General features: G+C 42.4%; 3 protein-coding genes across 3 annotated transcripts in view; 2 read left to right on the top strand and 1 right to left on the bottom strand.

The window, feature by feature from the left end:
- LOC127342134 (receptor-like protein 2) overlaps positions 1 to 400 on the top strand; it is a 1,195-nt gene extending 795 nt beyond the window's left edge. The window contains exon 1 of the mRNA XM_051368068.1: positions 1 to 400. This exon is cut by the window's left edge and continues 795 nt beyond it. Coding sequence (XP_051224028.1) covers positions 1 to 100 — 100 coding nt within the window. The 3' untranslated portion in view covers positions 101 to 400.
- A 60,304-nt stretch (positions 401 to 60,704) lies between these two features.
- On the top strand, positions 60,705 to 65,495 carry LOC127342113 (uncharacterized). The gene is made up of 9 exons (XM_051368057.2): positions 60,705 to 61,583; positions 62,054 to 62,109; positions 62,184 to 62,266; positions 62,479 to 62,557; positions 63,471 to 63,581; positions 64,129 to 64,238; positions 64,353 to 64,436; positions 64,935 to 64,972; positions 65,137 to 65,495. The coding sequence occupies exons 1-9, from the start codon at positions 60,707 to 60,709 to the stop codon at positions 65,205 to 65,207; spliced, it is 1,509 nt and encodes a 502-aa protein (XP_051224017.1). The 5' UTR covers positions 60,705 to 60,706; the 3' UTR covers positions 65,208 to 65,495.
- A 124-nt stretch (positions 65,496 to 65,619) lies between these two features.
- LOC127342126 (protein DEHYDRATION-INDUCED 19 homolog 6) lies at positions 65,620 to 67,683 on the bottom strand. The gene is made up of 5 exons (XM_051368065.1): positions 67,430 to 67,683; positions 66,520 to 66,632; positions 66,335 to 66,412; positions 66,010 to 66,248; positions 65,620 to 65,902 (listed from the first exon to the last, which is right to left on the bottom strand). The coding sequence occupies exons 1-5, from the start codon at positions 67,512 to 67,514 to the stop codon at positions 65,794 to 65,796; spliced, it is 624 nt and encodes a 207-aa protein (XP_051224025.1). The 5' UTR covers positions 67,515 to 67,683; the 3' UTR covers positions 65,620 to 65,793.
- Between the last annotated feature and the right edge of the window lie 4,406 nt (positions 67,684 to 72,089).

Genomic DNA, 72,089 nt, shown 5'->3' with positions numbered 1-72,089 from the left:
CGTGTCCGGGAACCACAATACGGTATCCGGGAGCAACAATACCGTGTCTGGGAGCTACCATACCGTATCTGGGAGCAACAAGGTCGTGACAGGGGGTTAAGCGTATTGTACCCATCTTCCCTGATGGAGCTCTGCTCACCCCCTTGTCCTAGTTCGGTGCAGCTCACAGTCACTTGGTTGGGTCAATCTTCTGCGCGCGTGTCCTGTATGAGGTTAATGATCTACTGTAAGTGTATTGTCGTTTCCTTCTTCTTCTGTAACGGAGCTTAGCTCCTTGTCTAAGTTCAGTGTAGCCCACAGTCACTAGCTTGGTGGGGTCAATCGTGTTATGTAACTTCATGGATGTACCATAGCTAGCTTTAATCTCCTACCCTGAATAAAATTTCCATTTAATGTCCTACATACATATATGGTCCTGAATGTCTACCACGGTTCGCAGATGATGTAGACCAAGTGTGTTTGCTTTTGTACAAATTTGAATCGTGAATGCATGTCTACATGTGGTGATTAGTTCATGTCTTTCATTCTCTGTGATGTGTGATCATTGTTTTATTGTGCTGATTGGGCTTCTTAATGTCAGCTAGCTAAATGGTTGCAGAAAGTTTGGTTGATGTCACCGGTGTCGTTGAAGAGACCCTTTGTCCAATGGTGGCTCATGATAGCTAAAGTTGCTAGCTAGCTCTCACAATATTGGTAGGAGGGAATATATTCATGGATATATGCATGCATGGACTCAAGTCGTATGGAGGGCTGACAGCATGGTCGTTTTGTTTGTTTGTTACTAGGGAACTGATGATGCCCTTTCAGGGAGTGCACTGGGACGTTTCAAACGAGAAGCTACCACTAGCTCTTTCCTGCACAGCTCATAGATTATCTCACTTCTCTCACACCCAACTTCCCTTGTGTAGTGACTAATACACCTCGTGTACTTTATCTCCACAGCTCACAAGAAAAACTGCAGCTTCCATCCTTCTAACTTGTATTATATGTAAGAGTAAAGTCTGAAAAAAAAACTTGAAGTTGTAGACGGTGTTGGAATCAAACCTTGAACTACTAATCCTGGAAATCAGCACCCCATACTTAGAAATCCCAGTCATTTCATACCCTGAACTGTTTTCTTTACTAGATCGTCTAGGTGTAGATCTTAGCCGGGAGAGAGATGTACTGTGGGTTTACCTTTTCCATTGGACGACGAAACCGTCGGAGTCGACATGGTGGCGATGGTGACGATGACGGCGTGAGGTTGAGGGAGAGAGGTGGCGGCGGAGCTTCCCGTCGGCACTGCACTAACCCTAATCGGTGGGTCGTCTGGTGGGGCGAGTGGCAGCTCAGGGCAACCTCGTACCGAGTGCCACTGGCCCCCACCACTTTATATAGTGCAGGCGACAGGGGCCCACCAACCAGCGAACGGTTGGGCGCCCCCGATCAGGGCGCGGACGAGGTCAAGGGGTCGTGCCAGAGCCGTTGGGCTCTGGTGCGGTGGAGATCAATCCTAACATTCTCCCCCTTGATCTCAACTTTTCTTTTAACTTTATACTTTCACTTTATTCGTTTCATTTTGGATCAGTCCATAGGGCATGTTTCATCGTCACAGCTCTATTGCCGATAGAATCAGACAGCCACAATACACTTCTCTGTTTTGAAATAAATTCTTTTACTTTTGGGCCTCTTATGATCCAGGATAGGTAAGACTTTCCTTTAAACCCATGCCGGCTACGTGCTCCTTGAACACGCTGGGTGGTAAGCCTTTCGTTAGCGGATCCGCAAGCATATCTTTTGTCCTTATATGCTCGAGACTTATAGTTTGATCTTGGACCTTGTGTTTCACAACATAATACTTAACCTCAATCGGTTTCGTAGCTGTACTCGACTTGTTGTTGTGAACATAAAATACTGCAGGCTCATTGTCGCAGTACATCTTTAGTGGTTTGTCAATACAATCTACCACTTTCAAGTCGGGTATAAATTTCTTTAACCATAATGCCTGCCCCGTGGCTTCATAACATGTTATAAATTCTGCATACATCGTGGATGATGCAACTATCGTCTGTTTGGAGCTTCTCCACGAAATAGCTCCCCCTGCGAGGGTGAATACATATGCAGATGTGGATTTTCTATCATCTTTATCCCCCGCAAAATCTGCATCTGAATACCCTCTTATTTCTAGGGAATCGGATCTTCTGTATGTTAGCATGTAACTCTTTGTGCCTTTCACATAACGCAATGCCTTCTTTACCATTTTCTAGTGTTCAAAACCTGGATTTTCTTGATATCTACCGAGTACTCCGGTGATAAATGCTAAGTCAGGGCGAGTGCACACTTGTGCATACTGTAGGCTTCCAATGGCCGAAGCATATGGAACCGCTTTCATTTGATCGAGCTCGTATTGATTTTGGGGACTTTGATGTTTCCCAAAACTGTCGCCCTTGACTATAGGGGCAGGTGTGGCACTGCACTTATGCATATTATACTTACTTAGAATCTTTTCTAAATAAGCCTTTTGCGATAGTCCTAATACTCCATTGTTTCTATCTCGGTGAATTTCTATGCCCAAAACATATGACGCTTCACCAAGATCTTTCATATCAAAATTTGAGGAACTTCTTTGTCTCTTGCAGTAGACTAACATCACTGCTGGCAAGCAGAATATCATCCACATACAAGATTAGGAAAATATATTTCTCACTTTTAAACTTTGCATAAACGCAATTGTCCTCAATATTTTCTTTAAATCCAAATCTCTTAATTGTCTCATTGAACTTTAGATACCACTGTCTGGAGGCCTGCTTTAATCCATAAATGGATTTCTTTAGGCGGCATCCCATTTCTTCCTTGCCTTCCATGATAAAACCCTTGGGTTGTTTCATGTAGACATTTTCTTCTAAATCCCCGTTTAGAAATGTCGTCTTTACATCCATTTGATGCAACTTTAAATCAAAATGTGCAACTAGTGCCATGATGATTCTGAAGGAATCCTTACATGAGACCGGAGAAAATATCTCATTGTAATCTATCCCTTCTCTTTGTGTAAATCTTTTGTCTCTAGAGGTGGTTGTTGTTGCTCCCTTTCATGCTCAACAAATGGTTCATTCGGCTCCTGACGGACAGGTTCTGAATTTTCACTCATCGTTGTCATGGGTGGAGTTACAACAGGCGCTTGCACCACAATCGCAGGGATCGTCGGTACAGGTGCACATGGTAGCGCAAAAAATGGCTCCTGAGTCATCGGATTAGGTGCATGCACCCTCTTCTCCTCAAGATCAATTTTCCGAGCTACCATGCTCCCCCTCATCATTTCGTCCTCTAAGAAGACACCATGTCTCGTTTCCACAAACTTTGTGTATTTCTCTGGGCAGTAGAAACGATAACCTTTTGACTTAAAATGGCAGCTAACTGTTTTGGTATCTAACTTTGCGATGTTTGGATTAAATACTTTGGCCTCAGCAGGGCTCCCCCACACTTTCTGGTGGTTTAGAGAAGGCACTCTCCCTGTCCATAGCTCATACGGCGTTTTGGGCACCAATTTGCTTGGTACTCTGTTTAGAATGTGAATAGCGGTTTTTAATGCCTCAATCCACAATCCCAATGGTAGGGTGGAATAGCTCATCATACTGCGCACCATATCCATGAGGGTACGGTTGCACCTTTCAGCTACCCCATTCTGCTGAGGTTCGCCCGGCATCGAGTACTGGGCGACTATTCCAGTCTCCTGTAGGAACCTTGTAAAAGGTCCAGGAACATGGCCATATGGAGTATGTCGACCGTAGTACTCCCCTCCACGATCAGACCTGACTATCTTTATTCTTTTATCATGCTGATTTTCAACTTCAGCTTTGAATATTTTGAATTTATCCAACGCTTATGTTCTTTCTTTTATTGGATAAATATAACCATATCGGGAGTAATCATCCGTGAATGTTATGAACGAATCATAGCCATCCACGCTTTTCACAGGAAATGGTCCACATATATCGGTGTGAATTTTTTTCTAGTGTTGTTGTGCTTCGATTTGCACCCTTTCTGATTTGCTTTACAAATTTTCCTTTAATGCAATCGATGCGCTGTTCTATGGCTGAGAATTTTAATGGAGGAAGAATACCATTTTTAACAAGTCTTTCTATTCTCCCCCTCGAAATATGGCATAAGCGATAATGCCATAATTTTGATGATTCATAGGTTCTTTTCTTTTGTTCTTTGTCCAATGCGGACAACACTTTTCACTCACATTACACACAGACAACACCCACATAAGCATTATTACACCATATGGCACACTTGCCATGTCCTTCCTGTCCATGTGTACTTTTCTGTCACCAGTTGCTACAGCAGCTGGGTCGCACATATCTTTGAAGAACCAGTGAACTGGCTTTTTATTCTTTCAAGATACTCCCCTACGGAAGCACACTCTGCAATTGAGCCCACAATAGCGTTCTCAATTGTATTCTTTATAAATGGCACTTAGACACTTTTTATACTGCCATGCAGCATCATCTTTCTTGTCATTTCTGACTAGATCTTTTGGTCTGACCGGCTGTGGGAACCCAGTCCACCTCAGCACAAATCGACCTTCTTTTCTCCATTCAGTGTAGTTGTCACCTCTGAGGGTTGGAACATCCTTGATGCAGCTCATCAAGCAGTACCCTCCTTTAAACCACAATGAAATGAGATCATAACAACAATTGCATGCAATAATCCAACGTTGGTCAAAATTAGAACATACAACTGTTTGTGCAATTATATCTATATCACCGTTGGGCAGAAATAGAGATAGATGCACCTCTTATTGCAAAAAAATCATGATCATGTCATTAATAAAGTTGGTCAAAAAATAACACAACCATAATTGTCACAATAATCACTTTAATCATCTCTTTAAAATTTTGATTATCACTTTTGCATTAAAATGCATCTTTAACTATTTGCAGTAGAAACTTTGAAGTCATATTTTAAACTTTAAACTTTTCAGAAGCATCTCTGTTACTTTTTAATTTCCAAAAACAAATATCTCGTTGGTTCAATTTGCTCAGGAAAAAGAAACTAGACAAAAAATGCTTCTTTTACTATATGCAGCGGAAACTGTGAATTTAAACTTTAAACTTTGAACTTTTCAGAGGCATATGCTTTACTTTTTAATTTCTGAACAAATACTTCGTTGGTCCTATTTATTCAGAAAAAACTAGACAAAATTTGGCCAAACAAATGACCCAAAACTGCCTAAATGCCTCTGTAATTAATAAAACTGTGAAAAAACTGTAAAACTGCTGTTACTGTCGCGGCCCACGCGGCCTGCGGCCCGCTCGCGCCGAGCGGCACGCAGCAGACGCGGCGCCCACGCGGCCGAGCGGCACGCAGCGACGCGGCGCCCACGCGGCCTGCTCGACGCGGCCTGGCCCGCGGCCCACGCGGCCTGTCACGCGGCCAGCCGTAACGCGGCCTGAACGCGCCCGAACGCTGCCCGATCCCGCGTCGCCCACGCTCGCTAGTAGACGCGGCCCGCACGCTGTGCAGCCTGCTAACGCTGCCTGCTGCTGCGGCCTTCCAACGGCCCGCACGCGGGCTGGCCACGGAGCCCGTGCGGCCCGCACACGGCGCCGACGCGGCCCGGCCACGGTGTCCACGCGGCAAGCCTTTCGGCCGTCGGATCGAATCCGACGGCGGCCCTTCAATTTCGGCAGGTATAAAGGTGACGGCCGAAACCGCCGCCCCGCAGTAACCCTAACCCTAGCCGCATAAGCCCCCTGACCCCCTCTCTGTTGCGACGGCGTCGCCCGATTGCTGCTCGCGCTCGCGCGGCCCAGATCGCCGGCGACGAGCGGAGATCGGGGCTCTGCTTCTTTCTTTCACTTTCTCTCTGGCGGCGGCGCGGAGGGTGCTCCTCCCGCCGTCTCGCGTGGCCCGGCGGCTCGCCGGTGATGGCTCGCCCGCCCTTTCTTCCTCGCTGGGAGGCATGCGCTCGCGCGCCCGCGCCCAGCAGGTTGCCGGGCCGAGCCGAGCCCCCCCACTTTTCCGATTCCTCCACCACCAGTACCCGGCGCGACGGCCAGAAACGGAGATGAGGTGCGGCGGCTCCCCCCTGTGCCTCTTGCCCGTGGGTGCGTCCAACCTATTGGTGGGCGCACCGCCGTCAAGGGATGCAGAGGTGGTGCCCTTCTTTGCCGGCGCCACGATCTCGAGCAGCAACCCGAGTTGGGTCAGTGGCGGCACGGTTTTCTTTGCCGGCGAGCCGGAGGCTCTGCCCGGTGTGCCTTTCTTTACCCTTTCTCTTTGGTTACGGGTTAGGGTTTGTAGTTCATCTTTGCTACCCGAAAAACTGCTAAAGAAAAGATCCAACAATCCTAGCAGATCTTGGGTTTCGGGATGAACTAGAATTTCTATTTCTGTGACCTTTTTCTACCCGAAAAAACATAAGATCTATCACCAGTGTGGCTCTGATACCAATGTTTTCTTTACTAGATCGTCTAGGTGTAGATCTTAGCCGGGAGAGAGATGTACTGTGGGTTTACCTTTTCCATTGGACGACGAAACCGTCGGAGTTGACATGGTGGCGATGGTGACGATGACGGCGTGAGGTTGAGGGAGAGAGGTGGCGGCGGAGCTTCCCGTCGGCACTGCACTAACCCTAATCGGTGGGTCGTCTGGTGGGGCGAGTGGCAGCTCAGGGCAACCTCGTACCGAGTGCCACTGGCCCCCACCACTTTATATAGTGCAGGCGACAGGGGCCCACCAACCAGCGAACGGTTGGGCGCCCCCGATCAGGGTGCGGACGAGGTCAAGGGGTCGTGCCAGAGCCGTTGGGCACTGGTGCGGTGGAGATCAATCCTAACATGAACCAGTTAGGACCATAGGGGGCGTCAGCAGTTGGGCTCCTCGCTAATACATGGCGAGAGCAATTGACAACTCGGGGAGCACATCTCCGGTGAGGTGGGATGAGAGCGAAGTGCCGGTGTAGTCCTAGATTTGAGGTTGGGTATGGAATAGTAGAGATGGAAGATCGAAATGCTGAATCTGATGTGTTGACCAGGGACATTAGTGAGAGGACTGAGTGACTCCCACCGGGATCGCTTGCTTCCTGATGCACCAAACGGGTGCAAGGTTTAGATTGAGCAGGATCAGTATATTCAGGGGTGCTCATTTGCAGGATTTGGAGTTCGAGGTTTGATTCCAACACCGTCTACAACTTCGAGGTTTTTTTTCAGACTTTATGTAAATGCTAACTAGTAGTTATGTTAACAATAAATTTAAATATTTTCATGATGACAAAAACCCTGAAATTAGTTTTACATACTGTACTAGTACTAAAGTTATGCTACCAACAATTAAGCTTCTACCTATTCTATGTTGATAATATAATAACATTAAAAGTATGCCTAAAACGCTAAAACTATGTACACCATGTTTTAGCTCCCAAAAGCATATGCTCCCGGAGTCCCGCGATGAACTGTAAAATCATAAAACATGCTTAAACGAAGGAAAATATGATTTTTTTTCACAAAATACATGTTTGTGTCGAGCATGTGCACGTACTTCATGAATAGGCATGCCGCCTGCATGACATTGCCGCATAGTGTGTGGCCATCACGACACACTTACAAGCGCTTTGATTTGTGGCACAAATTGGTGTAATAGGGTACGTGTTTTTAGTGTCATTGTCCGTGACGATACTCCAGTCCTTCTCTAGCAGTCGAGCCTTCTCCATCTTCTCAAGCTTCTCACCAAGAGCGATCTGGACGGCCGACTGAAGAATAAAAATGATTTCATTGTCCTCTTGTTAAAGCGTAAGAAATAGTGTCAATTGAAAATGATTCAATAATATCCCACATATTATAGTAATCAAATGATTTTAGAGCTCATGCATATCTAACCGCTCCATATTGTTAATGATAAAGGGCTGAATTGCATTCTACAATTATCGTAATGATCGATAGGGTCCTAAAGATTCTACTCGCGGAACAGCTAACTTAAAAAAGTTAACATTTTTATTATTAAATTAGATATGTAAAAAATCGTGTATTTTCCCATGATTGCGGCCTATTGCCATCATGGGACATGCCTTAGTTTCGGGGTGAAGTCAAACACAAAGAATAGCATGAAAGTCGGGAGTTGAAGACTAGCAATGGACGTTTGAGTCCTAGGAGTGTAGCCGTGTAGGGATTCTGACTTGGTGATTTGTGACTTCGAGCAGCAGAATTGGTAAGTGGAAGCGACAGCATAGGAGGATTCAATATCAAAACCTGCAAGGTGAAAATCCAAGGTCTGGCCTTAATTGATTGTGCCTGGAAATGATCTTGTTGAAAGCATTGTTTTGTGAGTGCGTACTTTCTCCGGGGTGAAAACAATACACCTCTTTGATTAGGATGATGATGGTGCTTATGCATTGTTCCCTTGAGGGAGGCATCGTTTTTGGAGTTGATGGATTTATTGTGTTGTTTTGGTGGTGTTTGGTCCGCTCTTAGAAGAAATTGGTTATTGTAGCGAGAAATTTCTTTTATGTAATTTTTATTTCTTTTTTTGGATGTGTGTATCTGTATTATCATTAGGAAACTATATTGTTGCAGAGACTATGTATAATTGGTATCTTCATGATATTATTATTCCCTTTATAAAAAAAACTTCCCATGATTGCACCTACAAACCTCGGAAACTATAACATACAAATGGTTTGTAGCAATTTACGAAAGAAACATATCATGAATGGTGTAGAGAAATATGTCAGTTGCACACTTTCGGTGATCAAGGAAGTAATCTTGACCTGCTGGTAGAACTTTTTTTCAAGAATACACTATAGAAAGTGTATCAATCATATATAAGAAAGGCTAAGATGACAGATACAATTCCAAGAAGGCTACAACTCCATACGCGCCACGATACAAGGTCAAGAAGGCTACCACTCCGTACCAACACCACGATATATTGCTGAGCGGCAAACAACACACCTCTACAAACTCAATGGTAAATGAACCGCTTTGCCCAACATCCAGCCACAAGTGGTGAGGAGAAGAAGCACATTGTTTCCGGGCCGCATCACGAACCAAGCAGGACACCACCGAAGCCTGACCTCCACTCTCCAAGGCCATCAGGACCAACGTGCCTCCTCCCATGCGCTTGTGACATCCCGACCCAGGGCTCAATAGGATTGATAGGATACTCATATCAACAAGTTGCAACTTGTTTTCCGGAAGCTCACAGCAAAGAACTCTGAGGTTAACCGTGCTTGGCCTGGAGAAATTTCAGGATGTGTGACCGACCGAGAAGTAGTTACCGGGTGCGCACGAGTGAGGAAAAAGTGCGTAGCAAAGATATGTGTTGGTTTGTGGAGCTAGTCTAGAGATCCTAGTGAGCTGTCAGGGGTAACAGGCCCGACCGAGGGGTGGTCGGGTGATACGTCTCCAACGTATCGATAATTTCTTATGTTCCATGCTTGTTTTATGACAATACCTACATGTTTTATACATACTTTATGTCATATTTATGCATTTTCCGGCACTAACCTATTAACAAGATGCCGAAGAGCCAGTTGTTGTTATCTGCTATTTTTGGTTTCAGAAATCCTAGTAAGGAAATATTCTCGGAATTGGACGAAATCAACACCCAGGGTCTTATTTTTCCACGAAGCTTCAAGAAGACCGAAAGGGAAACAAAGTGGGGCGACGAGGCGCCGCCACACTAGGGTCGCGCGGCCCAAGGGGGGCCCGCGCCGCCCTAGCGTGTGGCCCCCTCGTCAGCCCTCCGACTCCGCCCTTCCGCCTACTTATAGCCTTCGTCGAGAATATCCCAGTACAGAGAGCCACGATACGGAAAACCTTCCAGAGACGCCGCCGCCAATCCCATCTCGGGGGATTCAGGAGATCGCCTCCGGCACCCTGCCGTAGAGGGGAATCATCTCCCGGAGGACTCTTCACCGCCATGATCGCCTCCGGAGTGATGTGTGAGTAGTTCACCCCTGGACTATGGGTCCATAGCAGTAGCTAGATGGTTGTCTTCTCCTCATTGTGCTATCATTGTTGGATCTTGTGAGCTGCCTAACATGATCAAGATCATCTATTTGTAATGCTAAATGTTGCGTTTGTTGAGATCCGATGAATATGGAATACTATGTTATGTTGATTATCAATCTATCATATATGTGTTGTTTATGATCTTGCATGCTCTCCGTTATTAGTAGAGGCTCTAGCCAAGTCGTTACTTGTAACTCCAAGAGGGAGTATTTATGCTCGATAGTGGGTTCATGCCTCCATTAAATGCAGGACGATGTGAGAAAGTTCTAAGGTTGTGGATGTGCTGTTGCCACTAGGGATAAAACATCAATGCTATGTCTAAGGATATTTGTGTTGATTACATTACGCACCATACTTAATGCAATTGTCTGTTGTTTGCAACTTAATACTGAAAGGGGTGCGGATGCTAACCCGAAGGTGGACTTTTTAGGCATAGATGCATGCTGGATAGCGGTCTATGTACTTTGTCGTAATGCCTAATTGAATTTCACACTACTCATCATAATATGTATGTGCATTGTCATGCCATCTTTATTTGTCAATTGCCCAACTGTAATTTGTTCACCCAACATGCTATTTCTTATCGGAGAGACACCACTAGTGAACTGTGGACCCCGGTCCATTCTTTACGTCGAATACAATCTACTGCAATACTTGTTCTTACTGTTTTCTGCAAACATCATCATCCACACTATACATCTAATCCTTTGTTACAGCAAGCCGGTGAGATTGACAACCTCACTGTCACGTTGGGGCAAAGTAATTTGGTTGTGTTGTGCAGGTTCCACGTTGGCGCCGGAATCCCTGGTGTTGCGCCGCACTACACTCCGCCGCCATCAACCTTCAACGTGCTTCTTGACTCCTACTGGTTCGATAAACCTTGGTTTCTTACTGAGGGAAAACTTGCTGATGTACGCATCACACCTTCCTCTTGGGGTTCCCAACGGACGCGTGCTGTACGCGTATGATGTCTACGGGAGCTTCTATTCTTGTAGACAGTGTTGGGCCTCCAAGAGCAGAGGTTTGTAGAACAGCAGCAAGTTTCCCTTAAGTGGATCACCCAAGGTTTATCGATCTCAGGGAGGAAGAGGTCAAAGATATCCCTCTCATGCAACCCTGCAACCACAAAGCAAGAAGTCTCTTGTGTCCCCAACACACCTAATAGGTGCACTAGTTCGACGAAGAGATAGTGAATACAGGTGGTATGAATAAGTATGAGCAGTAGCAACAGCGCCAGAAAAGTGCTTGCTGGCGTGTAGTTGATGGTGGTAATATTGCGGACAGTACAGATGCAGTAGAACAGTAAACAAGCAGCGATAGCAGTATTTAGGAACAAGGCCTAGGGATCATACTTTCACTAGTGGACACTCTCAACTTTGATCACATAACAGAATAAATAGATAGATGCTAGACTCTACACCCTCTTGTTGGATGATGAACACCACTAACTGTGTAGGATTACACGAACCCTCAATCCCGGAGTTAACAAGCTCCACAATATTCGATGTTCATGTTTAAGTAACCTTAGAGTGCATGACAGATCAACATAACCAAACCAAGTACTAACATAGCATGCACACTGTCACCTTCACGCTACGAAAGGAGGAATAAATCACATCAATACTATCATAGCAATAGTTAACTTCATAATCTACAAGAGATCACAATCATAGCCTACGCCAAGTACTAACACGATGCACACACTGTCACCTTTACACTGTGCAGGAGGAATCGACTACTTTAATAACATCACTAGAGTAGCACACAGATAAATTGTGATACAAAACACATTGCAATCATAAAGGGATATAAATAAGCACTTCACTATGCTATCCATAACAGTGAATAAGTATTCTGTGAAATATAGCCTAAGAGACCCACACGGTGCACACACTGTCACCTTTACACACGTGGGACAAGGAGTCTCCGGAGATCACATAACTAAAATCCACTTGACTAGCATAATGACATCTAGATTACAAGCATCATCATATGAATCTCAATCATGTAAGGCAGCTCATGAGATTATTGTATTGAAGTACATATGAGAGAGATGAACCACATAGCTACCGGTACAGCCCCGAGCCTCGATGGAGAACTACTCCCTCCTCATGGGAGAGAGCAGCGGTGATGGAGATGGCGGTGGAGATGGCAGCGGTGTAGATGGAGAAGCCTTCCGGGGGCACTTCCCCGTCCCGGCGGCGTGCCAGAACAGAGATTCCTGTCCCCCAGATCTTGGCTTCGCGATGGCGGCGGCTCTGGAAGGTTTCTCGTACCGTGGCTTTTCCGTATCGAGGTTTTAGGTCGAGGACCCTTAAATACGCGAAGAGGCGGCGTCAGAAGGTCAACGAGGCGACGACACCATAGGGGGGCGCGGGCCCCCCCTTGGCCGCGCCAGCCTATGGTCTGGTGGGCCTGTGGCCCCCCTCTGGCGACTCTCGGGTGTTCTGGATGCTTCCGGGAATTCTAAGATCTTCAGCGTTGATTTTGTCTGATTCCGAGAATATTTCCTTACTAGAATTTCTGAAACCAAAAACAGCAGAAAACAGCAACTGGCCCTTCGGCATCTCGTCAATAGGTTAGTTCCGGAAAACGCATAAATATGACATAAAGTATGCATAAAACATGTAGATATCATCAATAATGTGGCATGGAACATAAGAAATTATCGATACGTCGGAGACGTATCAGCATCCCCAAGCTTAGTTTCTGCTCGTCCCGAGCAGGTAAACGATAACAAAGATAATTTCTGGAGTGACATGCCATCATAACCTTGATCATACTATTGTAAGCATATGTAATGAATGCAGCGATCAAAACAATGGTAAATGACATGAGTAAACAACTGAATCATAAAGCAAAGACTTTTCATGAATAGTACTTCAAGACAAGCATCAATAAGTCTTGCATAAGAGTTAACTCATAAAGCAGTAATTCATAGTAGAGGTATTGAAGCAACACAAAGGAAGATGAAGTTTCAGCGGTTGCTTTCAACTTGTAACATGTATATCTCATGGATAATTGTCAATGCAAAGTAATATAAAAAGTGCAATATGCAAGTATGTAGGAATCAATGCACAGTTCACACAAGTGTTTGCTTCTTGAGGTGGAGAGAAATAGGTGAACTGACTCAACAATAAAAGTAAAAGAAAGGTCCTTCAAAGAGGAAAGCATCGATTGCTATATTTGTGCTAGAGCTTTGGTTTTGAAAACAAGAAACAATTTTGTCAACGGTAGTAATAAAGCATATGTGTTATGTAAATTATATCCTACAAGTTGCAAGCCTCATGCATAGTATACTAATAGTGCCCGCACCTTGTCCTAATTAGCTCGGATTACCTGGATTATCATCGCAATGCATATGTTTTAACCAAGTGTCACAAAGGGGTACCTCTATGCCGCCTGTACAAAGGTCTAAGGAGAAAGCTCGCATCGGATTTCTCGCTATTGATTATTCTCAACTTAGACATCCATACCGGGACAACATAGACAACAGATAATGGACTCCTCTTTTATGCATAAGCATGTAGCAACAATTAATTTTCTCATATGAGATTGAGGATATTTGTCCAAAACTAAAACTTCCACCATGGATCATTGCTTTAGTTAGCGGCCCAATGTTCTTCTCTAACATTATGCATGCTCTAACCATTAAATGAGTGGTAAATCTCCCTTACTTCAGACAAGACGAACATGCATAGCAACTCACATGATATTCAACAAAGAGTAGTTGATGGCGTCCCCAGGAACATGGTTATCGCACAACAAGCAACTTAATAAGAGATAAAGTGCATAAACATATTCAATACCACAATAGTTTTTAGGCTATTTGTTCCATGAGCTATATATTGCAAAGATAGAGAATAGAAATTTAAAGGTAGCACCCAAGCAATTTACTTTGGAATGGCGGAGAAATACCATGTAGTAGGTAGGTATGGTGGACACAAATGGCATAGTGTTTGGCTCAAGGATTTGGATGCATGAGAAGTATTCCCTCTCGATACAAGGCTTAGGCTAGCAAGGTTATTTGAAACAAACACAAGGATGAACCGGTGCAGCAAAACTCACATAAAAGACATATTGTAAACATTATAAGACTCTACAGCGTCTTCCTTGTTGTTCAAACTCAATACTAGAGATTATCTAGACCTTAGAGAGACCAATTATGCAAACCAAATTTTAGCAAGCTCTATGTATTTCTTCATTAATAGGTGCAAAGTATATGATGCAAGAGCTTAAACATGAGCACAACAATTGCCAAGTATCAAGTTATTCAAGACATCATACCCATTACTACATGTAGCATTTCCCGATTCCAACCATATAACAATTTAACGAAGAAGATTCAACCTTCGCCATGAAAATTAAAAGCTAAGAACACATGTGTTCATATGAACCAGCGGAGCGTGTCTCTCTCCCACACAAGTATTTATTCAAACAAAAACAAAAACGAAAGCAAACAGACGCTCCAAGTAAAGTACATAAGATGTGGCCGAATAAAAATATAGTTTCAAGAGAAGGAACCTGATAATTTGTCGATGAAGAAGGGATGCCTTGGGCATCCCCAAGCTTAGATGCTTGAGTCTTCTTGAAATATGCAGGGATGAACCACCGGGGCATCCCCAAGCTTAGAGCTTTCACTCTTCTTGATCACATTGTATCATCCTCCTCTCTTGACCCTTGAAAACTTCCTCCACACCAAACTCGAAACAAACTCATTAGAGGGTTAGTGCATAATCAAAAATTCACATGTTCAGAGGTGACACAATCATTCTTAACACTTCTGGACATTGCTTAAAGCTACTAGAAGTCAATGGAACAAAGAAATCCATCCCACATAGCAAAAAAAAAGCAATGCGAAATAAAAGGCAGAATCTGTCAAAATAGAACAGTCCGTAAAGACGAATTTTATTGAGGCACCAGACTTGCTCAAATGAAAATGCTCAAATTGAATGAAAGTTGCGTACATATCTGAGGATCACTCACGTAAATTGGCATAATTTTGTGAGTTACCTACAGAAAATTTTGCCCAGATTCGTGACAGCAAGAAATCTGTTTCTGCGCAGTAATCCAAATCTAGTATGAACCTTACTATCAACGACTTTACTTGGCACAACAATGCAATAAAACTAAGATAAGGAGAGATTGCTACAGTAGTAACAACTTCCAAGACACAAATATAAAGCAAAGTACTGTAGTAAAATAAACACATGGGTTATCTCCCAAGAAGTTCTTTCTTTATAGCCATTAAGATGGGCTCAGCAGTTTCAATGATGCACTCCCAAGAAATAGTATTTGAAGCAAAAGAGAGCATCAAGAGGCAAATTCAAAACAAATTTAAGCCTAACATGCTTCCTATGCATAGGAATCTTGTAAATAAACAAGTTCATGAAGAGCAAAGTAACAAGCATAGGAAGATAGAACAAGTGTAGCTTCAAAAATTTCAGCACATAGAGAGGCATTTTAGTAACATGAAAATTTCTACAACCATATTTTCCTCTCTCATAATAACTTTCAGTAGCAACATGAGCAAACTCAACAATATAACTATCACATAAAACATTCTTATCATGAGTCTCATGCATAAAATTATTACTACTCCCAACATAAGCATAGTCAATTTTATTAGTAATAGTGGGAGCAAATTCAACAAAGTAGCTATCATTATTATTCCCATCAAGTGTAGGAGGCATAGTGTATTCATAATCAAATTTATCCTCCATAACAGGCGGCAACAAAAGACTACTATCATTATAATCATCATAAATAGGAGGCAAAGTATCATCAAAGAAAATTTTCTCCTCAATGCTTGGTGGACTAAAAAGATCATGCTCATCAAAACCAGCTTCCCCAAGCTTAGAATTTTCCATATCATTAGCAACAATGGTGTTCAAAGTGTTCATACTAATATGTTTCATGGTTTTTTTAATTTTCGGATCAAACCATCCATGTCTTAAATCAGGAAAAAGAATAAGAAGCTCATTGTTGTCCATTATGCCTTACTAGTGTAAACAAGAAACAAAAAGATGCAATTGCAGGATCTAAAGGAAATAGCTTCGAGCACACACACAACGGCGCCAGAAAAGTACTTTACCTGGGACCGGAGTATGAGAGCCTTTTACCTTTCCTCCCCGGCAACGGCGCCAGAAAAGTGCTTGATGTCTACGGGAGCTTCTATTCTTGTAGACAGTGTTGGGCCTCCAAGAGCAGAGGTTTGTAGAACAGCAGCAAGTTTCCCTTAAGTGGATTACCCAAGGTTTATTGATCTCAGGGAGGAAGAGGTCAAAGATATCCCTCTCATGCAACCCTGCAACCACAAAGCAAGAAGTCTCTTGTGTCCCCAACACACCTAATAGGTGCACTAGTTCGGCGAAGAGATAGTGAAATACAGGTGGTATGAATAAGTATGAGCAGTAGCAACAGCGCCAGAAAAGTGCTTGCTGGCGTGTGGTTGATGGTGGTAATATTGCGGACAGTACAGATGCAGTAGAACAGTAAACAAGCAGCGATAGCAGTATTTAGGAACAAGGCCTAGGGATCATACTTTCACTAGTGGACACTCTCAACTTTGATCACATAACAGAATAAATAGATAGATGCTAGACTCTACACCCTCTTGTTGGATGATGAACACCACTAACTGTGTAGGATTACACGAACCCTCAATGTCGGAGTTAACAAGCTCCACAATATTCGATGTTCGTGTTTAAGTAACCTTAGAGTGCATGACAGATCAACATAACCAAACCAAGTACTAACATAGCATGCACACTGTCACCTTCACGCTACAAAAGGAGGAATAAATCACATCAATACTATCATAGCAATAGTTAACTTCATAATCTACAAGAGATCACGATCATAGCCTACGCCAAGTACTAACACGATGCACACACTATCACCTTTACACCGTGCAGGAGGAATAGACTACTTTAATAACATCACTAGCACACAGATAAATTGTGATACAAAACACATTGCAATCATAAATGGATACAAATAAGCACTTCACTATGCTATCCATAACATTGAATAAGTATTCTGTGAAATATAGCCTAAGAGACCCACACGGTGCACACACTGTCACCTTTACACACGTGGGACAAGGAGTCTCCGGAGATCACATAACTAAAATCCACTTGACTAGCATAATGACATCTAGATTACAAGCATCATCATATGAATCTCAATCATGTAAGGCAGCTCATGAGATTATTGTATTGAAGTACATATGAGAGAGATGAACCACATAGCTACCGGTACAGCCCCGAGCCTCGATGGAGAACTACTCCCTCCTCATGGGAGAGAGCAGCGGTGATGGAGATGGCGGTGGAGATGGCAGCGGTGTCGATGGAGAAGCCTTCCGGGGGCACTTCCCCGTCCCGGCGGCGTGCCGGAACAGAGAGTCCTGTCCCCCAGATCTTGGCTTCGCGATGGTGGCGGCTCTGGAAGGTTTCTCGTACCGTGGCTTTTACGTATCGAGGTTTTAGGTCGAGGACCCTTAAATAGGCGAAGAGGCGGCGTCAGAAGGTCAACGAGGCGACGACACCATAGGGGGGCGCGGGCCCCCCCTTGGCCGCGCCAGCCTATGGTCCATGGGCCTGTGGCCCCCCTCTGGCGACTCTCGGGTGTTCTGGATGCTTCCGGGGATTCTAAGATCTTCGGCGTTGATTTCGTCCGATTCCGAGAATATTTCCTTACTAGGATTTCTGAAACCAAAAACAGCAGAAAACAGCAACTGGCCCTTCGGCATCTCGTCAATAGGTTAGTTCCGAAAAACGCATAAATATGACATAAAGTATGCATAAAACATGTAGATATCATCAATAATGTGGCATGGAACATAAGAAATTATCGATACGTCGGAGACGTATCAGCGTATCAAGCTCTTTTTCTGGCGCCGTTGCCGGGGAGATCAAGACACGCTGCAAGGGGAGTCTCCACTTCCAATCTCTTTACTTTGTTTTTGTCTTGCTTTATTTTTATTTACCACTTTGTTTGCTGCATTATATCAAAATACAAAAAAATTAGTTATTTGCTTTACTTTATTTACTATCTTGTTTGCGTTCTCCATATTAAAAACACAAAAAAATTAGTTATTTGCATTTACCTTATTTTTGTTATCATGACTAGTCCCGTAGTTGTTACTCTATCAGCCGAGGAATCAATCTTTACTTTTAAACAAGGGGGTGAGGAGAGTTTTAAAGAAGCCTGGTCTAGAATTTTTGATTCTTATAGTAAAACTGAACCAAAAATGACGCTAAGTTTGCTTCTTAGTAATTTTTATTTTGGGCTTATTCTTCGTTATAGGTATGCCTTAGATGCTGTAGTGGGAGGAGATTTCCTTTACTGTGATGGGGATCAAGCTTTTAATGCCATAAAAAATTGGTTGCATCATCTAGCTCCGCTAATAATTTCGATCCATCCCTTGTTAGTATTTATAATAGATTGAACACTCTTGAGACAAGTGTATCTTGCTTAAAAGAAGGGTATGGTGGGATTCGCGAGCATTTTGATTATGTTCCAATAAACTCTGAACCTTCAATGTGGGACCCCACTATTAAAGTTACTATTGATGGTAAAAAATTTGATGCTCGTTGTGATATTATGACTGATTTTTGCCTTATGCCTGAAAGAATTTATGAATCTTTGACACTCTGGGGACTTACTGAAGGTGGAGACGGAATAACTCTTACTGATAACTCTGTTATAATTCCTAAGGGAATAGCTGAAGGAGTATTCACGACCCTTCTTGGAAGAACGGTATCCACTGATTATCTCGTTATTGAATGTGTAGGGACAGGACAAATCACACTTGGAAGATCCCTGCTGAAACTCTTGGGAGCAACTATAGATGTGGGGAAAGGCACTCTAAATTCCTCCATACCTGGATGTGGTCATATATTCCCTAAACCAAAGAGTAAGAATAAGAGTAAGAAGGGTAGCCGTAAAGCCCCTGGTAAGAATACTAATGCTTCATCTCTTGATAATACTTGATTCACACTTTCTGCGCCTACCTGAAAGGCGTTAAACAAAAACGCTTATGGGAGACAACCCATGATTTTACTTCTGCACTTTTGTTTTATATTTGAGTCTTGGAAGTTGTTACTACTGTAGCAACCTCTCCTTATCTTTATTTTATTGCATTGTTGTGCCAAGTAAAGTCTTTGATAGTAAGGTTCATACTAGATTTGGATTACTGCGCAGAAACAGATTTCTTGCTGTCACGAATTTGGGCAGGGTTCTCTGTAGGTAACTCAGAAAAATCTGCCAATTTACATGAGTAATCCTAAGATATGTATGCAACTTTCATTCAATTTGAGCATTTTCATTTGAGCAAGTCTGGTGCACCTAAAAAATTTGTCTTTACGGACTGTTCTGTTTTGACAGATTCTGCCTTTTATTTCGCATTGCCTGTTTTGCTATGTTTGATGGATTTCTTCATTCCATTAACTTTCTGTAGCTTTGTGCAATGTCCAGAAGTATTAAGAATGATTATGTCACCTCTGAACATGTGAATTTTGATTATGCACTAACCCTCTAATGAGTTGTTTTGAGTTTGGTGTGGAGGAAGTTTTAAAGGATCAGGAGGATGATACAATAGGATCAAGGAGAGTGAAAGCTCTAAGCTTGGGGATGCCCCCGTGGTTCATCCCTGCATATTTCAAGAAGATTCAAGCATCTAAACTTGGGGATGCCCAAGGCATCCCCTTCTTCATCGACGACATTATCAGGTTCCTCTAGTGAAACTATATTTTTATTCTATCACATCTTATGTGCTTTACTTGGAGCGTCTGTTTGCTTTTGTTTTTGTTTTGTTTGAATAAAATTGGATCCTAGTATTCATTGCATGGGAGAGAGACACGCTCCGCTATTACATATGAACACATATGTTCTTAGCTTTATTCTTAATGTTCATGGCGAAGGTTGAAACTGCTTCGTTAATTATTATATGGTTGGAACAGAAAATGCTACATGTGGTAATTGGTATAATGTCTTGAATAATTTGATACTTGACAATTGTTGTGCTCATATGGATCATGTTTAAGCTCTTGCATCATATACTTTCCACCTATTAGTGAAGAAATACATAGAGCTTGCTAAAATTTGGTTTTCATGATTGGTCTCTCTAAGGTCTAGATATTTTCTAGTAAGGGTTTGAACAACAAGGAGGACAGTGTAGAGTCTTATAATGCTTGATATATGTTTTTATGTAAGTTTTGTTGTACCGGTTCATACTTGTGTTTGTTTCAAACAACCTTGCTAGCCTAAGCCTTGTATTGAGAGGGATTACTTCTCGTGTATCCAAATCCTTGAGCCAAAAACTATGCCATTTGTGTCCACCATACCTACCTACTACATGGTATTTCTCTGCCATTACAAAGTAAATTGCTTGAGTGCTATCTTTAAACACTTTAAAAGTTATTACCTCTTATTTGTGTCAATGTTTTATAGCTCATGAGGAAGTATGTGGTGTTTATCTTTCAAACTTGTTGGGAAACTTTCACCAATGGACTAGTGGCTTCATCCGCTTATCCAATAATTTTGCAAAAAGAGCTGGCAATGGGGTTCCCAGCCCCAAATTAATTAACTTTCATGATTTTACAAATAGACACTCCTCCATGGCATGTGATTGTTGGACGGCACCCGAGGATTCGGTTAGCCATGGATCGAGAAAGAAAAGGTGGGGAGGAGTGTCATCTAAATAAAACTAAAATAAAAGGCACTCCTTCATGGTATGAGATTGTTGGCAGGCACCCGAGGATTCGGTTAGCCATGGTTTGTGAAAGTAAGGTTGGAAGGAGTGCCACCCAAAAATAAAAATCTTTCATGGGAGCCGCTCTTTTAAAGTTTGTCTGGCAAGGGGGTTAGAGTGCCCACTACCATTCGTTGACAACAGCAAACACCTCTCAAAACTTTACTTTTATGCTCTCTTTATGTTTTCAAAATAAAAGCTCTAGCACAAATATAGCAATCCATGCTTCCCTCTGCGAAGGGCTATTCTTTTACTTTTATGTTGAGTCAGTTTACCCATTCTTTCTATCTTAGAAGCAAACACTTGTGTTAACTGTGCATTGATTCTTACATACTTGTATATTTGCATTCATCATATTACTTTATGTTGAGAATTATCCATGAGATATACATGTTACAAGTTGAAAGCAACCGCTGAAACTTATATCTTCCTTTGTGTTGCTTCAATGCCTTTACTTTGAATCTATTGCTTTATGAGTCAACTCTTATGCAAGACTTATTGATGCTTGTCTTGAAAGTACTATTCATGAAAAGTCTTTGCTATATGATTCAGTTGTTTATCCATTTTTTTGAAACTTGTTGTTTATCCATTGTCTTTACCATTGCTTCGAATCGCTGCATTCATCTCATGTGCTTTACAATAGTATTGATCAAGATTATGATAGCATGTCACTTCAGAAATTATCTTTGTTATCGTTTACCTACTCGAGGACGAGTAGGAACTAAGCTTGGGGATGCTAATACGTCTCCAACGTATCGATAATTTCTTATGTTCCATGCTTGTTTTATGACAATACCTACATGTTTTATACATACTTTATGTCATATTTATGCATTTTCCGGCACTAACCTATTAACAAGATGCCGAAGAGCTAGTTGCTGTTTTCTGCTGTTTTTCATTTCAGAAATCCTAGTAAGGAAATATTCTCGGAATTGGACGAAATCAACGCCCAGGGTCTTATTTTTTCACGAAGCTTCCAGAAGACCGAAAGGGAAACAAAGTGGGACGACAAGGCGCCGCCACACTAGGGCCGCGCGGCCCAAGGGGGGCCCGCGCCGCCCTAGCGTGTGGCCCCCTCGTCAGCCCTCCGACTCCGCCCTTCCGCCTACTTATAGCCTTCGTCGAGAATATCCCAGTACCGAGAGCCACGATACGGAAAACCTTCCAGAGACGCCGCCGCCAATCCCATCTCGGGGGATTCAGGAGATCGCCTCCGGCACCCTGCCGGAGAGGGGAATCATCTCCCAGAGGACTCTTCACCGTCATGATCGCCTCCGGAGTGATGTGTGAGTAGTTCACCCCTGGACTATGGGTCCATAGCAGTAGCTAGATGGTTGTCTTCTCCTCATTGTGCTATCATTGTCAGATCTTGTGAGATGCCTAACATGATCCAGATCATCTATTTGTGATGCTACATGTTGCGTTTGTTGGGATCCGATGAATATGGAATACTATGTTATGTTGATTATCAATCTATCATATATGTAACTCCAAGAGGGAGTATTTATGCTCGATAGTGGGTTCATGCCTCCATTAAATCTGGTACAGTGACAGAAAGTTCTAAGGTTGTGGATGTGTTGTTGCCACTAGGGATAAAAAATCAATGCTATGTCTAAGGATATTTGTGTTGATTACATTACACACCATACTTAATGCAATTGTCTGTTGTTTGCAACTTAATACTGGAAGGGGTGCGGATGCTAACCCGAAGGTGGACTTTTTAGGCATAGATGCATGCTGGATAGCGGTCTATGTACTTTGTCGTAATTCCCAATTGAATTTCACACTACTCATCATAATATGTATGTGCATTGTCATGCCATCTTTATTTGTCAATTGCCCAACTGTAATTTGTTCACCCAACATGCTATTTCTTATCGGAGAGACACCACTAGTGAACTGTGGACCCCGATCCATTCTTTACATCGAATACAATCTACTGCAATACTTGTTCTTACTGTTTTCTGCAAACATCATCATCCACACTATACATCTAATCCTTTGTTACAGCAAGCCGGTGAGATTGACAACCTCACTGTCACGTTGGGGCAAAGTAATTTAGTTGTGTTGTGCAGGTTCCACGTTGGCGCCGGAATCCCTGGTGTTGCGCCGCACTACACTCCGCCGCCATCAACCTTCAACGTGCTTCTTGACTCCTACTGGTTCGATAAACCTTGGTTTCTTACTGAGGGAAAACTTGCTGCTGTACGCATCACACCTTCCTCTTGGGGTTCCCAACGGACGCGTGCTGTACGCGCATCATCGGGGTGTTACATTTGGTATCAGAGCAGACCTTCGCGGTTACACGGGCGTGTGCGGGTTAGGGGTTTGGGCATGTGGTGCATAGCTGGTGTGGCCCATAGTGGCACACGGCATGGCACATGTGCTGGCACTATACGCCCCAAGAGGGGATGTTCCTCGCCTGGGGCTGATCGACGAGGGCATCGATCTTCTAAGGGGGGATGAGTGTGACATCCTGGCCCCGGGCTCAATAGGATTGATAGGATACTCGTATCAACAAGTTGCAACTTCTTTTCCTGAAGCTCATCAGCAAAGAACTCCGAGGTTAAGCGTGCTTGGGCCGGAGTAATTTTAGGATGGGTGACCGACCGGAAAGTAGTTTCCGGGTCCGCACGAGTGAGGACAAAGTGCGCAGGAAAGACATGTGTTGGTTTGTGGGGCTAGTCTACAGGTCCTAGTGAGGTGTCAGGGGTAAGAAGACACAGAGAGAAGAAGGCAGGGTCTCGACGGACTCGAGAAAGATGCCGACCAAGATGTGTCCACCATGTCATACAAAGTGCCCCGGAAGCCCAAGCCTTAGGTAGTGGCCAGCGTCGGTAGCACAACACGTCGCCCCGAGACTCCAAATGTTGCATCGTCCTCCCTCAAGATGGCCAAGATGACATCTTCAAGAAGATAACGACATCATGGCGGCGCCGCCTAGTCTGGAGAACCAGACCTAGGGTCTCTCCCGACATCCGAGGGGAGCGAAGGGACGGTGAGGGCCATGAGCACGCCTCCAAGAAGGTAACGGCGCTCGCAGGCGTCACCGTGGTTAGCATCGGTCGCCACCGAGCAGGGTTTTCACCCCAGGCAAACAAAGTGATCCCAATTTGTCGGAGCTGGACTGGAGAAGGGGAACATGGCTGAAAGCCTTCGTGTTGAGCCACCACCGTCGAGAAGAGAGGAACATTGATGAAGGAGAGGGGTGTCGACCACCACCAGCTTCGCCACGGCCATGTGAGACCATCGATCCACCATCACCGAACGGACTGGAAGGTGGAGGTCTAGCCCCGTCGTCGCCGCTTGGCCGGTCGCCTGCACCACCACGGTGCCTGGCGCCGCCACGCCCCTGCCGCCGATGACTCGGCCGACCAGGCCCAACCAAACTCGGAGGGCTCATGAGCAACCGTAGAGCCGCCGTCCACCCTAGAAAGGGCACCACCCTAGACCAGGGGTCGAGCCCCTCATCTCCATCATTGTCTAGCCGCCATCCACCGGGATCCCACTGCTCCACGCCGTCTGGTCCAACCGAGGAGGCGCACCGCCACCGCCCGGGGGGGGGGGAGATGCCCCGTTACCGTCGTCCCCAACCAGGCTTTGACCGACATAGGTAAACCTAGGGTTTCAGCGAATCAGGGGATACAAGTTAGTCACACATTCTGAAAGCTCGCATAAGAAAATAGATATTGCTGGTAGAACTACATGTATGTAACCCGAGAAGGTGCCTGAACCACATGTCAAAGTCGCAGTCCTCTCCAACCTTCTGTCCCTTTGATGTCGTCCTCACCATCTCTCTATCCACCACCGGCCCCACCATTTCTCTCCCTACGGCCCGCTGGCAAGTGATACGCGTACAGCACGCGTCCGTTGGGAACCCCAAGAGGAAGGTGTGATGCGTACAGCGGCAAGTTTTCCCTCAGTAAGAAATCAAGGTTTATCGAACCAGTAGGAGCCAAGAAGCACGTTGAAGGTTGATGGCGGCGAGATGTAGTGCGGCGCAACACCAGGGATTCCGGCGCCAACGTGGAACCTGCACAACACAACCAAAGTACTTTGCCCCAATGAAACAGTGAGGTTGTCAATCTCACCGGCTTGTGATACGTGCAAAACGTATCTACTTTCCCGAACACTTTTGCTATTGTTTTGCCTCTAATTTGTGTATTTTGGATGCAACTAACACGGACTAACGCTGTTTTCAGCAGAACTGTTCTGGTGTCTCGTTTTTGTGCAGAAATCCAACTTTCGGGAAAATCCTCGGAATTTATGCAGAAGGCCCTATTTTCCCAGAATAATGACGGAGCCAGAAGGACAACTAAGGTGGAGGCCCGAGGGCCCCACACCATAGGGCGGCGCGGCCCAGGGGGGCCCGCGCGGCCATGTGGTGTGGCCCCCTCGGCCGGCCTCCGACGCCCTCCATCGGACTATTTATCGGCCTCAACCTAAAAACGCACAGAAAAAAAGTCGAAGTCGCCAGAAACCCTCCAGAATGCCGCCACATCGCGAAACTCCGTCGCGGGAGCCAGAAGTCTCCGTTCTGGCACTCCGCCGGGACGGGGAATTGGAGGAGATCATCGCCGCCATCACCGCCAACGCCTCTACATCAACCAGCCATGTTTCCCCCATCCATGTGTGAGTAATTCCCCCGCTGTAGGCCGAAGGGGATGGTAGGGATTGGATGAGATTGGTCATGTAATAGCATAAGATCGTTAGGGCATAGTGCCTAGTGTCCGTAATTGGTACTTTGATGATATTGTTGCAACTTGTTATGCTTAATGCTTGTCACTAGGGCCCGAGTGCCATGATCTCAGATCTGAACATGTTATTGTTTCATCAAGATAATCATTGTTTATGGTCTTACCTATGAGTTGTATACACACGTCGCTGTCCGGAACCGATGGCCCCGAAGTGACAGAAATCGGGACAACCGGAGGGAATGGTAGCGATGTGAGGATCACATGTGTTCACGGAGTGTTAATGCTTTGCTCCGGTACTCTATTAAAAGGAGTACCTTAATATCCAGTAGTTTCCCTTGAGGCCCGGCTGCCACCGTCTGGTAGGACAAAAGATGTTGTGCAAGTTTCTCATTGCGAGCACGCACGACTATATATGGAACACATGCCTATTGATTGCTTTGTACTTGGACGCCGTTTTATTATTATCTGCAATGCCCTGCTATGATTGTTACATGAGTTTATCTCATCCATGCAACGCCCGTCATCCGTCCCCGTGCCTACAGTATTTTAATCCTGCTGTTTACTAAAATCACTATTGCTGTCTCTGTTACTTTGCTGCTGTTATTTCACTACTGCTATTGCTATAAAACTGTTACTACTGATAAACTCTTGCGAGCAAGTCTGTTTCCAGGTGCAGCTGAATTTACAACTCCGCTGTTAAGGCTTCCAAGTGTTCTTTGTCTCCCCTTGTGTCGAATCAATAAATTGGGTTTTACTTCCCTCGAAGACTGTTGCGATCCCCTATACTTGTGGGTCATCAAGACTATTTTAAGCGCCGTTGCTGGGGAGCATAGCTTTATTTGGAAGTTCACTTGGATTAATATTGTTCGCTGCAAATTCTCCATCATGGGTAAACCTCGCGATACTAAGATCGCCATATTACCATCCACTACAAGAAAAGGTACAATTCTGAGTACCTCCGCTACACTTGATTCACCATCTGTGATTGATAAACTTGTTTCACCGCCACATGCTTCACATGCGGGTACTTCTGCTGAATCTGAAAACTCTCATAATATTGATAATGTTTCTGCTGTACTTGATGATAGTGGTTCTTTGGGATCCTTTCTAGATGCTACGATTCTAGGTCTAGATAAATTGAAAATACTGAAACTCCTAATGCTACTACACCTGTTAATTCACCTGAACTTGATTATTTTAGTGATGATCCTGATGAAGATTATGTGGAGCTTAATGATGATTTTATTGAAAAATGCAATGCTACTACTGATGCAAGAAAAATTAAAAAGTTGCTTGCAGAACATGCTGTTAGATATAAACTGTCTCCTGATCCTAAGTTTGCCACATCTCCCATAAACATTAAGGATAAAGATTATGATTTTTCTCTTGATCTATCTCATATAGCTATTGTTGAGAAAACACCCTTTTGTGGTACTGAAAAAGAAAGTGCTGTTGAACACATGACTGAGTTATCTACTCTGAGTAGCTTGTTTTCTGATGATGTCAAGATGCGTACTTACTTTGTTGCTAAAATCTTTCCATTCTCATTAAAGGATGACGCTAAAACTTGGTATAATAATTTGCCACCTAATTCTATTAAAAGTCCAAAAGAATTGCTTGATGTTTTCTTCCGCAAATACTTTCCTGCTAGTGCTCAACATATTGCTTTGCAGAGAATTTATAATTTTGACCAGGGAGATGAAGAGAAATTGCCTGAGGCTTGGGCGAGATTTTGCTCTCTTATTAGAGCTCAGCCTGATCATGATCTGGAAAAGCATGATTTACTTGATATATTTTATAGTGGACTAACCATTGAGTCTAGGGCATACCTGGATAGTTGTGCTGGTTGTGTTTTCAGAAAAAGAACTCCAGGGCAATATTTGAAGAATTATTGGCTAAAATAAGCCGGAATCATGATGATTGGACTACGCCTGAACCAACTCCAACGCCAATATTAAAGAAGAGGGGTTTAATTAAATTGAATGATGAAGATATGAGGGAAGCCAAGAAGTCTCTCAAGGAGAAAGGTATTAAATCTGAAGATGTGAAGAATCTTCCTCCCATAGAAGATATATGTGAGATAATTCCCCCTTCATCCATGATTGAGGTAAACTCCCTTCAACGCTTTACTAGGGAGGATATTCCGTATTCGAAACCTCCTGCACAATGCTTAGATGAGTTTGATAATTATATTGTTAAACAAGAAAATTTTAATATGAGAGTAGAGAATCATTTAATGGAAAATTCTCGAGCTATTAGTGAATTGCATGATATTGTAGAGAGAACCTCCAATGATGTTAAGATGCTTGTTAAACATTTTCATATGATTCAAACGCAAATTGATCAACTCACTAAAGTGCAAAATGACTTGTTAGGGAATAATTCTAAAGAGAAACATGCTTATGAAGTAACAACTAGAGGTGGTGTCTCTACCCAGGATCCTCTATATCCTGAAGGGCATCCCAAAAGAATTGAACAAGATTCTCAACACATTGAACCTAGTGCTCCTTCTAAGAAGAAAAAGAAGAAGAAACATAAAAATGTTGTAGAATCCTCTGAACCTGCTAATGATCCTAATAGTATTTCTATTTCTGATGCTGAAACTGAAAGTGGTAATGAACATGATAAAGATAATGATAAGAATGATACTCCTGATAAAGAAGAGGTAGAAGATGAACCTGAAAAGCATGCTAAAAATAAAAAGTACACTAAAGAAGATTTTATTGCTGAGAAACATGGTAATGAAAGAGAACCTTGGGTGCAAAAGCAAATGCCTTTTCCTGCTAAGAAACTAAAATCAAAGGAAGAAGAACACTATAATAAATTTTGCGATTGGATGAAACCTTTATTCTTGCAAATCCCTTTGACTGATGCTATTAAACTGCCTCCTTATTCAAAGTATATGAAAGATATTGTTACTAACAAAAGGAAAATCCCCAATGAGGAAATTTCCACTATGCTTGCTAATTACTCTTTCAATGGCAAAGTGCCAAAGAAGTTGGGCGACCCAGGTATACCTACTATTCCTTGTTCTATCAAGAATAATTATGTTAAAACTGCTCTATGTGACTTGGGAGCCGGTGTTAGTGTTATGCCTTTTTCTCTTTATAAGAGACTTTACATAGATAAGTTGATACCTACTGATATATCTTTGCAAATGGCTGATAAATCTACTGCTATTCCTGTTGGTATATGTGAGGATGTTCCTGTTCAAGTTACTACTAACTGCTTGATATTAACTGATTTTGTTGTGTTAGAAATGCCTGAAGATGATAATATGTCTATTATTCTTGGGAGACCTTTTCTTAACACCGCAGGGGCTGTTATTGATTGCAATAAAGGAAAGGTTACTTTCAATGTTGATGATAGGGAGCATACCGTCTATTTCCCCAAGAAGATTAATAAAGTATGTGGAGTCAATACTATTTCTAATGTGAGAACTATCAAAGTGGGAACTATTGATTGTCCTATATATGAGCCTAAAGAAGAATATCAAACTCTCGTGATTGAATCCATATCAATACAATTCAAGGTAACATGATTGATTTGAGGTTTATTTCTTCTTATGCTATGTAAAATTTATTTGGTGGCAAGACTTGATCAACCTTGTTAACAAATACTTTTTATATGCATAGAGGAGGTAAACAACATCTCTTTCTTCTTCACTTGCTCTAGTTGCTGTAGCATTTTTAATTTGCAAAGTTCCTTAGTTAATTAGAGATTTCAAAAAATTTCCTGTCCAGTAATAATAAATTAAATACCCAGAAATGTGCATTTTTCAAAGTTTTCAAAAATTCACAAAAATTATACCGTTGGTCCTATTTTTCGACGAGGCACCTGGGAGCACCAGAGGATGACCTGTGGGGCACCAGAGGGTGCCACACCACAGGCCGGCGCGGCCAAGGTGGTGGCCGCGCCACCATGTGGTGTGGGCCCCTCCTTGCCCCACTTTGCCATCTCTTTCTCCCAGCACCTTCTCTCTCCCGAAAAAACTCGTACCAGGTTCCTCTCACTCGCGTTTTTGCTCAAGAGCTCCAGATTGCTCGATCTCTTTGCTCAGCCCAGATTTCTTGCTGAAATTTGGCACATTTGCTCCTTGGTATGTGACTCCTCCACCCATCCAAGTAGAATTTTGTTTGGTTGAGTATATCTTGAATATTTTGCTGCTGTAGGTAACATGTTTAGTGAGCTTGCATGCTTGTTCTAAGTGGTAGAAACTAGTTTTGATGCATGATTAGTACTCTAGCAAGTTCCTATGGTAGTTTCCCTCAATTATATGTCACCAAATCAAAATTTTATATTGTTTGTTGAAATTTCAGAAAATGGAGTGGAATAGATATCACTTGAACCAGCAAGAATTGGAAGTCCAACAAGTTATGAGAGTCAATCGTGAAGAGGGAGTATACCCCTCTTACTACCCGTGCTCGGATTTCATGAGAAGCGCGGGAATACTTGAAGATGTTCAAAGTCTAATTTCTCGTGCAGGGCTGAGTGACTTTGTTGAAGGAGAGCCAAGACAATATGCAAAATTAACTATATCTTTTGTGCAGGACTTCAAGTTCAATTGGTCGCGATCTAACCCCACGGTCCAGTATAAAATTTACAATAAAGCTGTCAACTTGCCATTCAGTGATTTTTGTGCAGCAATTAGAGTACCGCAATGGGGGTCATGCGAGAAGATAAGGGGATCGCCGCAAGAACTCTTGGACCTCTTCAAGATGATTTGCGATGGAAGGAGTTTCTCAGGGGATAGTGGTAAAATTACTAGTATTCAGCTCCCGGCTATCCGCTACTTTGCCTATTTTATTACCAAATGCGTTCTTGCTAAAAAGATTGGTGGTAAACTTTCTATCCCGGATTTGGCTTTTCTAGCTGCGGCACTGCAAAGTAGTAGGACTTATAATTTGGGGGCATTGATAGCTTATAGACTTGCTACTAACCGTGAGAAAGGTGGAATTTGTGGAGGTCTCATCGCCTCTCGTTTACTAGCTTTTCATAATGTAGAACCTCATCATTTTGATATTCCATTCCCCATAGAAAAACTTGACATAGCCTTTATGATTAAACATGAATTTGTTTCAGATTCCTCCAACTTGGGTAACCTGTTTTACAAGATGACATTTTATAAGAAAGTCTGGAGAATAACTAAGAAAACTGAGAAACTAGTAAGATTGCCTGCGCCTGTTTTGTCTAACCTTGATTCCAGGGGAGATTGGTCGGTCACAGAAGGTGCACTAGATGCACACATAGAGAGAGGAGGTCAACATGCAAGAGACGACACGGAGGTCGAGGAGCACCTCGACTCATCATCCGATGCAGCAAGTTCCTCGCATCAACATGTTGGATATGTGGAGCCTCCACGCTTTTCTTCTGCACAGGAACTTTACTATGACTACTCCATGAATTACCCACCGGCGAGGAACAACGATCCTCGTTGGGGTTGAACTCCACTTAGGCCAAAAGCCTAAGCTTGGGGGGAGGTATACCGGCATCACTCATTCTTTGCATATTATGATTGCTGGATACTTGCACATATTTGTTTTGTTCGTTTGAGTGGTTTTCTAATGAGAGGAAGATGATATTTGGGGAAGTGCTGCCTGAAAACAGATTCTGGGCTGTAACTAGAAAAATTCGTGCGCACAGCCAGAGCGTTATTTTGAGCTGCCAATTTTTGTGCAAGTTCCCCAGGTTGTTATCTAACTTTCATTAGTTGAACACTTTTCGAGCTGAGCAACGTAAGATTTTTGTAAAAATCGATTTCTGTACTGCTGTCAGGTTTTGGCAGATTTCTGCCATCTCGCTTTTCTGTGTTTCTTTTAGTTTGCTATTTCTTGTTTTTGCTTTGTTTCTTTCCCAAAACACAAAAAGACCAAAAATATTTCTGTTGTTTCTCTTCACCATTTGTTTGCTTTGGTTTCTTGCATTTGTTTCGCTTTATTTGCTATTGCCAGTTTGCTATAAGAAAACCCAAAAAGATTTTGCTTTGTTTGTTTATTTCCTCTTGTTCTTGTTTCTAATTCGAAAACACCAAAAATATTTGCTGTTCTTCTTTGGTTTGTAAAGTTCTTTATGAGTTCAATGGTCTTCGGTGGCTGGAGCGTGGTTTTCATTTTATATTATCCAAGCTACACAAGTGAAAAGGCAATAATGACGATCTACGACAATCTGATTGTGGTGAGAGGCTGGTATGAACTCTATTTGTTTTCATTTTTGTACATATACTCATCCATGTGAGCATGCTTAGTTGGTTCACGTGAGGTATATGTTATTTGAGAAAGTCTAGTAGTTCATGATCTCTCATGTTTAGCTCCAATCTATTAATATGAGTAGCATGTCATGGATGTTTGCTTGCATTGTTTTATTCATAAGTAAGTATGGCATCGTGGTATCCTCCTCTGAATAATTCATTTATATCGACTTGGCACATGCTCACGCATGCATATGACTGAACAAAAAGTCAATTAAGCCTCGATGATCTATATTGCTTCAGAGTTCTTGTATCACTTTTATGCCTCCGTTAATTTATTTTGCCGCAAGCATGATTATGACAGTTACTGCTCTCTTGATTTGTCGCTCCCTAGTCTTTTGCTAGCCTCCACTTGTACTGAGCGGGAACGCTGCTCGTGCTTCCAAACACATGAAAACCAAGTTATTCCAGAGTGTCCACCATAAATACCTATGCATGGCATTTCAAACCATTCCAAGTAAATTCTCATGCGCTACCTTTAAAACCTTCAAAATGCTTCTCAATTTGTGTTTATGTTTCATAGCTCATGAGGAAGTATGTGGTGTTTAGCTTTCAACCTTGTCATTTACTTTTGACGGACTCTCATATGGACTAGTGGCACATCCGCTTATCCAATAACTTTGCAAAAAGAGCTGGCAATGGGATTCCCAGTCCCGAATTAATTAACTTAAATAGACACTCCTCCATGGTTTGTGATTGTTGGACGGCACCCGAAGGATTTGGTTAGCCATGGCTTGTGTAAGCAAAGGTTGGGGGGAGTGTCATCATCATAATAAAAATAAAATAAAAAGGCACTCCTTCATGGTATGAGATTGTTGGCAGGCACCCGAGGATTCGGTTAGCCATGGTTTGTGAAAGAAAGGTTGGAAGGAGTGCCAAATAAATATGCAATAATTCATGGGAGCCGCTCTTGAAAGTCCGGTTGGCGAGGTAGTTGGTGTACCCATTACCATTCGTTGACAACAACAAACACCTCTCAAAATAATTTTACTCCTGATTTCAAAGATGAAAAGCTCTAGCGCATGTTAATCCCTGCTTCCCTCTGCGAAGGGTCAATCTTTTACTTTTATGTTGTGTCTCCATTATTTCTTTGAGCACTATCTTGAGAGCACAACTGTCATTCTTAGTATGATATGCTTGTCTCAAAATATGATTGATTGTGGTATAACTTTGATGCTTTTATCTTTGACAATCACTACTTCTAGTCTTTCTATGAACTCCAAAGGTGCCCGGGCATTTATGTTTTGCCAATCAAATACAGGCAAGCGAGATACCACTTTATCATACTCTCTTATGAACATTGCAATCCTGCTTTTATACATGATTCGTGATGCTTATTATTAATTGTTGGTACCTCTCCATGATTGACATAGCTGTTAGATGATCTTATTTGCATGTATCTCATTATGAATTGCTTAAGTATTAGCCATAGCATGAGAATATATACATCATATGAGCAAATGTGTTCGTGAAAGTTCTTTTATCGCTCAGTTGTTAACTGAATTGCTTGAGGACAAGCAATAAGCTAAGCTTGGGGGGAGTTGATACGTCCAAAATGTATCTACTTTCCCGAACACTTTTGCTATTGTTTTGCCTCTAATTTGTGTATTTTGGATGCAACTAACACGGACTAACGCTGTTTTCAGCAGAACTGTTCTGGTGTCTCGTTTTTGTGCAGAAATCCAACTTTCGGGAAAATCCTCGGAATTTATGCAGAAGGCCCTATTTTCCCAGAATAATGACGGAGCCAGAAGGACAACTAAGGTGGAGGCCCGAGGGCCCCACACCACAGGGCGGCGCGGCCCAGGGGGGCCCGCGCGGCCATGTGGTGTGGCCCCCTCGGCCGGCCTCCGACGCCCTCCTTCGGACTATTTATCGGCCTCAACCTAAAAACGCACAGAAAAAAAGTCGAAGTCGCCGGAAACCCTCCAGAACGCCGCCACATCGCGAAACTCCGTCGCGGGAGCCAGAAGTCTCCGTTCTGGCACTCCGCCGGGATGGGGAATTGGAGGAGATCATCGCCGCCATCACCGCCAACGCCTCTACATCAACCAGCCATGTTTCCCCCATCCATGTGTGAGTAATTCCCCCGCTGTAGGCCGAAGGGGATGGTAGGGATTGGATGAGATTGGTCATGTAATAGCATAAGATCGTTAGGGCATAGTGCCTAGTGTCCGTAATTGGTACTTTGATGATATTGTTGCAACTTGTTATGCTTAATGCTTGTCATTAGGGCCCGAGTGCCATGATCTCAGATCTGAACATGTTATTGTTTCATCAAGATAATCATTGTTTATGGTCTTACCTATGAGTTGTATACACACGTCGCTGTCCGGAACCGATGGCCCCGAAGTGACAGAAATCGGGACAACCGGAGGGAATGGTAGCGATGTGAGGATCACATGTGTTCACGGAGTGTTAATGCTTTGCTCCGGTACTCTATTAAAAGGAGTACCTTAATATCCAGTAGTTTCCCTTGAGGCCCGGCTGCCACCGGCTGGTAGGACAAAAGATGTTGTGCAAGTTTCTCATTGCGAGCACGCACGACTATATATGGAACACATGCCTATTGATTGCTTTGTACTTGGACACCGTTTTATTATTATCTGCAATGCCCTGCTATGATTGTTACATGAGTTTCTCTCATCCATGCAACGCCCGTCATCCGTCCCCGTGCCTACAGTATTTTAATCCTGCTGTTTACTAAAATCACTATTGTTGTCTCTGTTACTTTGCTGCTGTTATTTCACTACTGCTATTGCTATAAAACTGTTACTACTGATAAACTCTTGCGAGCAAGTCTGTTTCCAGGTGCAGCTGAATTGACAACTCCGCTGTTAAGGCTTCCAAGTGTTCTTTGTGTCCCCTTGTGTCGAATCAATAAATTGGGTTTTACTTCCCTCGAAGACTGTTGCGATCCCCTATACTTGTGGGTCATCAGCTTGCTGTAACAAATGATTAGATGTATAGTGTGGATGATGATTGTTTGCAGAAAATAGTAGAACAAGTATTGCAGTAGATTGTATTCGATTAAAAGAATGGACCGGGGTCCACAGTTCACTAGTGGTGTCTCTCCCATAAGATAAATAGCATGTTGGGTGAATAAATTACAGTTGGGCAATTGACAAATAGAGAGGGCATGACCATGCACATACATGATATGATGAGTATAGTGAGATTTAATTGGGCATTACGACAAAGTACATAGACCGCTATCCAGCATGCATCTATGCCTAAAAAGTCCACCTTCAGGTTATCATCCGAACCCCTTCCAGTATTAAGTTGCAAACAACAGACAATTGCATAAAGTATGGTGCGTAATGTAATCAACAACTACATCCTCGGACATAGCATCGATGTTTTATCCCTAGTGGCAACAGCACATCCACAACCTTAGAACTTTCTGTCAATGTCCCAGATTTAATGGAGGCATGAACCCACTATCGAGCATAAATACTCCCTCTTGGAGTTAAGAGTAAAAACTTGGCCAGAGCCTCTACTAATAACGGAGAGCATGCAAGATCATAAACAACACATAGGTAATAGATTGATAATCAACATAACATAGTATTCTCTATCCATCGGATCCCAACAAACACAACATATAGCATTACAGATAGATGATCTTGATCATGTTAGGCAGCTCACAAGACCCGACAATGAAGCACAATTAGGAGAAGACGACCATCTAGCTACTGCTATGGACCCATAGTCCAGGGGTGAACTACTCACTCATCACTCCGGAGGCGACCATGGCGGTGAAGAGTCCTCCGGGAGATGATTCCCCTCTCCGGCAGGGTGCCGGAGGCGATCTCCTGAATCCCCCGAGATGGGATTGGCGGTGGCGGCGTCTCTGGAAGGTTTTACGTATCGTGGCTCTCGGTACTGGGGGTTTCGCGACGAAGACTATATGTAGGCGGAAGGGCAGGCCAGGAGGCGTCACGGGGGCCCCACACGCTAGGGCCGCGCGGGCCCCCTGTAGGCCGTGCCGCCCTAGTGTGGCGGCGCCCCGTGGCCCCACTTCGTCTCTCCTTCGGTCTTCTGGAAGCTTCGTGGCAAAATAGGCCCCTGGGCGTTGATTTCGTCCAATTCCGAGAATATTTCCTTACTAGGATTTCTGAAACCAAAAACAGCAACTGGCTCTTCGGCATCTCGTTAATAGGTTAGTGCCGGAAAATGCATAAATATGACAGAAAGTATGCATAAAACATGTAGATATCATCAATAATGTGGCATGGAACATAAGGAATTATCGATACGTCGGAGACGTATCAGCATCCCCAAGCTTAGTTTCTGCTCGTCCCGAGCAGGTAAACGATAACAAAGATAATTTCTGGAGTGACATGCCATCATAACCTTGATCATACTATTGTAAGCATATGTAATGAATGCAGCGATCAAAACAATGGTAAATGACATGAGTAAACAACTGAATCATAAAGCAAAGACTTTTCATGAATAGTACTTCAAGACAAGCATCAATAAGTCTTGCATAAGAGTTAACTCATAAAACAGTAATTCATAGTAGAGGTATTGAAGCAACACAAAGGAAGATGAAGTTTCAGCGGTTGCTTTCAACTTGTAACATGTATATCTCATGGATAATTGTCAATGCAAAGTAATATAAAAAGTGCAATATGCAAGTATGTAGGAATCAATGCACGGTTCACACAAGTGTTTGCTTCTTGAGGTGGAGAGAAATAGGTGAACTGACTCAACATAAAAAGTAAAAGAAAGGGCCCTTCACAGAGGGAAGCATTGATTGCTATATTTGTGCTAGAGCTTTGGTTTTGAAAACAAGAAACAATTTTGTCAACGGTAGTAATAAAGCATATGCGTTATGTAAATTATATCCTACAAGTTGCAAGCCTCATGCATAGTATACTAATAGTGCCCGCACCTTGTCCTAATTAGCTCGGATTACCTGGATTATCATCGCAATACATATGTTTTAACCAAGTGTCACAAAGGGGTACCTCTATGCCGCCTGTACAAAGGTCTAAGGAGAAAGCTCGCATCGGATTTCTCGCTATTGATTGTTCTCAACTTAGATATCCATACCGGGACAACATAGACAACAGATAATGGACTCCTCTTTTATGCATAAGCATTCAACAATTATTAATTTTCTCATATGAGATTGAGGATATTTGTCCAAAACTGAAACTTCCACCATGGATCATGGCTTTAGTTAGCGGCCCAATGTTCTTCTCTAACATTATGCATGCTCTAACCATTCTAGCGGTAAATCTCCCTTACTTCAGACAAGACGGACATGCATAGCAACTCACATGATATTCAACAAAGAGTAGTTGATGGCGTCCCCAGGAACATGGTTATCGCACAACAAGCAACTTAATAAGAGATAAAGTGCATAAGTACATATTCAATACCACAATAGTTTTTAGGCTATTTGTCCCATGAGCTATATATTGCAAAGGTAGAGGATAGAAATTTTAAAGGTAGCACTCAAGCAATTTACTTTGGAATGGCGGAGAAATACCATGTAGTAGGTAGGTATGGTGGACACAAATGGCATAGTGATTGGCTCAAGGATTTTGGATGCATGAGAAGTAGTCCCTCTCGATACAAGGTTTAGGCTAGCAAGGCTATTTGAAACAAACACAAGGATGAACCGGTGCAGCAAAACTCACATAAAAGACATATTGTAAACATTATAAGACTCTACACCGTCTTCCTTGTTGTTCAAACTCTTTACTAGAAATTATCTAGACCTTAGAGCGACCAATTATGCAAACCAAATTTTAGCAAGCTCTATGTATTTCTTCATTAATAGGTGCAAAGTATATGATGCAAGAGCTTAAACATGAGCACAACAATTGCCAAGTATCACATTATCCAAGACATTTCAGAATTACTACATGTAGCATTTCCCGATTCCAACCATATAACAAATTAACGAAGAAGATTCAACCTTCGCCATGAATACTATGAGTAAAGCCTAAGGACATATTTGTCCATATGCAACAGCGGAGCGTGTCTCTCTCCCACACAAAGAATGCTAGGATCCATTTTATTCAAACAAAACAAAAACAAAAACAAACCGACGCTCCAAGCAAAGTACATAAGATGTAACGGAATAAAAATATAGTTTCACTAGAGGAACCTGATAATGTTGTCGATGAAGAAGGGGATGCCTTGGGCATCCCCAAGCTTAGACGCTTGAGTCTTCTTGAAATATGCAGGGGTGAACCACCGGGGCATCCCCAAGCTTAGAGCTTTCACTCTCCTTGATCATATTGTATCATCTCCCTCTCTTGATCCTTGAAAACTTCCTCCACACCAAACTCAAAACAACTCATTAGAGGGTTAGTGCACAATCAAAATTTACATGTTCAGAGGTGACACAATCATTCTTAACACTTCTGGACATTGCACAAAGCTACTGAAAGTTAATGGAATCGAAAAATCCATCAAGCATAGCAAAACAGGCAATGCAAAATAAAAGGCAGAATCTGTCAAAACAGAACAGTTCGTAAAGACGAATTTTATTAAGGCACCAGACTTGCTCAAATGAAAATGCTCAAATTTAATTAAAATTGAGTACATATCTGAGGATCACTCACGTAAATTGGCATAATTTTCTGAGTTACCTACAGAGAATTAGGCCCAGATTCGTGACAGCAAAGAAATCTGTTTCTGCGCAGTAATCCAAATCTAGTATGAACCTTACTATCAAAGACTTTACTTGGCACAATGATACGTCTCTGACGTATCGATAATTTCTTATGTTCCATGCCACATTATTGATGTTATCTACATGTTTTATGCACACTTTATGTCATATTCGTGCATTTTCTGGAACTAACCTATTAACAAGATGCCGAAGTGCCAGTTGCTGTTTTCTGCTGTTTTTGGTTTCAGAAATCCTAGTAACGAAATATTCTCGGAATTGGACGAAATCAACGCCCAGGGTCCTATTTTGCCACGAAGCTTCCAGAAGTCCGAAGAGGAGACGAAGTGGGGCCACGAGGTGCCCAGACCCTAGGGCGGCGCGGCCCCCCCTTGGCCGCGCGGCCCTGTGGTGTGGGGCCCTCGTGCCGCCTCTTGACCTGTCATTCCGCCTACTTAAAGCCTCCGTTGCGAAAACCCCAGTACCGAGAGCCACGATACGGAAAACCTTCCAGAGACGCCGCCGCCGCCGATCCCATCTCGGGGGATCCAGGAGATCGCCTCCGGCACCCTGCCGGAGAGGGGAATCATCTCCCGGAGGACTCTACGCCGCCATGGTCGCCTCCGGAGTGATGTGTGAGTAGTCTACCCCTGGACTATGGGTCCATAGCAGTAGCTAGATGGTTGTCTTCTCCCCATTGTGCTATCATTGTCGGATCTTGTGAGCTGCCTAACATGATCAAGATCATCTATCTGTAATTCTATATGTTGCGTTTGTTGGGATCCGATGAATAGAGAATACTTGTTATGTTGATTATCAAAGTTATATCTATGTGTTGTTTATGATCTTGCATGCTCTCCGTTACTAGTAGATGCTCTGGCCAAGTAGATGCTTGTAACTCCAAGAGGGAGTATTTATGCTCGATAGTGGGTTCATGCCTGCATTGACACCTGGGACAGTGACAGAAAGTTCTAAGGTTGTGTTGTGCTGTTGCCACTAGGGATAAAACATTGATGCTATGTCTAAGGATGTAGTTGTTGATTACATTACGCACCATACTTAATGCAATTGTCTGTTGCTTTGCAACTTAATACTGGAGGGGGTTCGGATGATAACCTGAAGGTGGACTTTTTAGGCATAGATGAAGTTGGATGGCGGTCTATGTACTTTGTCGTAATGCCCAATTAAATCTCACTATACTCATCATGATATGTATGTGCATGGTCATGCCCTCTTTATTTGTCAATTGCCCAACTGTAATTTGTTCACCCAACATGCTATTTGTCTTATGGGAGAGACACCTCTAGTGAACTGTGGACCCCGGTCCAATTCTCTATACTGAAATACAATCTACTGCAATACTTGTTCTACTGTTTTCTGCAAACAATCATCTTCCACACAATACGGTTAACTCTTTGTTACAGCAAGCCGGTGAGATTGACAACCTCACTGTTTCGTTGGGGCAAAGTACTTTGGTTGTGTTGTGCAGGTTCCACGTTGGCGCCGGAATCTCTGGTGTTGCGCCGCACTACATCCCGCCGCCATCAACCTTCAACGTGATTCTTGACTCCTACTGGTCCGATTAAACCTTGGTTTCTTACTGAGGGAAACTTGCCGCTGTGCGCATCACACCTTCCTCTTGGGGTTCCCAACGGACGTGCCAACCACACGCATCAAGCAAATTTCTGGCGCCGTTGCCGGGGAGATCAAGACACGCTGCAAGGGGAGTCTCCACTTCTCAATCTCTTTACTTTGTTTTTGTCTTGCTTAGTTTTATTTACTACTTTGTTTGCTGCACTAAATCAAAATACAAAAAAATTAGTTGTTAGTTTTACTTTATTTGCTATCTTGTTTGCTATATCAAAAACACAAAAAAATTAGTTACTTGCATTTACTTTATCTAGTTTGCTTTATTTACTGTTGCTAAAATGGCCAACCCTGAAAATACTAAGTTGTGTGACTTCACAACCACAAATAATAATGATTTCTTATGCACACCTATTGCTCCACCTGCTACTACAGCAGAATTCTTTGAAATTAAACCTGCTTTATCGAATCTTGTTATGCGAGAGCAATTTTCTGCAGTGTTAGTTCGATGATGCTGCTGCCCATCTTAATAATTTTGTTGAACTATGTGAAATGCAAAAATATAAAGATGTAGATGGTGATATTATTAAACTAAAATTGTTCCCTTTCTCATTAAGAGGAAGAGCTAAAGATTGGTTGCTATCTCTGCCTAAGAATAGTATTGATTCATGGACTAAATGCAAGGATGCTTTTATTGGTAGATATTATCCCCCTGCTAAAATTATATCTTTCAGGAGTAGCATAATGAATTTTAAACAATTAGATACTGAACATGTTGCTCAAGCATGGGAAAGAATGAAATCTCTGGTTAAAAATTGCCCAACCCATGGACTGACTACTTGGATGATCATCCAAACCTTCTATGCAGGACTAAATTTTTCTTCGCGGAATTTATTGGATTCAGCTGCTGGAGGTACCTTTATGTCCATCACTCTTGGTGAAGCAACAAAGCTTCTTGATAATATGATGATCAACTACTCTGAATGGCACACGGAAAGAGCTCCACAAGGTAAGAAGGTAAATTCTGTCGAAGAAACCTCTTCCTTGAGTGATAAGATTGATGTTATTATGTCTATGCTTGTGAATGATAGGACTAATATTGATCTTAATAATGTTCCGTTAGCTTCATTGGTTGCACAAGAAGAACATGTTGATGTAAACTTCATTAAAAATAATAATTTCAACAACAATGCTTACCGGAACAATTCTAGTAACAACTATAGGCCATATCCTTATAATAATGGCAACGGCTATGGTAATTCTTATGGGAATTCTTACAACAATAATAGGAGTTCACCCCCTGGACTTGAAGCCATGCTTAAAGAATTTATTAGTACACAAACTGCTTTTAACAAATCTGTTGAAGAAAAGCTTGGGAAAATTGATATACTTGCTTCTAAAGTCGATAGTCTTGCTGCTGATGTTGATCTTTTGAAATCGAAAGTTATGCCTAGTGAGAATCATCATAATAAAATTGTTACTACAGCAAATGCCATCCAAGTTAGAATTAATGAGAATATAAGATTAATGGCTGAACTGCGTGCTAGGTGGGATAGAGAAGAAAATGAAAACTAGCTAAAGAGAAGAATGTAGCTAAAGTTTGGACTATTACCACCACTAGTAATGCTAATGCTACACATGTTGCTGCACCTCCTACTAATAATAATAAAAGAATTGGTGTTAGCAATGTTTCCACTTCTAATGCAAAGCGCGAGAAACTGCCTGAAACTGCTAAAAGCTGAAACCGCGTGATAAAACTGCTGAAATTTTTTCCAACATTGGGGATGATGATCCCATTGCTTTAGATTATAATGGTTTGAATTTTGATGATTGCCACATCTCTGAAGTTATAAAGTTCTTACAAAAACTTGCTAAAAGTCCTAATACTAGTGCTATAAATTTGGCTTTCACGCAACATATTACAAATGCTCTCATAAAAGCTAGAGAAGAGAAACTAGAGCGCGAAGCCTCTATTCCTAAAAAGCTAGAAGATGGTTGGGAGCCCATCATTAAGATGAAGGTTAAAGATTTTGATTGTAATGCTTTATGTGATCTTGGTGCAAGTATTTCCGTTATGCCTAAGAAAATTTATGATATACTTGACTTGCCACCGCTGAAAAATTGTTATTTGGATGTTAATCTTGCTGATCATTCTACAAAGAAACCTTTGGGGAAAGTTGATAATGTTCGCATTACCGTTAACAATAACCTTGTCCCCGTTGATTTTGTTGTCTTGGATATTGAATGCAATGCATCTTGTCCCATTATATTGGGAAGACCTTTTCTTCGAACTGTTGGTGCTATCATTGATATGAAGGAAGGTAATATAAAATATCAATTTCCTCTCAAGAAAGGTATGGAACACTTCCCTAGAAAGAGAATGAAGTTACCTTTTGATTCTATTATTAGAACAAATTATGATGTTGACACTTCGTCTCTTGATAATACTTGATACACACTTTCTGCGCCTAGCTGAAAGGCGTTAAAGAAAAGCGCTTATGGGAGACAACCCATGTTTTTACCTACAGTACTTTGTTTTTATTTTGTGTCTTGGAAGTTGTTTACTACTGTAGCAACCTCTCCTTATCTTAGTTTAGTGTTTTGTTGTGCCAAGTAAAGTCGTTGATAGAAAAGTTCATACTAGATTTGGATTACTGCGCAGAAACAGATTTCTTTGCTGTCACGAATCTGGACTGTTTTCTCTGTAGGTAACTCAGAAAATTATGCCAATTTACGTGAGTGATCCTCATATATGTACGCAACTTTCATTCAATTTGAGCATTTTCATTTGAGCAAGTCTGGTGCCTCGATAAAATTCGTCAATACGAACTGTTCTGTTTTGACAGATTCTGCCTTTTATTTCGCATTGCCTCTTTTGCTATGTTGGATGAATTTCTTTGATCCATTAATGTCCAGTAGCTTTATGCAATGTCCAGAAGTGTTAAGAATGATTGTGTCACCTCTGAATATGTCAATTTTTATTGTCGCTAACCCTCTAATGAGTTGTTCTAAGTTTGGTGTGGAGGAAGTTTTCAAGGATCAAGAGAGGAGTATGATGCAACATGATCAAGGAGAGTGAAAGCTCTAAGCTTGGGGATGCCCCGGTGGTTCACCCCTGCATATATCAAGAAGACTCAAGCGTCTAAGCTTGGGGATGCCCAAGGCATCCCCTTCTTCATCGACAACATTATCAGGTTCCTCCCCTGAAACTATATTTTTATTCCATCACATCTTATGTGCTTTGCTTGGAGCGTCGGTTTGTTTTTGTTTTTTGTTTTGTTTGAATAAAATGGATCCTAGAATTCACTTTATGGGAGAGAGACACGCTCCGCTGTAGCATATGGACAAGTATGTCCTTGGTTTCTACTCATAGTTTCACGGCGAAGTTTCTCCTTCGTTAAATTGTTATATGGTTGGAATTGGAAAATGATACATGTAGTAATTGCTATAATGTCTTGGGTAATGTGATACTTGGCAATTTTTGTGCTCATGTTTAAGCTCTTGCATCATATGCTTTGCACCCATTAATGAAGAAATACATAGAGCATGCTAAAATTTGGTTTGCATATTTGGTTTCTCTAAGGTCTAGATAATTTCTAGTATTGAGTTTGAACAACAAGGAAGACGGTGTAGAGTCTTATAATGTTTTCAATATGTCTTTTATGTGAGTGTTGCTGCACCGGTTCATCCTTGTGTTTGTTTCAAATAAGCCTTGCTAGCCTAAACCTTGTATCGAGAGGGAATACTTCTCATGCATCCAAAATACTTGAGCCAACCACTATGCCATTTGTGTCCACCATACCTACCTACTACATGGTATTTTCCGCCATTCCAAAGTAAATTGCTTGAGTGCTACCTTTAAAATTCCATCATTCGCCTTTGCAATATATAGCTCATGGGACAAATAGCTTAAAAACTATTGTGGTATTGAATATGTAATTATGCACTTTATCTCTTATTAAGTTGCTTGTTGTGCGATAACCATGTTCACTGGGGACGCCATCAACTATTCATCGTTGAATTTCATGTGAGTTGCTTGATGTCTACGTTCCCCCTCCTTTCCTGTAGACAGTGTTGGGCCTCCAAGAGCAGAGATTTGTAGAACAGCAGTAAGTTTTCCCTTAAGTGGATCACCCAAGGTTTATCGAACTCAGGGAGGAAGAGGTCAAAGATATCCCTCTCATGCAACCCTGCAACCACAAAGCAAGAAGTCTCTTGTGTCCCCAACACACCTAATAGGTGTACTAGTTCGGCGAAGAGATAGTGAAATACAGGTGGTATGAATAAGTATGAGCAGTAGCAACGGTGCCAGAAAATAGCTTGCTGGCATGTAGTTGATGGTGGTAGTATTGCAGCAGTAGTAACGCAGTGAAATAGCAAACAAGCAGTAGTAACGCAGCAGTAGTAAACAAGTAGCGATAGCAGTATTTAAGAACAAGGCCTAGGGATTACACTTTCACTAGTGGACACTCTCAACATTGATCACATAACAGAATAGATAAATGCATACTCTACACTTTTGTTGGATGATGAACACATTGCGTAGGATTACACGAACCCTCAATGCCGGAGTTAACAAGCTCCACAATAATGCTCATATTTTAGTAACCTTTAGTGTAAGATAGATCAAAAGACTAAACCAAGTACTAGCATAGCATGCACACTGTCACCTTCATGCATATGTAGGAGGAATAGATCACATCAATATTATCATAGCAATAGTTAACTTCGCAATCTACAAGAGATCATGATCATAGCATAAACCAAGTACTAACACGGTGCACACACTGTCACCTTTACACACGTGCAGGAGGAATAGAACTACTTTAATAACTTTGCTAGAGTAGCACATAGATAAATTGTGATACAAAACTCATATGAATCTCAATCATGTAAAGCAGCTCATGAGATTATTGTATTGAGGTACATGGGAGAGAGATGAACCACATAGCTACAGCGAAGCCCTCAGCCTCGGGGGTGGATTACTCCCTCCTCATCATGGAGGCAGCGATGGCGGTGAAGATGGCGGTGAAGACGGCGGTGGAGATGGCTCCGGGGGCAATTCCCCGTCCGGCAGGGTGCCGGAACAGAGAGTTCTGTCCCCCGAATTGGAGTTTCGCGACGGTGGCGGCGCCCCTGGAGTCTTTCTGGAGTTTCGTCAATTGGTACTGCGTTTTTAGGTCGAAAGGGCTTTTATAGGCGAAGAGGCGGCGCAGGGGGGCACCTGGAGGCGCCACACCCTAGGCCGGCGCGGCCTAGGCCTGGCCCGCGCCGCCATGTGGTGTGGTGGCCCCCTGGCCCCTCTCCGACTCTTCTTCGGTGTTCTGGACGCTTCCGGGAAAAATAGGAGGTTTGGCGTTGATTTCGTCCAATTCCGAGAATATTGCCCGAACAGCCTTTCTGGAACCAAAAACAGCAGAAAACAAGAACTGGCACTGTGGCATCTTGTTAATAGGTTAGTTCCGGAAAATGCATGAAAATGATATAAAGTGTGAACAAAAGATGTTGGTATTGTCATAAAACAAGCATGGAACATCGGAAATTATAGATACGTTGGAGACGTATCAGCATCCCCAAGCTTAGTTCCTACTCGTCCTCGAGTAGGTAAACGATAAAAGATAATTTCTGAGGTGACATGCTACCAACATAATCTTAATCATACCATTGTAAAGCATATGAGATGAATGCAGCGATTCGAAACAATGTAAATGCAATGAGTAAACAAGTGAATCATATAGCAAAGACTTTTCATGAATAGTACTTTCGAGACAAGCATCAATAAGTCTTGCATAAGAGTTACTCATAAAGCAATAAATTCATAGCAGAGACATTGAAGCAACACAATGGAAGATTAAGTTTCAGCGGTTGCTTTCAACTTGTAACATGTATATCTCATGGATAGTTGTCAATGCAAAGCAATATAACAAATGCAATAAGCAAGTATATAAGAATCAATGCACAGTTCACACAAATGTTTGCTTCTTGAGGTGGAGAAAGATAGGTGAACTGACTCAACAATAAAAGTAAAAGAATGGTCCTTCAAAGAGGAAAGCATCGATTGCTATATTTGTGCTAGAACTTTTATTTTGAAAACATGAAACAATTTTGTCAACGGTAGTAATAAAGCATATGTATCATGTAAATTATATCTTACAAGTTGCAAGCCTCATGCATAGTATACTAATAGTGCCCGCACCTTGTCCTAATTAGCTTGGACTACCGGATCATCACAATGCACATGTTTTAACCAAGTGTCACAAAGGGGTACCTCTATGGCGCCTGTACAAAGGTCTAAGGAGAAAGCTCGCATTGGATTTCTCGCTATTGATTATTCTCAACTTAGACATCCATACCGGGACAACATAGACAACAGATAATGGACTCCTCTTTTATGCATAAGCATGTAACAACAATTAATAATTTTCTCATATGAGATTGAGGATATATGTCCAAAACTGAAACTTCCACCATGGATCATGGCTTTAGTTAAGCGGCCCAATGTTCTTCTCTAACAATATGCATGCTTAACCATAGGGTGGTAGATCTCTCTTACTTCAGACAAGACGGACATGCATAGCAACTCACATGAAATTCAACAATGAATAGTTGATGGCGTTCCAGTGAACATGGTTATCGCACAACAAGCAACTTAATAAGAGATAAAGTGCATAATTACATATTCAATACCACAATAGTTTTTAAGCTATTTGTCCCATGAGCTATATATTGCAAAGGTGAATGATGGAATTTTAAAGGTAGCACTCAAGCAATTTACTTTGGAATGGCGGAAAATACCATGTAGTAGGTAGGTATGGTGGACACAAATGGCATAGTGTTGTTTGGCTCAGGATTTGGATGCATGAGAAGTATTCCCTCTCGATACAAGGTTTAGGCTAGCAAGGTTGTTTGAAGCAAACACAAGCACGAACTAGTACAGCAAAACTCACATAAAAGACATATTACAATCATTATAAAACTATACATCGTCTTCCTTGTTGTTCAAACATCTTACTAGAAAATATCTAGACTCTAGAGAAACCACTCATGCAAACCAAATTTTAACAAGCTCTATGTATTTCTTCACTAATAGGTGCAAGGTATATGATGCAAGAGCTTAAACAAGAGCACAACAATTGCCAAGTATCAAGTTATTCAAGACATCATACCAATTACTACATGTAGCATTTTCCAATTCCAACCATATAATAATTTAACGAAGCGCTTCAACCTTCGCCATGAATATTATGAGCTAAGAACACATGTGTTCATACGAACCAGCGGAGCGTGTCTCTCTCCCATACAAGCATTTATTCAAACACAAACAAAAACAAAAGCATACAGACGCTCCAAGTAAAGCACATAAGATGTGACCGAATAAAAATATAGTTTCAAGAGAAGGAACCTGATAATTTGTCGATGAAGAAGGGGATGCCTTGGGCATCCCCAAGCTTAGACGCTTGAGTCTTCTTGAAATATGCAGGGATGAACCACCGGGGTATCCCCAAGCTTAGAGCTTTCACTCTTCTTGATCATAGTATATCATCCTCCTTTCTTGACCCTTGAAAACTTCCTCCACACCAAACTCGAAACAACTCATTAGAGGGTTAGTGCACAATAAAAATTAACATATTCAGAGGTGACACAATCATTCTTAACACTTCTGGACATTGCATAATGCTACTGGACATTAGTGGATCAAAGAAATTCATCCAACATAGCAAAAGAGGCAATGCGAAATAAAAGGCAGAATCTGTCAAAACAGAACAGTTCGTATTGACGAATTTTAAAATGGCACCAGACTTGCTCAAATGAAAATGCTCAAATTGAATGAAAGTTGCGTACATATCTGAGGATCATGCACGTAAATTGGCTTAATTTTCTGAGTTACCTACAGGGAGGTGGACCCAGATTCGTGACAGCAAAGAAATCTGGAACTGCGCAGTAATCCAAATCTAGTGCTTACTTTTCTATCAACGGCTTTACTTGGCACAACAAAACACAAAACTAAGATAAGGAGAGGTTGCTACAGTAGTAAACAACTTCCAAGACACAAATTTAAAACAAAGTACTGTAGCAAAATAACACATGGGTTATCTCCCAAGAAGTTCTTTCCTTTATAGCCATTAAGATGGGCTCAGCAGTTTTAATAATCCATTCGCGGGAAATAGTATTTGAAGCAAAAGAGAGCTTCAAGAGGCAAATTCAAAAAAAATTTAAGTCTAACATGCTTCCTATGAAGAGGAATCTTGTACACAAATGAATTCATGAAGAACAAAGTGACAAGCATAAGAGGATAAAACACGAGTAACTTCAAGATTCTCAACATAAAGAGGGGAAACTTAATATTATTAAGATGCATATAACCATATTTCCCTCTCTCATAATAACTTTCAGTAGCATCATTGATGAAATCCACAATATACCCATCACTTAAAACATTCTTATCATGGTTCATATGCATAGAAGTATCATTAATTTTGGCATAAGAAGAGTTATTCTCATTATTAGTAATTGGAGCAAGATTATTATCAAGAATTTGAACATGGTAAACAAGTTGCATATTAAAAAAATTGTTTTTGGTAATCCAATCATGACTATGACAAGTTTCATAAGGATAATTATAACCTATATCATAGCATTCTTTATAATAATCATCAAAGATCGGAGGCACAGTGTCATCATAAGAAATAGAATAGTTATCTTTCACAGTCGGTTTATCTATAACCATACCATCATTGTTATTAGAAGGAGATGTATCAAACACATAATGATCAGTAGCAAAAGGATTTTCAAACACCTCTTCCCCAAGCTTACAGCTTTCTATATTATTATGGGAGGAAGCATGGATAGCACTGACACTATGGCAATTATTATCATCATTTTCAGAATTAGTTTCCCAGAGATTTGCAATATCAAAAGTAGTGTGTTCATTCAAATCATGATTGCTAATGTATGTAAAGGGCATAGGAAGATCATCGTATTCAGATTCATTATCACAATAATCATTAGGAGCAACATACTTACGGTTACCTAGCGTTATCTCATTCACGCGGGGATACGCCGTTACCTCTTTCTTTTTATTCTCCTTCTTCTTCTTCTTCTTCTTCTTCTTCGTTCCCTTCTTCTTCTTCTCTTCCTTCTCCTTGTTCCCTTCTTTAGGAGGAAGAGGCTTGAAGGGTGGCTCGTCCGCATAACCTGATTTACTTTCAGAAACAATAGAAGAAACTTGGGAGGATCCCTCCTTTTCATTAATTAGTTGAAAACACACAGCGGTCCTATCATATTTTGGCAAGGTGTCATCTTCTAAAATATTTTGTATGTAAGTATTTGTATGGCTATTATCAATGCAATAAGAAAAACACCCATGCAGGACATCATCAATATCAAGATCACTCATATGTAACAAAGAGATTTTTCTCGACAGTTCTTCAGACCCCAAAAATAAAGTAAGTTCATCATGCTGATTAGGAGTAATTTCATCATCACAATACAAATTTGCAGCACTCATTGGGTTCAAATTATCATTGGAGGAGCATTGAAAATTAAAATGACCCACTTCATGGCAAACTTCACAAATAAAAGGATAGAGGGCGCAAACTTTTTTACCAAGATCATCTAGAGCCCTAAACCACTTTCTAGTTTTTTCATTAGCATGATGGATACAATATTCATCTTTGATTTGATTAATTCCACAAGGTCTATGTATTCCACAAAAATTAACATGCTTATAGGAAATGGCATTCTTAGGAGTTTGAGCATGCTTATTGCAATAATTAACAACAATTTCATTCTTCATGCAAGCCTCTTTAAAAGGTTCATGATACTTATCAAAATTATTTTTAGGCAATTCAAAATGAGAAGCAAAGGCTTTATAAAGATTTGCAGCAACTTGAGAGTCAAGACCATAAGTAGCACTCATATTTCGAAATTTATCGGTATCCATAAAAGCTTCAATGCATTCATAATCATAATTTATACCTGACTCTTTACCTTTGTCGTTCTCCCATCCTTCAGCGTTGTCCTCAATCCGATCAAGAAGATCCCACCTAGCTTCAATCTCCTTGCTTGTGAAAGATCCCTCCGAACAGGCATCCAGATAGTCCTTGTGTTGTCCTGAAAGTCTCGCATAAAAATTGTTAACAATAACATTACGGGGGAGCTCATGAATGGGACATTTGAGCATTAGTGACTTCAGTCTCCCCCACGCTTGAGAAATACTCTCTCCATCACGAGGATAAAAGTTATAAATATAATTCCTATCAATATGCACTTCATGAGGAGGATAAAATTTAGAATAAAAGAGAGATGCAATTTCCTCCCAACCAAGAGAATGTCTATTCTCCAACAATTTATACCAATGCGCCGCTTTACCAGACAATAAACAGAGAATATCTTCTTCCTCACTTCATCCATAGAGATACCTGCACACTTGAATAACCCGCATAATTCGTGCAAAAACAGTAAATGATCTCTAGGATGGACAGTTCCATCCCCTTTATAGTGGTTGTCCATAACACATTCGATAATTTTCATAGGTATTTTATACGGAATACTTTCAGCAGGTGGATTTAAAATATCAGAAACATCATTAGAGTTATCGCATATGGGAGATAAAGCATTATCAGAGCAAAATATTTCTTCCAAAGCTGAGGAGCAAAAAAGATTATTCTTATATAAACTAGCTTCCCCAAGCTTAGACTTATCCATAGTATTAGCAGTAATTGCATTCATACTAATAACATCGCTACTAGCATGCAAATAAGGTTCCATAGGTTTTTTAATTTTCGCATCAAACAATTCTAAATCAGGAAAAAGATTAAAAAGCTCACCAATTTTTTTGTTGTTTTCCATTATGCCTAACTAGTGTAAACAAGAAACAAAAAGATGCAATTGCAGGATCTAAAGGAAATAGCTTCGAGCACAAACACAATGGCGCCAGAAAAGTACTTTACCTGGAACCGAAGTATGAGTGCCTTTTACCTTTCCTCCCCGGCAACGGCGCCAGAAAAGTGCTTGATGTCTACGTTCCCCCTCCTTTCCTGTAGACAGTGTTGGGCCTCCAAGAGCAGAGGTTTGTAGAACAGCAGCAAGTTTTCCCTTAAGTGGATCACCCAAGGTTTATCGAACTCAGGGAGGAAGAGGTCAAAGATATCCCTCTCATGCAACCCTGCAACCACAAAGCAAGAAGTCTCTTGTGTCCCCAACACACCTAATAGGTGTACTAGTTCGGCGAAGAGATAGTGAAATACAGGTGGTATGAATAAGTATGAGCAGTAGCAACGGTGCCAGAAAATAGCTTGCTGGCATGTAGTTGATGGTGGTAGTATTGCAGCAGTAGTAACGCAGTGAAATAGCAAACAAGTAGTAGTAACGCAGCAGTAGTAAACAAGTAGCGATAGCAGTATTTAAGAACAAGGCCTAGGGATTACACTTTCACTAGTGGACACTCTCAACATTGATCACATAACAGAATAGATAAATGCATACTCTACACTTTTGTTGGATGATGAACACATTGCGTAGGATTACACGAACCCTCAATGCCGGAGTTAACAAGCTCCACAATAATGCTCATATTTTAGTAACCTTTAGTGTAAGATAGATCAAAAGACTAAACCAAGTACTAGCATAGCATGCACACTGTCACCTTCATGCATATGTAGGAGGAATAGATCACATCAATATTATCATAGCAATAGTTAACTTCGCAATCTACAAGAGATCATGATCATAGCATAAACCAAGTACTAACACGGTGCACACACTGTCACCTTTACACACGTGCAGGAGGAATAGAACTACTTTAATAACTTTGCTAGAGTAGCACATAGATAAATTGTGATACAAAACTCATATGAATCTCAATCATGTAAAGCAGCTCATGAGATTATTGTATTGAGGTACATGGGAGAGAGATGAACCACATAGCTACAGCGAAGCCCTCAGCCTCGGGGGTGGATTACTCCCTCCTCATCATGGAGGCAGCGATGGCGGTGAAGATGGCGGTGAAGACGGCGGTGGAGATGGCTCCGGGGGCAATTCCCCGTCCGGCAGGGTGCCGGAACAGAGAGTTCTGTCCCCCGAATTGGAGTTTCGCGACGGTGGCGGCGTCCCTGGAGTCTTTCTGGAGTTTCGTCAATTGGTACTGCGTTTTTAGGTCGAAAGGGCTTTTATAGGCGAAGAGGCGGCGTAGGGGGGCACCTGGAGGCGCCACACCCTAGGCCGGCGCGGCCTAGGCCTGGCCCGCGCCGCCATGTGGTGTGGTGGCCCCCTGGCCCCTCTCCGACTCTTCTTCGGTGTTCTGGACGCTTCCGGGAAAAATAGGAGGTTTGGCGTTGATTTCGTCCAATTCCGAGAATATTGCCCGAACAGCCTTTCTGGAACCAAAAATAGCAGAAAACAAGAACTGGCACTGTGGCATCTTGTTAATAGGTTAGTTCCGGAAAATGCATGAAAATGATATAAAGTGTGAACAAAAGATGTTGGTATTGTCATAAAACAAGCATGGAACATCGGAAATTATAGATACGTTGGAGACGTATCATTGCTATGCATGTTCGTCTTGTCTGAAGTAAGAGCGATCTACCACCTTATGGTTAAGCATGCATATTGTTAGAGAAGAACATTGGGCCGCTAACTAAAGCCATGATCCATGGTGGAAGTTTCAGTTTTGGACATATATCCTCAATCTCAAATGAGAAAATTATTAATTGTTGTTACATGCTTATGCATAAAAGAGGAGTCCATTATCTGTTGTCTATGTTGTCCCGGTATGGATGTCTAAGTTGAGAATAATCAATAGCGAGAAATCCAATGCGAGCTTTCTCCTTAGACCTTTGTACAGGCGGCATAGAGGTACCCCTTTGTGACACTTGGTTAAAACATGTGCATTGTGATGATCCGGTAGTCCAAGCTAATTAGGACAAGGTGCGGGCACTATTAGTACACTATGCATGAGGCTTGCAACTTGTAAGATATAATTTACATGATACATATGCTTTATTACTACCGTTGACAAAATTGTTTCATGTTTTCAAAATCAAAGCTCTAGCACAAATATAGCAATCGATGCTTTTCCTCTATGGAGGACAATTCTTTTACTTTCAATGTTGAGTCAGTTCACCTATTTCTCTCCACCTCAAGAAGCAAACACTTGTGTGAACTGTGCATTGATTCCTACATACTTGCTTATTGCACTTATTATATTACTCTATGTTGACAATATCCATGAGATATACATGTTACAAGTTGAAAGCAACCGCTGAAACTTAATCTTCCTTTGTGTTGCTTCAATGCCTTTACTATGAATTATTGCTTTATGAGTTAACTCTTATGCAAGACTTATTGATGCTTGTCTTGAAGTGCTATTCATGAAAAGTCTTTGCTTTATGATTCACTTGTTTACTCATGTCATATACATTGTTTTGATCGCTGCATTCACTACATATGCTTTACAAATAGTATGATCAAGGTTATGATGGCATGTCACTCCAGAAATTATACGTATTTATCGTTTTACCTCTGGACGAGCAGAACTAAGCTTGGGGATGCTGATACGTCTCCGACGTATCGATAATTTCTTATGTTCCATGCCACATTATTGATGTTATCTACATGTTTTATGCACACTTTATGTCATATTCGTGCATTTTCTGGAACTAACCTATTAACAAGATGCCGAAGTGCCGATTCTTTGTTTTACGCTGTTTTTGGTTTCAGAAATCCTAGTAACGAAATATTCTCGGAATTGGACGAAATCAACGCCCGGGGTCCTATTTTGCCACGAAGCTTCCGTAAGTCCGAAGAGGAGACGAAGTGGGGCCACGAGGTGCCCGGACCCTAGGGCGGCGCGGCCCCCCTTGGCCGCGCGGCCTGTGGTGTGGGGCCCTCGTGCCGCCACTTGACCTGCCCTTCCGCCGACTTAAAGCCACCGTTGCGAAAACCCCGCATCGAGAGCCACGATACGGAAAACCTTCCAGAGACGCCGCCGCCGCCGATCCCATCTTGGGGGAGCCAGGAGATCGCCTCCGGCACCCTGCCGGAGAGGGGAATCATCTCCCGGAGGACTCTACGCCGCCATGGTCGCCTCCGGAGTGATGTGTGAGTAGTCTACCCCTGGACTATGGGTCCATAGCAGTAGCTAGATGGTTGTCTTCTCCCCATTGTGCTATCATTGTCGGATCTTGTGAGCTGCCTCACATGATCAAGATCATCTATCTGTAATTCTATATGTTGCGTTTGTTGGGATCCGATGAATAGAGAATACTTGTTATGTTGATTATCAAAGTTATATCTATGTGTTGTTTATGATCTTGCATGCTCTCCGTTACTAGTAGATGCTCTGGCCAAGTAGATGCTTGTAACTCCAAGAGGGAGTATTTATGCTCGATAGTGGGTTCATGCCTGCATTGACACCTGGGACAGTGACAGAAAGTTCTAAGGTTGTGTTGTGCTGTTGCCACTAGGGATAAAACATTGATGCTATGTCTAAGGATGTAGTTGTTGATTACATTACGCACCATACTTAATGCAATTGTCTGTTGCTTTGCAACTTAATACTGGAGGGGGTTCGGATGATAACCTGAAGGTGGACTTTTTAGGCATAGATGCAGTTGGATGGCGGTCTATGTACTTTGTCGTAATGCCCAATTAAATCTCACTATACTCATCATGATATGTATGTGCATGGTCATGCCCTCTTTATTTGTCAATTGCCCAACTGTAATTTGTTCACCCAACATGCTGTTTGTCTTATGGGAGAGACACCTCTAGTGAACTGTGGACCCCGGTCCAATTCTCTATACTGAAATACAATCTACTGCAATACTTGTTCTACTGTTTTCTGCAAACAATCATCTTCCACACAATACGGTTAACTCTTTGTTACAACAAGCCGGTGAGATTGACAACCTCACTGTTTCGTTGGGGCAAAGTACTTTGGTTGTGTTGTGCAGGTTCCACGTTGGCGCCGGAATCTCTGGTGTTGCGCCGCACTACATCCCGCCGCCATCAACCTTCAACGTGCTTCTTGACTCCTACTGGTCCGATTAAACCTTGGTTTCTTACTGAGGGAAACTTGCCGCTGTGCGCATCACACCTTCCTCTTGGGGTTCCCAACGGACGTGCCAACCACACGCATCACACAACAATGCACAAAACTAAGATAAGGAGAGGTTGCTACAGTAGTAACAACTTCCAAGACTCAAATATAAAACAAAAGTACTATAGTAAAAACATGGGTTGTCTCCCATAAGCGCTTTTCTTTAACGCCTTTCAGCTAGGCGCAGAAAGTGTATATCAAGTATTATCAAGAGACGAAGTATCAACATCATAATTCGTTATAATAATAGAATCAAAAGGTAACTTCATTCTCTTTCTAGGGAAGTGTTCCATACCTTTCTTGAGAGGAAATTGATATTTAATATTACCATCCTTCATATCAATGATAGCACCAACAGTTCGAAGAAAAGGTCTTCCCAATATAATGGGACAAGATGCATTGCATTCAATATCCAAGACAACAAAATCAACGGGGAAAAGGTTATTATTAACGGTAATGCGAACATTATCAACTCTCCCCAAAGGTTTCTTTGTAGAATTATCAGCAAGATTAACATCCAAATAACAATTTTTCAGTGGTGGCAAGTCAAGCATATTATAGATCTTTCTAGGCATAACGGAAATACTTGCACCAAGATCACATAAAGCATTACAATCAAAGTCATTGACCTTCATCTTAATGATAGGCTCCCAACCATCCTCTAGCTTCCTAGGAATAGAAGTTTCGCGTTCTAGTTTCTCTTCTCTAGCTTTTATGAGAGCATTTGTAATATGTTTTGTGAAAGCCAAATTTATAGCACTAGCATTAGGACTCTTAGCAAGTTTTTGTAAGAACTTTATAACTTAAGAGATGTGGCAAACATCAAAATCCAAACCATTATAATCTAAAGCAATGGGATCATCATCCCCAATGTTGAAAAAAATTTCAGCAGTTTTATCACAAGCAGTTTCCGCAGTTTTAGCAGTTTCAGGAAGTTTTTCGCGCTTTGCATTAGAAGTGAAAACATTGCCAACACCAATTATTTTACCATTAATAGTAGGAGGTGCAGCAACATGTGGAGCATTAGCATTGCTAGTGGTGGTAATAGTCCAAACTTTAGCTATATTATCTTCTTTAGCATTTTCTTCTTTTTCCCACCTAGCACGCAATTCGGCCATCAATCTTATATTCTCATTAATTCTAACTTGGATGGTATTTGCTGTAGTAACAATTTTATTATTATGATTTTCATTAGGCATAACTTTCGATTTCAAAAGATCAACATCAGCAGCAAGACTATCGACTTTAGAAGCAAGTATATCAATTTTCCCAAGCTTTTCTTCAACAGATTTGTTAAAAGCAGTTTGTGTACTAATAAATTCTTTAAGCATAGCTTCAAGTCCAGGGGTGGATTCCTATTATTGTTGTAAGAATTACCATAGCCGTTGCCATTATTATAAGGATATGGCCTATAGTTGTTACTAGAATTGTTCCGGTAAGCATTGTTGTTGAAATTATTATTTTTAATGAAGTTTACATCAACATGTTCTTCTTGAGCAACCAATGAAGCTAACGGAACATTATTAGGATCAACATTTGTCCTACCATTCACAAGCATAGACATAATAGCATCAATCTTATCACTCAAGGAGGAGGTTTCTTCGACAGAATTTACCTTCTTACCTTGTGGAGCTCTTTCCGTGTGCCATTCAGAGTAATTAATCATCATATTATCAAGAAGCTTTGTTGCTTCGCCAAGAGTGATGGATATAAAGGTACCTCCAGCAGCTGAATCCAACAGGTTCCGCGAAGAAAAATTCAGTCCTGCATAAAAGGTTTGGATGATCATCCAAGTAGTTAGTCCATGGGTTGGGCAATTTTTAACCAAAGATTTCATTCTTTCCCATGCTTGTGCAACATGCTCATTATCCAATTGTTTAAAATTCATTATGCTACTTCTCAAAGATATAATTTTAGCAGGGGGATAATATCTACCAATAAAAGCATCCTTGCATTTAGTTCATGAATCAATACTATTCTTAGGCAGAGATAGCAACCAATCTTTAGCTCTTCCTCTTAATGAGAAAGGAAACAATTTTAATTTTATAATGTCACCATCTACATCTTTATACTTTTGCATTTCACATTGTTCAACAAAATTATTGAGATGGGCAGCAGCATCATCAGAACTAACACCAGAAAATTGCTCTCGCATAACAAGATTCAGTAAAACAGGTTTTATTTCAAAGAATTCCGCTGTAGTAGCAGGTGGAGCAATAGGTGTGCATAAGAAATCATTATTATTTGTGGTTGTGAAGTCACACAACTTAGTATTTTCAGGAGTACCCATTTTAGCAACCGTAAATAAAGCAAACTAGATAAAGTAAATGCAAGTAACTAATTTTTTTGTGTTTTTGATATAGAGTGCAAACAAGATAGCAAATAAAGTAAAGCTAGCAACTAATTTTTTTGTGTTTTGATATAATGCAGCAAACAAAGTAGTAAATAAAATAAAGCAAGACAAAAACAAAGTAAAGAGATTGGATTGTGGAGACTCCCCTTGCAGCGTGTCTTGATCTCCCCGAAAACGGCGCCAGAAAAAGAGTTGTTGACGTGGGAGTTGAAAATCTTTGTGGTGTAACTTTTCTTCGTTCCCCGGCAACGGCGCCAGAAAAAGAGCTTGATACGCGTACAGCACACGTCCGTTGGGAACCCCAAGAGGAAGGTGTGATGCGTACAGCGGCAAGTTTTCCCTCAGTAAGAAACCAAGGTTTATCGAACCAGTAGGAGCCAAGAAGCACGTTGAAGGTTGATGGCGGGGAGATGTAGTGCGGCGCAACACCAGGGATTCCGGCGCCAACGTGGAACCTGCACAACACAACCAAAGTACTTTGCCCCAACGAAACAGTGAGGTTGTCAATCTCACCGGCTTGCTGTAACAAATGATTAGATGTATAGTGTGGATGATGATTGTTTGCGTAAAACAAGAGAACAAGTATTGCAAGAGATTGTATTCGATTAAAAGAATGGACCGGGGTCCACAGTTCACTAGTGGTGTCTCTCCCATAAGATAAATAGCATGTTGGGTGAACAAATTACAGTTGGGCAATTGACAAATAGAGAGGGCATGACCATGCACATACATGATATGATGAGTATAGTGAGATTTAATTGGGCATTACGACAAAGTACATAGACCGCTATCCAGCATGCATCTATGCCTAAAAAGTCCACCTTCAGGTTATCATCCGAACCCCTTCCAGTATTAAGTTGCAAACAACAGACAATTGCATTAAGTATGGTGCGTAATGTAATCAACAACTACATCCTCGGACATAGCATCGATGTTTTATCCCTAGTGGCAACAGCACATCCACAACCTTAGTACTTTCTGTCACTGTCCCAGATTTAATGGAGGCATGAACCCACTATCGAGCATAAATACTCCCTCTTGGAGTTAAGAGTAAAAACTTGGCCAGAGCCTCTACTAATAACGGAGAGCATGCAAGATCATAAACAACACATAGGTAATAGATTGATAATCAACATAACATAGTATTCTCTATCCATCGGATCCCAACAAACACAACATATAGCATTACAGATAGATGATCTTGATCATGTTAGGCAGCTCACAAGACCCGACAATGAAGCACAATTAGGAGAAGACGACCATCTAGCTACTTCTATGGACCCATAGTCCAGGGGTGAACTACTCACTCATCACTCCGGAGGCGACCATGGCGGTGAAGAGTCCTCCGGGAGATGATTCCCCTCTCCGGCAGGGTGCCGGAGGCGATCTCCTGAATCCCCCGAGATGGGATTGGCGGCGGCGGCGTCTCTGGAAGGTTTTCCGTATCGTGGCTCTCGGTACTGGGGGTTTCGTGACGAAGACTATATGTAGGCGGAAGGGCAGGTCAGGAGGCGTCACGGGGGCCCCACACGCTAGGGCCGCGCGGGCCCGCTGTAGGCCGCGCCGCCCTAGTGTGGCGGCGCCCCGTGGCCCCACTTCGTCTCTCCTTCGGTCTTCTGGAAGCTTCGTGGCAAAATAGGCCCCTGGGCGTTGATTTCGTCCAATTCCGAGAATATTTCCTTACTAGGATTTCTGAAACCAAAAACAGAAAACAAGAATCGGCTCTTCGGCATCTCGTTAATAGGTTAGTGCCGGAAAATGCATAAATATGACATAAAGTATGCAGAAAACATGTAGATATCATCAATAATGTGGCATGAAACATAAGAAATTATCGATACGTCGGAGACGTATCAGCAAGTCATGTAGTTAAGGGGGAAAGAGCTACTTGCGGGCCCATGTGTACACCTGGTAGCAGCGCTTTCTCCTCCCTCTCGCAAGGCCGATTGACTGGTAGTTCTATCTATAGAAGCGAGAGCATGACCCTAAACACTTTGACGTCATCATATGTATTTCTAAGACACCAAACCATTGACGACCGTGTCGGTTATCTCACATATCAATGTTGTGGCGCTGACTGGAGGGCAAGGCGACATTGTCATGTGGTCTGTGACTACCAACAATAACAATGGCACCGGTGGCGATGCTTCTTCACTTCTATGTCGTTGTCATTTTGAGTTGCATGGAGCAACCAAGGGATATCATAGGCGTGGTTAGTGATCGGGCCATGATCTAGACATAGGAGTGGGGGAGAGACGATGGTCGTAGGTGGAATCTCATATAACAAGATATAAGTCCATAATAAAATGGCGCATCAACATAACAGTATAAATAAGAGTTGGTATCCATGTCTCCCTGAAATTAGCACGCCGTCCAATGGCAAGCCCGAGAGGACGCAAATCCATCACTAAGGATCCCCATATCCCGGCCCCAGTCCCACGGCGTGTCGCATTGCGAGATTCCCACGTGTTTGCACGCTCACGCGTGCGTGTGTTGCCCTGTGTTGCGGGACGGTATAGCCTTGCGCGCTAGCGTCAGCAAAGTATACAAGATCGGACTGAGTAGCCATCTAAATCATTAGGTTTTTAGGTACTTATTATTCGTCTTCTTGCTTAACTTTCAACCCTGTTTTTCTTCTTTTTTCTTTGGCCTTTTTTTGCTTGTTGTTTCTCTTGTTGCTCTTTTTGCCTCGTTGTTTTCTTTCTCTCGTTGTTTGTTCCTCGATGTTTCTTTTCTTTTTTCTTTTCTCATGATTTGTTTTGGTTATCCGTTTTCGGCTAATTTTTTTTCTGGTTCTCACACTTTCTTTTGTTCCTCGGTTCATTAATTTGGGCCGAAAGATTGCTTACCTTTTCTTTTTTAGGGTTTCTTTTGATTCATAGGATTTAGATTCTATAGAAATTTTTCTACACTAGTTTTTGATTCATAGGAACATATCCTATAGGAACTAATCCTATATAAATCTTGTAGTGTAAATCCTATAGGAATAAAACATTAGGTCATACCTCATGGAAAATTTACTTTGACACAATCAAACACAACTCATCCTCTATAGAATTCAACTAACCATGACATCTTAATCCTATGTTTTTCCTATTCCTATGATATTGCTATCCTATACATCAAAGGAGCCCTTATTAAATTTCCTTTGGTTTGAATTTTTTTTTCTGTTGGTTGAGTATTCGATTTGAAGGCAGCACTCCAGCTGATTTTGTTGAAGAAAACAAATAGTTTTGCAGCTCGTGCCCTGGCGTCCATCTGGACCGTCCATCGCAGATCCAACGGTGCCCTCGGCGATAACGCCGTCGCGCAACCTTACGACAGGAACTACGGCGAGATGCTTCGAAGCGCCCGACCGGTCGCCACGGCGGCGGCGGCGCTGCTTCTCTCGCCGGCGCCGCCGCTCCGCCTCCCCCGCCGCTTCCTCTCCCTCACCGCGACCCCCTACCCACTCTACTACGACCTCCTCGTCCACCGCCCCGCCAAAACCCCCAAATCCACCCCCTCCGACGCCGATGCCGCCGCCCCCCGCCCACCGCCGCCGCCCTCCGCGGACTCCAACGAGGACCAGCCTCCCGCCCTCGACCGCGCGCAGCGGCGGTACCTCCGCAAGCGCCGCAGCCGGCAGCTCCCGGACCCGGACGCCACCACGGGCACCAAGCCCACCACCACGTCGGAGATGGTGGAGCTGCGGCCGGAGGTGGTGGACTTCCCGCGCCTGCACGCGCGCGAGGAGGCGCTCTACTTCCACGACGCCTTCGCCATGCCCTGGGAGAAGGACAAGCACTACCGCATGCTCTACCGCCTCGAGAAGAAGTACTTCCCGGACCAGTCCCTCGACAAGGCATTCGTCGCCGCCGACGCCGCGCCGCCGACCTCCGGTGCCGATGCCGAAGACAAGGGGCTCGTCTTCTTCGAGGAAGAGAAGGAAGCAGATGTGGAGGAGGTCGGTAAGAAGGACAAGGGGGAGGTGCTGGAGAGGAAGGTGGAGGAGTTCTTCAAGTCCTTGAAGAAAGGACCTGCGGCTGGAGAAGCTGACGCTTCGACGGCCAAGAAGAAGACGACGGGGTCAGGGGGCGAGCCAAGGCAGGTGAAGCGGAGTGCAGGAGGGGAAGATGACTGGCCGCGGCCGCACCTCGCGAGCAGGAGGACGGAGCTGCCGCCTCGATGGGACGGGCCAACCGGGACCGTCGTGCTCGTCGACAAGCCCAAAGGTGATGATGTGTTTCCTTACACTTTGATTAATGGTCGCATCTCATGGGAAGGCAATTCGGTAATACCTGCATCAGTACTAGATTGTAGTGTGTGGGATAGCAGTAGCAATTTTGTTAGGTGCTAAAGATGACGCTAATTATCAGCGCAATTATGCATACCACCATGCCAAAATTTTGGCATTGCGTGCTCTAACGCTTGCTCGGGAACTTTCTTCGAATTGGTGGCTATAGTGCAGAATGGGTGGATTTTGATGAATTTGGTGTATTTGAATTCAGACGTAGATGTGCCACTGCAGGTTCATGAACAGTTCCGAAATGTGGTTATGATCTATAGTTCATGCTTTCTGTAGTTTAGGCTTTAGATTTGCCATTTTGAGTTAGGAAATCTGAATACCTTACACATGGTTGGTATCATAACCGCACCTTTTCTGGTAATGATGTAAGCTGAATTTGTCTTTCTACTAACTCAGGTTGGACTTCATTTACTGTTTGTGGAAAACTGCGGCGATTAGTGAAAGTGCAAAAGGTGACCCTTAGTCTTCATGGTGCATTAATGTGGTTTTTGCTCCGCAGATGAGTTTACGGTACCTATGATTGCAGGTTGGGCATGCGGGTACTCTGGATCCTATGGCAACAGGATTGTTGATTGTTTGTGTGGGCAAAGCAACCAAAGTTGTTGACAGGTACTGCTTTATCTTCACATTTCGGGGAAATTGTGATGGTTACTGGAACATTCTTCCTTTCAGTTACCCTATTTCAGTTTCATGTCGTTCTAGATTATTATGACTTGTAATAATATCATCCACATTCTGAAAGACGTGCAGTCGTCTCTCCTGCACTAGCATTTGCCAACTTATAACCTATTTCCTGACCAAATATTTTCATGATTTTGAAGATACCAAGGAATGGTTAAAGGCTATAGTGGTGTTTTCCGACTTGGAGAAGCAACATCTACCTGGGATGCAGATTCACCAGTATATATCTTATCTTTTCAATGATATACAGAACATTCTTCTAATCAAGGATCTGTCAAATGGATCTACTTTTGAATTATTTTATATGTGGAAGCATAATAGGATACCTACCTGTTAGATGCATAATTAGTTATTCAACTGAAGGATCATTTAATGTTACCACCAATATGAAATGTGCATGAAATTTTCTGAAAAAATCTGATTACCTTATTGACTGATATGATCAATGTCTCATTCTCAATGGCTATCCTTTGAATTTATGTATCCTCTGAATTGTGATGATCTTGGTCCTATCCTTTGGTATATACAATGTCTGAGAAATCACACTGTGTTTATAAGACCAAGTTACCAACACAAATGAGGTTTTAAGGTGTAATCATGGAAGTCGGTCAGTTGAGGCACCAAATCAACATGAATAATTACATAAAAATATACATGTACTTCTCAACTTACTCTGCATGTAAATCTTTGAGTACAAATTCATACTATATTGGTAACAGAGCTATGAAAATTGTGACGGATGACCAATCGAAGAGAAAAAACATAATGTTACTATTGACAGTGAGCATATCTTTCTTTTGTTTCTTTTAACACATCGTGAGTTTGGTGTTGATATTTCAAAGGGTGTTATAGCACTTCATAGACGACATAATAAATTGTGTTCATTTTGATGTTATTTGGTGCTGAATGAATGCTGGTTATAATATTTCTCCCTAAAGGTTTGCACATGATATGTTGCCATTAAGACCTTAATAAATGTTGAATTATGTCATCTCTCTTTTTACTTGGGGATATCCATTTGTTTTTTGTCTCTCAATCCTAGCTACATATTGACTTAATTAAATCACACATGTTTTAGTTTGTACTATATGGCAATTATGCCTAACCTTAGAAATATGCAATTTATGACCAGGTTATTCAGAGGGAATCATGGGAACACATCAAAGATGAAGATATTAGAAAGGCAGCAGCATCATTCATGGGTGAAATATGGCAAGTTCCTCCGATGTTTTCTGCCATTAAGGTACATGGTATACTTGTATATGCTGAAACCATTGTCTATTCCTTGTAGTTTATGTGATGCTGTTGTTAGTTTTGGACTTCCTAACTTTCTATTATGATGGATGAATGTCTTGAAAACTTGGATGATCTGCACAACATGCCACACTTCTCTCTAGCTACAAATCTATAGACAGATACAATTCTATTTTTATAAAAAAGAAGGAAGGGTATTGAAATATAGGATGTGTCTTTTTTTTGCCCTAGCCAGCTTATCATTCCGTGGCTGCAGCAAATAATGACATGAAGTTGTACTTGGATATGGTTTCTGGCCCTTGGCTAGTCATTTGCACACTTGTGATGAACTGTCAATATATTCCATACTCTAGGCCTGGAAAGAGGATGCTGAATAATCATTTAACATTTTGTAAAATAATAGTAAGCTATGATTCCTAAACAAAATTACTTGAGTTTCTTCTGTCTTCAATGTGCTGGCACATGGGGTTTTCCTGCTAACCATAATATAATAGGTCATAAATTGTGTTTTTGTTGCAATTGATCATCGGTGTTAGGTTGGCGGTGAAAAAATGTATGACAAAGCAAGGAGAGGTGAAACGGTAGAGCTTTCACCTAGACGTATATCCATATATAAGTTTGATATTGAGCGCAGTTTAGAAGACAGGTATTCTTCCTTCCTTCCTCTACCAAGAGCTCCAAATGGATAATATAGATCATATCAGTGTCTCATATCATGTTGGACTTCCCTTAAAAATTAATTTTGTTTGCATATCTACAGGCAAAATTTGATATTTCGAGTTACTTGCTCGAAAGGAACGTACATTCGGTCCCTCTGTGCAGACTTGGGAAAAGCACTTCGAAGGTCTGAGCCATTATTCTTGCAGTAGCTTATTTTTGTGTGTGCACATCTTCCTTACTGTATAACATGATTTAACCGAATAAAAGGGCCTTTCGTACTTGCCTCTTGATTTCCTCAGAAAGAAGATTGTGTTATTAGACGTGTTTTCGTAAATACTCTTGAATGCTGGTAGCATCTTACTAGGTCAGCATATTTTATTTTCTCCCCTAATGAGGATAGAATTTCATGTTCTACGAGTATTTGCAGTTCTGCATGTCATTGGTCTGGTTGAAAAAGTTCTACGAGTATTTGCAGCTGTTTCCACTTTGACGTGATATCCTGAGGGTCTATTTCGTTGTGTTTTTCCCTGAATGCAGTCAATGATTCACATTATCTTTCATATGAGAATTGGAGTAATCGCGATGTTCTGTTTGGCATTAGATTTACAGTCCTTGAATATCTCCATTTCTTTTCTGCTGATACACTGCAATGACTAAATCCAATATATGCATTTTCCCACAGCTGTGCTCATTTAACTGCACTGCGGAGAGACTCAATTGGTAAGTGGGTGATGGCCAATTAGATCTACTCCAAAGCTTAGTTGCATTGATAAGTTATATATGAGGATTATGTCCATACATTCTGAAGCACATATGGCTCTTTGGCTCAGATCAATCGATGAAATGCATTTTTATATGTCACTGTTTTCATGCTTGCTCAACAGGTGACTATTCTGTCAACGACGCTTGGAACTTCGATGAACTAGAGGAACAAATTACCAAGGGATATTTATGAGAATCAGGCAGTTAGCCATGCCATTTTGAAGACTGCAATCAAGAGCTACCGTTTGCAGACATGTGGTTGGCTGAGCCCTAAGGCGCAGATACAATGGTACAGCCTGCAAAAACCTGTGTGATCTGGGATTTTGGACGTCTGATGTCTCCATGGAATCAAGAGATTCATTTGCTAACCCTGAACGCTCTAGGTTCTCGCGGTTCTGTGTGTTGCACAATTATAAGGACACATACCTGTATATCCCGTCTGGGGCAAATTTTGATATTGAATGTATGTTAACTTTTTTTTTGTCGAATTGAGTTTATTATTCCTGCATTTTATTGGGTTATGAACTTCTTGGATTTTTTTTTTCTGTTGGAGCCTGAGACAATATATTTTCTTCTATTACTTTTGGTGTAAAAACAGGCAGTGGTAATTGAGATAACCAAAGCTTAGCTTATATGATTAAGATTGGTCATTCAGTTATCCAAGATTGTAGGTGTTACATGTGTGAAGGTCAGGTTCAACGAAAATGACATAATAACTCTACATTCCAAGATCCCAAACAGTCCTAGTCAAGTGCTGAAATCAACCCCGGAGAACAGAATCATTCTTGAGCTATCGTCGTCATCAGCATCTGCTTCACGAACTCGACTCTTTGCAGCCTCTCCTCAAGATCATGCCTTGATGCATCATCCATCACAACCGGATCCACCCTTAAAGCAAGAAGAAAACAGCATTGGAAGCAGTTAAGTCATCATTGGTCATATTCAGGAGCATCTAGCTTGCCCTCAAGCTCCAGCAATATCTGCACGATTCTCACCTGTGATCATACAAGGAAGGTGGTGCATGATCCTTCTCCTTGGCATTGCCGGGCTCCGAATCGACAGGAGGTGGCGCGACAGTGCAGATGAACTGAGAGAGCAGAGGGTCAGGGGAATGGTCAGCGACCGGATTGCCAACGATGTACGAGGTTGTCTCGAAGTAGGAGTCATCGTCCTCTTCACATGTCTCTTTGTCAGCGGCAGCTGCTCCTCTTGCCTTGGAAGAAGGCTTCCTCCTCTGCGACCAAATGCCAATGCCAATGAGCTGCAATGTGGTTTGCAAATTGCAATGTATGTTCATGACACTGATGGAAATCATCTTACCTTGAGTAGCTGTGAGTGCTGGTCCCTGAAATGCTGGGCTGTGTCGGTCCCAAGGTTGTCGGCGCAGATCGGGCACACCTGAGGAACAGCAATTCTATCATCAAAGTGCTAGAAAATGAACCAGAATCAAACCGATCATAGCCAATTTTCAGAACTGATGATGTTGCTGAATGTTTTTTCCTTACAGCATTTTTCATGTCAAAGCAGTGCTCCTCGTGGAGGTGGTCACAGAGGAACGGAACCTCCACCTCAATGTAGCAGTAGGGGCAAGGGAAGTACTCCCACCACTCATCGTCTCCTGGATTTTGTTTGCAAAAGATATATGGATCAGTAACTCTGACAAGAAGAAATCAGTAAGTCCACAGCTACATCTTTTTCAAACTGCATTTTCAATGGTATCTGAACTTTCAGGGAATTTTCTTTTGCTTTGTGAAGAAAGAAGGCAGGTCGGTCACAAAAGCTGTGAGCCAACTGGACAGGCAATATGCAGATAAGCCAGATTTTTCACACCAAGAATCTCTCTCACTCATGTGCTTCACACTGCAAACCTCAGTTGTCCCCCGAAAATCAAAAGGCTAATAATCTTCAGAAAGCAATTTTGTTGAGTAATTTTTCCCTTCTGCGGAACTGATCTGGCGGAGTACATCACAAGATAGCATATGATGTATTCCTGAAAACACGAAAACACTGCCTTTGTTGCTCCTGCTTCTAATGGAAGCCAGAGAAAAGAATCCATCATAAACCTCCTAGACAGCTCTTGATCCTATTAGCAATAGATCGAAATGCAAGCCGGTCCTGAGAACCCAATAACAAGGGCAGACATTAAAAGAAGGAACCAAAACTTGAGAGCAGAGAACACCCCAAGAACCAAAACCGAGTTTTTCGAAGATCCAACCAAACAGAGCTAACATTGGCCGGCCAAGGATTAACACTTCTTTTGAAACATTCTCGAAAAAAAAAGAGCTTCTTTTGAAAACACATAGAAGATAGGAAAAGATTACTGGGCAAGAAAAGCAAAAGTAGCAAGAAACTATCAACAGGGAACCAAGAGGTGAAAAGAACAGCATGGCACGAGTTCTTGCAGCAGAGACCTACCTGTGGGAGGCTGGTGGCGAGGGTGGCCATGGAGCCGGTGCTGCCTCCCTGTCGGCAGGAAGCCATTGTGAGCCTGCACCTCCATCTCCTCTTTCTCTCTCTAAGCGACTTCTCGGTACTCCCTTTCTCTCTCTAAACCGCCCTCCTGTTCACCTCAAGTCTTCAACAGCAACGCAGCAGAAGAGAGAGAGGGGAGGTGGGCAGGTCAGTCTTCCACTCTTCCTTGATGGTCTCTCTGATGTATAAAGGTTGCCAGTAGCCTCCTCGCAACATTTATTTATGTGTAAAGGTTGCCAATGGCCTCCTTGCCTTTTTGGCCTGAGGAATATTCCTCGGGAGATGTCTTGCAGAAAAAAAGTTGATTAAAAAGGCACTTATGGGGCTGGTGAGAATGTTTAGTTTTCCTCAGGAAAAGATGAACAAGTTGTGTATATCTGCAATAATCCTAATGAATTTGTCTTTGATATGATCCAACCTGTCCTAAATCCGTCTTTACTACTATATTATATTTTATTTTATTCAAAGAAATGGCTCCATGTGCTTTGGAATTTTTATTGTATAATAGTGTCGATCTCATTCATATACCTTTGCTCTTATCCTGATGTGGCTGAAGTTTGGATTAGGCAAAACACTTTCACTAGCTTAATTTTCTGGCCTTTGTCAGCACCTGCAGCAGCATCACGTTGCCATGTACGGAACTCTGGCACAAAAAGATTATGGACAGAATATTTAATCGGGAAGTTGTTATGGATTAGCCATGCTTGATGTTCTCGTTGACCGATTATTGTACTCTTATTTAGTCGTTAAAATTCTCCTTTCTGTTTGCCTTTTTCTTTCTGCCTTTTGGACAATTATACCTTTTCTGGAAAACTTGGGAGCCAAGGACTTTCTTGGAAAACTTGGGAGCCAAGAACTTGCCAAGTCCAGCCGGAAAAGTGGCAAGAAAGAAAATCCAATGTGCATGCAGTGCTAGGACCAGAGAGCTTAGCCATTAAGGTTATTAAGTGGCAACAAGCCAATAAGTAAAAAACAATGTGAACACACTCATTTTGCAACAATAAACTAAGCGAAAAAAATCCTATTTGACACTAACTTAAAATAAGCTTCCCTACTTGGCCATAGGGAAAAAAAATCCTAGTTTGACATCCAAATTTGATTTCTTTCCTCCAGTGATGTTACCGTCCATGGCGTGATGTTTTACGTGAGTCATATTTTTTGTGTAGACCAAAATACCCCCAACTTGACCAGTCAAACCACCCCTAATCAAACTCTACATAATTCTTCTCTCTTGTCCCTTTCTCGAGCTCCGCTTACACTGAACCCTAGGGGTGGCACGGGCTTGGAGTGTCGATGGCAGGGTTAGGTAAGGGCGATGGACCGGGCGGATGCAGGTGGTAGCTCAGGCACGGTCGCCACGGGCGGCGCAGGCCCCGCGTTAGGTAATATAGGTTTACTCTTGTAGTATTTTTATTTTGTAACGAACTATACATGTTTGCTACTATTCCTATTGCTCATGTAGAGAACCACCAAAGAAAAAGATAAAGACCACAAAAGCAAATGAGTCAACCATTGTGCCTTGTATGGATGAAGCGCCAACAAGGATGTGTTTTCCACCAAGGTTAGCAATTATACATTTATACTCATGGCTACATGAAAACTGATTTTGAATTCTAAGTAGCTTTTTTCTCACCTTAGCCCAAGCTTAGAAACTACTACGGAAAAAGGAAAACATGTAAACTCTAGTGTTGGATCATTAAAAAGGTAATTACAACAACTTCTTATTTTTAGATTATATTGAATTGAAACTTGTTTTGTATTCTAATTGCTTTCTTGTTGAACAATATCCAAAGCTTGGAAAATTCGAATTGCAAAAAAGGGAAAAGGGAACAACTCTCAATGCGGAGGATCAAAGAGGTATTGTTTCCATTTTGTAGTTCACATGGTATGCATTGGTTTCTCTTGTTTCTATTTATAATTGATGATGTCATGCATGCATGAGTGCAGATCAAGAGCTCAAGTCAACCTAAGCCTATTTGCATCGAGCTTCATGTGCCTAGTTAAAAAAAACCTAATGTTCATGTGAGGGTAAGAACAAAGAAGAAGAAAAAAAAGAGGTTGCTGAAATGATTCCTATGGCTCCATCTCCCCTCCTCTCCCTCTCCCTCTCCCCTCTAGTTGAGAGTCATCTGTGAGAGACAGGGCTGCCCCCGAGCCCTCTACAGCGGCATCGCCGACCGCAGATGGCAAAGGGGAGGCGCCGGAGTAGTTGGTAGGATTAGTTTTAGGTTTTTCGGCGGTTTGCCGGTAGATTGGAGTAGGGCACGAGATCGATTGGACCAGATCTGGTGCATCCTGAGAAGGTGGCTCTTCCCCGTCGAGCTCCGGCGACCGGAGCAGTGAGCTCCCGCACCTCAGGGATCTCCGCTAATAATAAGGTCCAGCTGAAAGGACGAGATGTTGCATAGAGGGGGGTGAATAGGCGTTTAAAAACTTCTTACGGATTTGTCTTGTAAGAATGCGGAATTAAACTAATGTTTAGTTTACAAGCACAAACCCTAAATATACTAAGCTCAACTAAGTGTACCAATAACAACTAGAGCTAAGCAAGATAGGCACAAGATATATGTAGCACAAGTGATAGCAAGATATATGTACTTCAAGCACGATGGCTATCACAAGGAAAGAGAGCTCGGGTATAGAAATAACTGAGGCACGCGGAGACGAGGATGTATTCCCGTGTTGCCTTCCTTTGCAAGAAGGTACGTCACGTTTGGAGGAGTGGAGGTCCCACGAAGGATTCCCCAATGCCACGAAGGCTCACCCTATTCTCCGAGCCAGACCCACGAAGGATAATGGCCCTTTCCTTATGGTTAGCTTTTCCTCCACTCCAGAGATGGCAAGCTCCACAACCACTTCACAAACTCCACGAAGGAGAAGCCCGGGCCTCTTCACAATCTTCCTTGAAGGTCTTCCTCCAAGAGTAACAAGCTCACGGTCTCTCACTCGAACTAATCGTGGTGGAGAGCTCAATACTATGCAATGATGCAAAGCAAGAACACTAGAGGTGTTCAAGTCCTTCACACTCAAATCCCACCCAAGCAATGAATGCTAGGATGAGATTGGAGAGGAAGAACAATGGGGAAAGTCAACAAAAGACTCCAAGATCTAGATCCAATGGGTTCCCCTCACTTGGAGGAGAAATTGATTGGTGGGGATTGTAGATCTAGATCTCCTCTCTCAAATCCTCAAGAATGGGCAAGAATCATGGGAGGAATCAAGAGGGGAAGCAAGTTCTTCAAATAGCAACAATGCAGGTGAAGAAGGGGAAGAACTACTTCAACTCAAGGTGGAAGAAAGCTATTTATAGCTAGGGAGAAGAAATAACCGTTGGGGGGAAAAGGACACTTAAAATCGCAGGAAAAACGGCCCAGCCGGTGCACAGGCCGGCTGACCGGATGCTGGGCTGAGGAGGCCGGCCAGCAGTCCGGCCCAGCCGGGGCACCGATCGGATGGCCCACAGGAGGTGGCCCGGCTGGCATCAGCTCCAGACCCGGCGCGGACCGGGTGGGCCGGTGGCTGGGCCGGCAGGCCGGTAGGCCGGCTGGCCTCTTCCTCCCTCTTTTTTCTTTTTAGTCTTTTCTCCTTTTTCTTTAATAACAAATGCTCCCGAACTCCGAATTGAATGAAACCAATTTTGTTTGAAAGATAACAACAAATGCTATTCTATAGTAAGTGAAAACACAAGAATCTGTAGGAGGGGATTTTATCATGAGTATAAAAAGGTATAACCTTATATCATGGATAACCGGTAAAATCACTCAACCTTGAAAATGCCATAGAGGTGTCATACGAACTCAGTTTTCGGTGAACTTGGGCTTGTTGTAAATCTAGCAACAAGATCAAGAACCTCACACAGAGAAACACCAAAAAGCAATAGGGATATGCAAAGTATGCAAAGGATTGAGCTCCCTAAGACGATGTGATCAAGTTACCCAACCGAAAGCCCCTCTTAATAGTGCGGCTATCTATCCTATAATCCGGTCTCCCATCAACCACCTTGAGACCGGTAAAAGGAAAACCTATCATGGCCATACCTTTGCCTTGCGCATCCCGCTTGATGATACGTCTCCGACGTATCGATAATTTCTTATGTTCCATGCCACATTATTGATGATATCTACATGTTTTATGCATACTTTATGTCATATTTATGCGTTTTCCGGAACTAACCTATTGACGAGATGCCGAAGGGCCAGTTGATGTTTTCTGCTGTTTTTGGTTTCAGAAATCCTAGTAAGGAAATATTCTCGAAATCGGACGAAATCAATGCCCAGCATCCTATTTTTCCACGAAGCTTTCAGAACACCCGAGAGCCACCAGAGGGGAGCCCTGGTGGGCCCAGATGATAGGGCGGCGTGGCCAGGGCCTGGGCCGCGCCCCCTACTGTGACACCGCCTCGTCGACCCTCCGACTCCGCCTCTTCGCCTATTTAAAGGTCCCTAACCTAAAACCTCGATACGGAAAAGCCACGGTACGAGAAACCTTCCAGAGCCGCCGCCATCGCGAAGCCAAGATCTGGGGGACAGGAGTCTCTGTTCCGGCACGCCGCCGGGACGGGGAAGTGCCCCCGGAAGGCTTCTCCATCAACATCACCGCCATC

The sequence above is a fragment of the Lolium perenne genome, chromosome 1 (genome assembly GCF_019359855.2).
Source record: "Lolium perenne isolate Kyuss_39 chromosome 1, Kyuss_2.0, whole genome shotgun sequence".
NCBI classification, from domain to species: domain Eukaryota; kingdom Viridiplantae; phylum Streptophyta; class Magnoliopsida; order Poales; family Poaceae; genus Lolium; species Lolium perenne.
The sequence above is the reverse complement of the archived record's forward strand: the minus strand, read 5'-3'. Positions and strand labels throughout refer to the sequence as shown.

Excerpts from the sequence above, each read along its gene's own strand:
- LOC127342113 (XM_051368057.2), top strand. The coding sequence starts at position 60,707 with ATGCTTCGAAGCGCCCGACCGGTCGCCACGGCGGCGGCGGCGCTGCTT. Across the intron at positions 61,584-62,053 it reads GCTCGTCGACAAGCCCAAAG|GTTGGACTTCATTTACTGTT; the intron begins GTGATGATGTGT and ends CTACTAACTCAG. Across the intron at positions 62,110-62,183 it reads GATTAGTGAAAGTGCAAAAG|GTTGGGCATGCGGGTACTCT; the intron begins GTGACCCTTAGT and ends CTATGATTGCAG.
- LOC127342126 (XM_051368065.1), bottom strand. The coding sequence starts at position 67,514 with ATGGAGGTGCAGGCTCACAATGGCTTCCTGCCGACAGGGAGGCAGCAC. Across the intron at positions 66,633-67,429 it reads TCGCCACCAGCCTCCCACAG|GAGACGATGAGTGGTGGGAG; the intron begins GTAGGTCTCTGC and ends AACAAAATCCAG. Across the intron at positions 66,413-66,519 it reads GCTTTGACATGAAAAATGCT|GTGTGCCCGATCTGCGCCGA; the intron begins GTAAGGAAAAAA and ends GCTGTTCCTCAG.